We start from the raw sequence: 72,089 nt of genomic DNA, 5'->3' as shown, positions 1-72,089 counted from the left end.
GAATTTGGGTACGAGAATCTCATTACTTTTTCGATTCAGTTTCTCCTTGTCAACTTTTCACCAGTATTGGTCGCTGATTACACGAGTACTTAAGGGCTGCTTGGAGAAACTTAGGGTACACACCTCCCTGTATCTAATATAATATGTCATTCTTGTTGTAGTTTTTTACCATTAATGCATCTGGTTTTGACCAGGGGAAGTAATTTCTATTCGGGTGAAAACAGGAGGAGATTCTTGGAAGAGCTGCCGGTTTTTTAGAAGGCAGCTCCTACACTAGCAGACCACACAGACAGTCATGCGAGCCTTTCAGGGATTATTATCCAGGCCCAGTCTCTGCAGACTAAGAGCTGAGGAATGGAAGACTGCTGCCCTCTATAGAAGAACAGGAAACCAATGGTGGAAGGGGTGAGAACTCTGCTTGATAGAGTCCATGTACCTTGGCTTGATACTAACCTTTGGGTGAAGCCCACAGCTATCCACTTGCTGTTATCCTGCTGTGCGTGGTCTCTTCACATGTTTTTTCAAGCAAAATAAACAGCCACTCGTGCGTCTCCATATCTCCAGACTTTGCCCTTCCCGTGGGAACGCTGTGCGAAGCCAAGCAAGGTTTCCAGAATTTCCGATAAGCAAGTCTGCACATGGAAAAGGGACGACACTCGTTTCCCATTTCCTTTTACACGTATCTCATTGGCGGATACATCTTTAACTCTATAGCGGGAATTAGGAAACGGACTTCAGGATCCCTGGTTGCAGGAGCACTTAGGCCTTTTCTGTGACTGGCTAGAAAAGATTGTGTGGGGTGCATTTCTGAGATCTGGAGGAAGGCTACCAAAAGTAGAGAGAGGCATTCGTGTTCATATTCGAATTCGTGTTGGTTTTTTGATTCGATCTTCTACTTGGGGATGCGACTCTGGACTCCGTACTGATTTCGGCCCTCTGCTAAGTCTTCTAAGTTCCACTCTGAAATTACGCGCACCCGCGACGAGTAATCACGAGATCCGTGCTTCGCAATGACATCACATCGGCTCAGGCCAGCAACAGTTAGCAGCGCACCCAGACTTGTCGGCAACAACCTCAATGGTACTCACCGTAAAACAGAATTTGCAAAGCTGAATCCCCACTTAGGAAACCGCGATATATGGAGGGAAGAGGAATCCTTTCCTGGTTTCTATTTTTCGGTCTTCCTAACCTGATCCACGCGCTTCAAGTTTTGGTATGCAACTTTTTCTGCAAACTGCATCCTGCTTCAAAGAGGATTCTTTTCGTAACCACTAATATTTTGTCTCGTAATCTAGTTAACTCGTTGGAGCTCACACGCCTAGTGACTTTCCTTTCTCATTCCTGCTTTATTCGTTGATCTATTGTGTGTTTCTATTCGAATTGATACCTTTCTTGCAAAATTACATAATTCTGCAATCACGATTGAAAACGTAGGCTAATTTGTGTCCTGTATGTGTCTGGGAACCATCTCAGTCGAAATTGTCCAGCATCATACTGGTGGCGATTCTAATAACCATGCAGCGGATTTTCTTATCATTGTTCTGTTTTAATTATGTAAATTCATCCACAAATTGTTTTATAACATCGATATATATGTGTCCTGCGTGAATTTTACACACTGTTCTAATAGATGTTATTTTGTTAGATCAAATTCTGTAATTTAGCAGCTATTAAAGTAAATTATTATACTAGAATCCCCAGGTCCTCCAACTACAAAATATAAGGGAGGCCTCTGACAAGTTAAGTAATTTATCAAATAACGTTCTCCGATGTGCCCGGCAGCTGATATTTTCAAGTAGACTATTATCTTCAGCGGGGTACTCTATCATTTCGTATGATATACGCAGATATATTCACTATAATATACATACCCACGGAGCACCTGATGTACCAGACGTCGTTTTCACAGCACACCTGGTTTCCGGCAATACCACACACTACCGATTTAGTGCCCCTGTTCCTTTGTCTCATTACTCGCGGCATCTCGCCGATTCCTGTAAGAGTTCGAGCTTGGAGCGCATCTGCACTGAAGGGATGTAGTTGCATAATGTTTTGTGTGACAAATGAATAGACACCCTCTCAAGATTAATTTTTTTACTTATAATTTAAATATATATTAGAATCTTCTAATTCTTTCTCCAGTTATAAATGTGAGAAGTGAAAAGAGGTACGTTCTGTCATGAAGATAGCCTGACGTTTGTGATGAGATTATTAAATATGTATTTTGTTTACTTGTGCAGTGCTAAACAGTTGTATCGTGTATTGAACCGAGTATCTAGAAACGTCGGAGAGGCTTCGTCCCGCCGTAGCCCTCAGTGGTTCACAACCCCACAACAGGCTACAGCAGTCCATCCACCTCACCGCCGCCCCACACCGAACTCAGTGTTATTGTGCGGTGCGGTTCCGCCCCCAGTGGAGCCCCGACGCCCCCTCCCACCGGGGAACGTCTTATACCAGACGAGTGTAGCCCCAAATGTTTGCGTGGTAGAGTAATTATGGTGTACACGTACGTGGAGACAGTGTTTGTGCGGCAATCGCTGTCATAGTGTAACTGAGGCGGAATAAGGCAAGCAGCCCGCATTCACCGAGTCAGATGGAAAACTGCCTTAAAAATCATCCACAGGCTGGCCGGCACAACGGACGGCTGGCGGATTCGTGCCGGGGTCTGGCACGCCTTCCCGCTTTTTTTTTTTTTTTTTTAACTCTATCCACTGCCAACTTTTTTTGTTAGTAACAATAATATTTTATTTATTCATTTAATTTTAATGTCCCAAAAGAAAAATCATATATAAAAAAGAAGGGAAAGAAATATAGGGCCGAAGTGACATCCTCGTCACTTCACTGGGAGTAAATCCTATCCCTCGAAACAACGTAAACCTGGGACTCCCCACCGCTTCGGGGGGTTATGAAACATGCTGCCTAGAAAGTTCGAAAAATGCGTTTTGTATTTAGAGTGCCGTCGGATGATTTCGTGTTGTTCTAGTAGATAATGCCAATAGTCCATGCCTGATATCAAGGCCGCGAGAGCACGTAGTGCGATGCGTGTCCTCCAATCCATCGCATTGCCGATTTTTTTTGTGAGGTAAAAAAGACAATGTCAGGGAAAAATAAAGCGTCCGTCGTGATCGTGGATTTGCCGGTGCGTCGGAGGAGGGCCATGACGCATTGCGTCAGCCGCCAAACAACCTTTGCCTCACCGCACTGCAAAGAATGTCCGTCGGTGTCCTACATGCCACATATAAGGCAGAGCGGGGAATCTACCATGCGAATGTCGTACAATCGTTGGCGGTTGACTGTCTTGCGGTTGATTAATGTATACCATGACGATCGCGCTGCTGTGGTGAGGAGAGGTGTATGGACAGCTCGCCAAATCTGTCGCCAGTTTCGCGTTGGGTATTTAACTTCGACAACATTGAAGCCATGATGACGCCGCAAGTATCGATATATCTCACGGGTAGTGGGGATTTTTGTAACTGGACATAACTAAAATCAACAAAAATCACGTGACGTGAGAGAAAGAGGGCGAGATTGTGCCTACCGCTACCGGTGGTTCAAAGGACGTGGGAAGAAGCACATCCAGGATGGCCGACGTGATGGCGTGTTGCCGTTGGTTCCGAGTTCGTAACGTCGCTCGCAGGTATAGAGCTACAGCCTTGTTCCGCACATCCGCGAGGTTTAGTCCTCCAGAATGGTGTGGTAGAGTTAAAGTCTTGTATCTGATCTTAAACAACATTCCTTGGCTGACATAGTATCCAAAGGCCGCCATTAATCTGTCAGCAATACCATGTGACATTGGCAGTACCTGTGCCAGGTGCGGCAGTCGCGAGGCCAGGTGAACATTAGTGTAGTCCACCCTTTGGAGCAGGTCGTGCGTTCGGAGTGAATTGTTGCGTATGTGCAGTCGGACGTGCTGGAGGAGACGTCGATAGCTCGCCGCCGCTGATTGCCATAGTGATCGGGTGAGCAATTCTCCTAAGCATCGCAAGACTCTGCAGAGCGTCCAGCCCTCGACCAATGTGCATGATCTTGGTTTTATTCATGTTGACCCTGCTTCCCGCAGCTACTCCATACGTATTAAGAAGGGTAACCACCTTACTTACTTCGTTCTCTGACCGGACGAGTATCATCAAGTCGTCGGCATATGCACGACACGTGAAGGAGCTCGCACGGAGTCGGACGCCAGCTAGAGTCCGTCTAAGAGTCTGCATCAGTGGTTCGAGAGCTAATGTAAACAGTATCATCGACAAGGGATATCCCTGCCTAACTGAGCTGCAAACAGGAATCGTTCCTACCTCCCTGCCATTGATTCTCACCGTCGAAGAAGCGCGCGAAGGAGGCGCATGAGCACGGTAATAAAATCCTGTGGTATCGCCATGTGTCGCATGGTCGAGTCAAAGAAATCATGGTTGATCCTGTCAAAGGCACGATCAAAATCCACCGATACGAACGCCGCTCGCATGCGACAAGCTTCCGTCAGGGAAATTACGTCACGGTATTCGGCGAGGATAGAATGTATGTTGCTCCGAACCCCTAGACAAGCCTGGTCTGGTGGTATTGTCTTGGATATTACAATCTTGAGCCTTGCCGCCAACATTCGCGCAAAGATCTTATAGTCAGTATTGAGCATCGTGAGCGGTCTAAATTGATGGGCACTGACACTCACAGTCGATTTCGCACCTCCGCGGTGCGCCCCGGATGTCATCTTCCGTTAGGGGTTTCAATAGCGCCTCTGCATCCGGACCATCCACCTCCGTTTGCATCTGTCGCAAAAGTTCTTCTCCTGTCCAATTGTCCGTCGGCGTCCCAGTGAAAAGGAGGCGGTAATGCTCCAGAAACTCAGCAGCAATGTCCTGTTGTGACGTCAAGGGCCGACCATCGTCATCATGGAGCACTGTGATTAGGGATAGGCGATTACGCGCATGTCCCTTGGACACATGATGCATGCTAATACGTTCTCCATCGACGTTGTCCAAGCACCGAGCACGGATCGAAAGTGCCTCCAGTCGACGTCTCGTGATCGATAAAATGCAGGCCTGAATGCGATGGACTTCCGCTTGACGCTCCGGCGATGGGGCCCTGGAGGACAGGTCGCGGAGCACCATGTAGTAATAATCAAGTGTATCTCGGAGCCATTTCGCTTTTTCCTTGCCATACGTTATGAGAGCTCTTCGTATCGCCGGTTTTTCACACTGCAGCCACCATGAAAGAACCGTACGGTGCAGCGGCAGACGGCGAGTGCAAGTCTGCCATGTTTCTTCGATCCGCTGGCGACATTCGAGATCCACCAGTAAGGATGAATTAAGTTTCCAGGAACTACGACTCCGCCAGACCCGCTGCCCTGGTAGGGTTAACGTGCAAAAATATGCAAGGTGATCCGTAAAACGTTCAGTAGCCAACACGTGATCTCTTATTCCATCAGAAACATAAATCAGATCCAGCCTGCTCGCCGAGTGGCTAGTAAAATACGTGTAGCCCTCACGCTGCCCATGGATCTTTTCCCATGTGTCCATTAGGGCCATGTCCCGGCAGATCGTGTTCAATGCGTGGCAGCGCAGTGGTTAGACACTGGACTCGCATTCGGGAGGACGACGGTTCAATCCCGCGTCCGGCCATCCTGATTTAGGTTTTCCGTGATTTCCCTAAATCGCTACTGGCAAATGCCGGGATGGTTCCTCTGAATGGGCACGGCCGACTTCCTTCCCCATCCTTCCCTAATCCGATGAGACCGATGACCACGCTGTCTGGTCTCCTTCCCCAAACAACCAACCAACAATCAATGCGTGGCAGGAGCTGAAATTAGGAGTTTGATCTTTCGGTGTGAGTACACAGTTAAAATCCCCCCCTAACAAGATGTGGTCATACCTCCCATGGAATAGGGGGGCAATCTCCTCCGAGTAGAAGCGTGCACGCGCTTGTCGATTGTCAGATCCGGAGGGTGCATAGATGTTGACGATACGAATGCCATTCACGGTCATAGCCAAACCCCGAGCCGAAGGAAGGTAATCGAGATCACACATCGGAATCCCTTCCCGGACTAGTATCGCTGTGCCACGTCCTCCATCTGGAGTCGGCGCTAGATAAGTGTTGTATCCATGCACGTCGGGAAAAGCAGCATTGCAGGTTTCCTGTATCAGCAAAATATCAACGTCTGTGGCGTAAATCATGTCCCAGAGAAGTTGCATCTTTGCAAGCGAACGTGCGGCGTTAATGTTCACTGTGTCAACCTTATATGCTTGGTTCGTTGTCGTTGTCATGCTCGTGTCATATCATTGAGAACTCCGAGGGCTTTAGTCCACTATTCGTGCCCAGAGGGGTGCCCGCCAACGGGTTGCCCTCCGTTGTTGTCGTTCCGTGGTGTGCATCCTGTAACTGAGTGGTCACATTTGGGGGTGGCAATTCCTGTATGTCTTCGACTGGTTCCGCCCAGTCGCAGTAGTCATCCATCCGAGAAACGTCCTCTGGTGTATTTCGACGTGGCTGCCGGGACATTGGTGTCCCTGACTCCTTCGCGTGCAGCGCTGGTTCAGGCAGTGTCAATGAAGAGGGACCATCTGAAAGGGAGGAGGACATCCGGTCACCATCTGACTGAATCCTGTCAGCGTCCTCTAAAGGCACGTGTTCCGTGTCAGACAGTTCTTCGGCTAGGATACCTTCCGTGTCCCCTAGGCTAGGGGGGAACCTGTCACCCGAACTATGGCGACGCTTTTTGCGACGCTTCGGCTATCGCTGTTTGCGTGCCGTGCCCTCTGCTGACTCACTGTGTTCGCCGATCGTTCGTTGGTCTGTTGCCGGCGCCACTGTCTCGACCTCTACTTCCACGCCGCGTGCTACATGTGAGTTTTCGGAAGGTTCCTCCCTCAACTGACGTCACGTGGGTGTAGGGACATTCTCTGAGTCACCTCCATACTCCCGTAACTCAGTCTGCTCTTGCATGAACACGTCCTTGTCACGCTCCGAACTTGGCAACACCTCCCGGCGGGCCACCGACACGTACGTCATCGGCCGTTGCGTGGAAACTTCTCGCTGTGAAGCTTCTCCATGTGGCAGTTGCAAGACACAGCGTTTTATGCATTCCGAGCGGATATGTCCTTCTCCACCACAGCCAGAACAGGTGCGTGGTAAATCACAATAGCTCGACATCCTCCAAACTATAAATAAGAAGGGGTATGTTTAGTAAGGACGATCCGCACCTGTCGGACGCCGTTTAGCACAGGTTAGGAGCTAAAACTTGCCCAGAGTTCAGGCGTATGACTAAGTACCGTTCCATATGGCCGCAGAGATTCAGTAATCATCGACTCTGGCACCTCAAACGGCAATTCAAAGATCCGAATGACCCACACACCCAATCCTGAAGGTGCTATTGTTACATCGCTGATGTGGCCATCAGAGTGTCGAAATTTAAATCCTCTTTGAGCAGTGGAGAGAGTTCTTTCACACGCAGCTTCATCGGTCATCTTTACGTACATTGTACTGCTTACAATGGACAGGTGTATTCCAATTATGTCTGCAGCAGGTAAACGAACTCCTTCCCTCAAAAAACGCTCTATTTCGAAAGCTTTGGGTCTGGCAAATTCGTTGTCGAACGTAAATTGGAGCGTAGTCTTTCGAAAATTGTGTGCCATGGCGATCGAGTCAGACAACAACACGCGCGAGTACCGGCGGTGTAAACACTTCCTCGTCCACGCGTGCCCGCGGCCGGGACAGCAGGTCCGTGCCGCGCCACCGCCTAAAAGCAGACTTAATTTTTTTTTCTTTCCAATAGTGTAACTGAGGCGTAATAAGGCAAGCAGCCCGCATTCACCGAGGCAGACGGAAAACCGCCTTAAAAATCATCCACAGGCTGGCCGGCACAACGGACCTCGACACTAATCCGCCTGGCGGATTCGTACCGGGATCTGGCACGCCTTCCCGCTCGGGAAGCAGCGCACTAGACCGCGTGGCTAGCCGGCCGGGCTTGCTAAACTATAATCTTTGGTCCACATAATATCTATCCTCCCTGATGTGTCCACAAACTGTTTTCTACGATTTATTGTCCAATGCTGTGACGTATGAAGGAAAACGAAGGCCAAAATAAATAATTAAACGTTATGTCACTCAATTGCAGACAAAATTATTTTAAAGCAGAGTTTCATGTAGTCATTTGATACACTGGTCCCAAAATAGTCAAATTCAATATTCGTTAAATTGGTGTATATTAACAGGTACATTAAAAAACATCAAGAGTAGCCAGTACCCCCAGCATAGTATTCTTGTTATTCAGCGCCAACCATACATATACGTATTCATATTTTTTTCCTTGGTTAACAACTTAAAATTCTCCACGTTAATGTCTAGATACATATTACACTAGAAGTGTATTCCAGTCGAAACACAGACCGTATTTATAAAAGTAGGCAAAATCTCAGGTCACAAGGCTGATTCATGTGTGTACAGCTAGTGAGCGTTTCTCTTTTTGTTGGGTAGTCACATAGATCCTTTTTGTTAGAAACCCAATAAAATGTTTCACTACATCGTCGTCTAGCTCTGCTTTATACAGTATAGCCATACTTGTCTTATAAACAATGTGATCAAAAGCATTGTGCTGCCACTTTCTGCCAGGTACTCTATATCAGCGACCTCAGTAATCATTAGACATCGTGAGAGAACAGAATGGGGCGCTTCGCGGAACTCACGGACTTCGAACGTGGTCAGGAGATTGGGTGTCACATGTGTCATACGTCTGTACGCGAGATTTCCACACTCCTAAACATCCCTATCTCCATTGTTTCAGATTCGATAGTGAAGTGGAAAGGTGAAGGGACACGTACGACACAAAAGCGTACAGCCCGACCTCGTCTGTTGATTGACAGAGACCGCCGACAGTTGAACGGGGTCGTAATGTGTAATGGGCAGCCACCTATCCCGACCATCACACAGGAATTCCAAACTGCGTCAAGATCCACTGCAAGTACTATGACAGTTAGGCGGGAGGTGAGAAAACTAGGATTTCATGGTTGAGCTGCTGCTCATAAGCCACATATCACGCCAGGAAATGCCAAACGACACCTCGCTTGGGGTAAGGAGCGTAAATATTGGACGATTGAGCAGAGCACGATTGAACGTGGTGTGGAGTGACGAATCATGGTACACAATGTGGCGACCAGATGGCAGACTGTGGGTATGGCGAATAGCCGGTGAACATCATCGGCCAGCGTGTGTAGCGCCAACAATAAAATTCGGAGGAGGAGGTGTTATGTTGTTGTTGTGTTTTTCATGGAGAGAGCTTGCACCCCTTGTTTTTTTGCGTGACACTATCACAGCATAGGCCCACATTGATGTTTTAAGCACTTTCTTGATTTCCACTGTTGAAGAGCAATTCGGGGATGGCGATTGCATCTTTCAACACGATCGAGCACCTGTTCATAATGCACGGCCTGTGCCGGAGTGGTTACACGACAGTAACATCCCTGTAATGGACTGGCCTGCACAGAGTCCTGACCTGAATCCTATGTAACACCTCTGGGGTGTTTTGGAACGCCGACTTCGTCCCAGGCCTCACCGACCGACATCGATTCCTCTCCTCAGAGCAGCATTCCGTGGAGAATGGGCTGCCGTTCCCCAACAAACCTTCCAGCACATGATTGAACGTATGGCTCCGAGAGTGGAAGCTGTCATCAAGGCTAAGGATGAGCCAACACCATACTGAATTCCAGTATTGTCGATGGAAGCTGCCAAGAACTTGTTAGTCATTTTCAGCTAGGTGTCCGGATTCTTTTGATCATGTAGTGTAATTCCTGTATATGGCTTCCAGCACTACACTGCTAATTTTTTTCCAGTAAGCCTGTTGCCGTTGAAGTAGAGACCACGTGTAGGGGAATATTACATTTTCGTCTTGACACAATATCTCTAAAATGTACAATTTTCCCACTATTAAAGCATATATATGTGATGCCATTCCTGTTATGTATCTAATGGTTGCACTAAAATCCTTCAGCTTTTACCACAATAGCCCTTATAGATCGTGAATAACAGAACTTCTTCCCTAGTAGCCTTCCTCCTGCACACAACTAAGTTCTCGTTTAATCTTACAAGGAAACCCTAGGGCGCGAGGTTGCAAAAGCCAATGATGTTTACGGCATTCGACATATTGTCTACCATGCTGCTAATAGCAACCAAAGGGTGGGGGGGGGGGGGGTCTGGAGCTTAGTCGACGGGTAACTCACAGCAGTGCTACAGTGCTAGTGGTGTTGATATAAAGCAGAGCAAAGGAAACGTTAAACAAAGCAAACGTTGCATTATAACTACAACAGTTGCCGAAGTTGACATTTTGTGAGAACGGAACACAAGGAATTTCGCAGAGAGAGAAAGAATTGGCAGATGAAATATTAGCGTTTCTGCAAGGTGAGTCACTAAAATGTGTGGTGTTGTATACGCTCGACTGTGCGGACAATGTACATGAGAAGTACAATGATGACGATATGTGCTTAACAGGTGGAAGTGATACTGAAGTAGGTATCGAGTTATGTATTTCACCATCCTTGTTGGACAGAGAGCCACAAATTCCGTCTCCAGTGAAATATAGTATCGCACAATTGTTTTGCAAGGAGCGGATGCTAAACATAATTACGTACATCGAAGATCATCTGTAGCGTAGTAAAAAAACAGTTATGAATAGATTTCGAATAAGTCCGGAGCAATGTGATCGTATAACTAATAAGCAAAACCATGGATATTCAAGGGAGAACAAGGCGCACTTGTTACCGAAACTGGCGTTTTCGTGTCTCAAGGATGCTCGATACAATTCACAGGACACATTTGCATGATAGTGAACTACTACGTTATGCACATCAAATTGCGCGCAGCATAGATTTCAGTGATTTCAAGAGAACCAGTGGATGGTTAAGTAACTTCAAACAGTGCTAAAGAATTTGAAGCCGTGAGATAGCGAAATTTCAAACAGAACGTCTACTTGACGATGCACAGCAAACTGCGATATCGGCCCTGAAATTTGTAGAAGAGGTAAAGAAACATATCCCATCGTTCAGCGAGGAATTTGTTTTCAGCTCCGACCAATCAGGATTTGAAAAACAAATGCATATTACAGGAACCCTGGAAATTAGAGGTACCAAGACAGTTATATCAAGATCAAGTAACATCTACGCTTTAACGCATTCATATACAATTATGCCGACTGTTAATATAGATGGTAAATGGGCTGAAAAGTTATTTACTGTGCTGCGAGAAGATGGAGGTGCTCTGCCCCTTCGATTTTTCTCGTGTGCGTGATATTGCAAGGGCAGTACGGAATATTTATTACACAACAAACAAGAATAGGAAAATGGGCGTAAGAGAACTGCAACTGTGGTATGAGCACTGCTTTAGGTCAATAGCTATTCAAATAACTTGCTTTTGTTTTATTCTTGATCTACATATAAAAATCATACTCCTTTAGAACAAACTATCCCTCTTGAATAGAATGTGATATTGCAATTCATACTACCTGGTACAACCGCAAAAATTCAGCCTCTGAATTTACTGTTTTTCTGTGCCTATGAAGCATACTATCGCACTATCTGCAGCTACGCCTTGAAGGAGAGCTAGTTTCAAGATAGGCTTCACAACAGACTGTTTCGCACTTGGCCAAGAGACTGTTTCGCACTTGGTTGCATGCCATCACAGTCCATCTGTTTAACCACACTACACCACTATGACTCTATATGCATTCTTTAAGAGTGGATATCTAGCTGAAGGTCCTGCACGGTTTGCAGCTCCCAAGGAGTTCGACTTCGATCTTGATGATGTGAAATTTTGGGATCACCGTGGTGCACCGTTGTTCAGGTTGCAAGTTAATCGTTTGTTTTGAAAATTTCTGAAAGTCGACGATGTTCATTTTATGAAGTATAGTACAGGGCTATTACAAATGATTGAAGCGATTTCATAAATTCACTGTAGCTCCATTCATTGACATATGGTCACGACACAGTACAGATACGTAGAAAAACTCATAAAGTTTTGTTCGGCTGAAGCCGCACTTCAGGTTTCTGCCGCCAGAGCGCTCGAGAGCGCAGTGAGACAAAATGGCGACAGGAGCCGAGAAAGCGTATGTCGTGCTTGAAATGCACTCACGTCAGTCAGTCATATCAGTACAACGACACTTCAGGACGAAGTTCAACAAAGATCCACCAACTGCTAACTCCATTCGGCGATGGTATGCGCAGTTTAAAGCTTCTGGATGCTTCTGTAAGGGCAAATCAACGGGTCGGCCTGCAATGAGCGAAGAAACGGTTGAACGCGTGCAGGCAAGTTTCACGCGTAGACCGCGGAAGTCGACGAATAAAGCAAGCAGGGAGCTAAACGTACCACAGCCGACGGTTTGGAAAATCTTACGGAAAAGGCTAAAGCAGAAGCCTTACCGTTTACAATTGCTACAAGCCCTGACACCCAATGAAAAAGTCAAACGCTTTGAATATTCGGCGCGGTTGCGACAGCTCATGGAAGAGGATGCGTTCAGTGCGAAACTTGTTTTCAGTGTTGAAGCAACATTTTTTCTTAATGGTGAAGTGAACGGACACAATGTGCGAATCTGGGCGGTAGAGAATCCTCAAGCATTCGCGCAGCAAATTCGCAATTCACCAAAAGTTAACGTGTTTTGTGCAATCTCACGGTTTAAAGTTTAATGCCCCTTTTTCTTCTGCGAAAAAAACGTTACAGGACACGTGTATCTGGACATGCTGGAAAATTGGCTTATGCCACAACTGGAGACCGACAGCGCCGACTTCATCTTTCAACAGCATGGTGCTCCACCGCAGTTCCATCATGATGTTCGGCATTTCTTAAACAGGAGATTGGAAAACCGATGGATCGGTCGTGGTGGAGATCATGATCAGCAATTCATGTCATGGCCTCCACGCTCTCCCGACTTAACCCCATGCGATTTCTTTCTGTGGGGTTATGTGAAAGATTGTGTTTAAACCTCCTCTACCAAGAAACGTGCCAGAACTGCGAGCTCGCATCAACGATGCTTTCGAACCCATTGATGGGGACATGCTGCGCCGAGTATGGGAGGAACTTGATTATCGGCTTGATGTCTGCCGAATCACTAAAGGGGCACATATCGAACATTTGCGAATGCCTAAAAAAACTTTTTAAGGTTTTGTATGTGTGTGCAAAGCATTGTGAAAATATCTCAAATAATAAAGTTATTGTAGAGCTGTGAAATCGCTTCAATCATTTGTAATAACCCTCTACATACATCCCATAGAAGATTGATCTCTGCACCTCCCAGACGCTCATTTTCAGTTGCTCTCCTGATGCACATGGTGAGTTTTTAGCAGCAAATATTTTTCCTGACGTAATTGTTAACACAACACTTTCAAATAAGCCTTACCAGAGATTGAACTTGCGACCTAGCGCTCAAGGGATTCCTTGTTAGGTAGTTACACACATCCATTTTGTTGATAAATCTCAGCCAAGTATTGCATTTTATATCGACAAAGCTGGTGCAGCAGACCAGCCACTTGAACCATAGAAAATGCAGGTTAACGTTGGCCTATGACATAGCCACACTCGTCTCCTCTGCGTCACCTACATATGTTTCATTAAGAACTTAAACGATATTCGAAGTGCAATGGCTTTCAGGTACGATCCCATGGTCTATGGGACTACATGGAGAAATAAGATTCGTAATACCCACATACCATGTTACGGTATGTGGTTGAGAGTATACCTGACGTTTAATTCACGTTAATGCTCCATGCACATGGAAAGACTGACTGTCGGTGAGCAATCCTCTGCTAGTTTTCGCGAGAAGCAAAAGGGAGAAAGTAATATATTACACGCAACATACTCCTCCTGATTTTTGCAGCAGTAAACCTCCCCCTGACACATAACTCTTCTAAAGCAGCGGCCCCCAGGAAGAATGTTAGAGGTATTAAATTCACGCTCATATCTTAACTTGACAGGTATATTGAACCTTGTATAATAAAGCGATACAAATGGCAAACGCAAACGCATCTCCATCATTTTCGCAGATTATGATCCCACATGCAGAAATTGTTGATTAACTGGTGAAGTTTTTCGAAGGCAGCCACGTAATCCACGCTTCGCCAAAAGCAATTTTCTGCTAGTTTTGGCGATAAACCAACATACACACATCAAAAAAAGTTTTGCATCACCCCAGTTCCCAGAACTCCTGAAGGCAGACGTTGAATGTGGATATTGTATCACAGACGCAGTCCCTTTGACTGTTCAGAGATGTCACTACATCCGCCCAAAGATGTAAACAACCAGGTATGAGCAGCGCCTATTAGACAGAGGGGGTCCGACAGCCGATCAGTTTCAGTCATTCCACCAGGAAGGAGGTACACGGCTCGTGTTGTCTGTAGTTCAACCATGTCTAGACGGTCAATACAAAGGTTCGATCGCGTCCGCATTGTTACTTTCTGCCAGGAAGGGTTCTCAACAACGGAAGTGTCAAGGAGTCTCGGTGTGAACCAAAGCGATGTTGTTCGGACATCGAGGAGATACAGAAAGTCAGGAACTGTCGATGACATGCCTCACTCAGGCCGCCCAAGGGCTGCTGCTGCAGTGGATGACTGCTACCTATGGATTATGGCTCGGAGGACCCTGAGAGCAACGCCACCATGTTGAATAATGCTGTTCGTGCAGCCACAGGACGTCATGTTGCGACTCAAATTGTGCACAATAGGCTGCATGATGCGCAACTTCACTCCCTGCGTCCATGGCGAAGTACATCTTTGCAAGCACGACACCATGCAGAGCGGTAAAGATGGGCCCAACAACATGCCGAATGGATCGCTCAGGATTGACATCACGTTCTCTTCACCAAAGGGTGTCGCACATGCCTTCAACCAGATAATCGTCGGAGACGTGTTTGGGGACAACCCGGTCAGGCTGAACGCCTTAGACACACTGTCCAGCGAGTGCAGCAAGATGGAGGTTCCCTGCAGTTTTGGGGTGGCGTTATGGAGGCCGACGTACGTCGCTGGTGGTCATGAAAGGCGCCGTAACAGGTATACGATACGTGAATGCCATCTCTCGACCAATAGCGCAACCATATCGGCAGCATATTGGCGAGGCATTCGTCTTCATGGACGATAGTTCGCGTCCCCATGGTGTAAATATTGTGAATGACTCCCTTCAGGATAACAACATCGCTCGACTATAGTGGCCAGCATGTTCTCCAGACATGAACCCTATCGAACATGCCTGGGATAGAATGAAAAGGGCTGTTTATGGACGTCGTGACAAATCAACCACTCTGAGGGATCTACGCCGAATCGCCGTTGAGGAGTGGGACAATCTGGACCAACAATGCCTTGATGAATTTGTGGATAGTATGCCACTACGGATACAGGCATGCATCAATGCAAGAGGATGTGCTACTGGTTATTAGACGTACCGGTGTGTACAGCAATCTGAACCACCACCTCTAAAGGTGTCGCTGTATGGTGATACAACATGCAATGTGTGGTTTTCATGAGCAATAGAAAGTTCAGAAATGATATTTATGTTGATCTCTATTCCAATTTTCTGTACAGGTTCCGGAACTCTCGGAACCGAGGTGATGCAAAACTTTTTTTTTGATGTGTGTATTACCCATAATTTCCCGGAAGTGTCAGTTTCTGGTAACAGGTCTTACTTTGGTGTCTAGCACAGCAACATTAGCAGGTAACAAACGTTTAATTCCTAAGCACCGTAATGATCCACTCTCTCACCGTCTATATTCTGTACTTATAAGTGTGAAACATCGTGATTCATGCCGCGCGCGGTAGCCGCGCGGTCTAGGGCGTTTAGTCACGGTCCTCACGACTCTGGCCGTCGGTGGTTCGAGTCCTCCCTCGGGCATGGGTGTGCGTGTCGTCCTTAGCGTAAGTTAGTTTAAATTAGATTAAATAATGTGCAAGCTTAAGAACCGGTGATGTCAGCAGTTTGGTCTCATAAGAGCTTACCACAAATTTCCAAATTTTGTGATTCATCGTTATCAGCCAGTGATTATACTTTAGAACGTGAATCTAGCCTCAATGGTTTTAACTACGTGCATCCTCCATGACAAAAGAATCTTGATGGTGAAGAAGAATGTCCTGAGTTGTGATAAATATTTTTCGCCAACTATTATTTCCGTGTAGTACTGCCTCGCGCCATAAACAAATAGTCCATTAACAAAAAAGCTGCACTCTTCAACGCCATATATACAAGGCACACTAATAGCTAATCATTCAGCAGAGCAACAGAATCAGATGTGTAAAACAGAAGTCCACCGAGAGGTAGTTCACAGTGTGACTGGTGGTACCGCTGTTTGATAGTTTGTGGGTTTGTTTATAAACAACTTTTGCTACCAGTCACTATTTTCTTTGATTTATGTTTTACACTACGCGTTTCGGGAAATGATCCCCATTTTCAAGTATGTATTTGTTTGTTCTGTGCCATTTTTTCGTAATGTTTTCGATGTGTGTGTTTCTGCTCTGTTTTGTTGACTTTACTGCACTACATAAAGCGTGCAATTTTTAGTTAGTTAGCGATTTTTATATGTAGTTAGTGGCGAAATTTGGAAGAACTTGTACATACAGTTTTCTTATGGTCCATTTGTGCAGTCTCACACATGTTAAACATCACTCACAACTTTCAGTGCGCAGTACACATCGGAAATAACTTACATGAATAAACAGTTACAAAGATGTTTTTAGATGTATTTGACAGAGATAATGTGACAGGTCCTCCACAGATATGCTTTTGTACAGAAGGTATGTAACTTCACAATATGGGTTACAATTTGCTTACATCTATTTTACAATGGTGTTTATTTCTATGTGTTACTACATTTATTTAAGTTTATTGTCGAAGTATCTGAAGAAATCCACCGGTTCAATTTCTAGTCTTCCGTTTAGCATTTTGTCTTCATATTTTTTGTAATGTGTATGCATCTCCAGTTCTTCTATCAAATCCATTTCATGTCCTTTATTAGGCGGTGCAGTACTTGGACATTTTGCTTTACTTTTCCAAATGGGTCTCCAGTATTTAATATGCTCTGTGAACCTGGTGTTGAAATTTCGGCCTGTTTGTCCTAGGTAGAACATGGAGCATTCCTGGCACGTTACTTTGTATATTCCAGAGTCCAGAGTATGGGTCATGTTTACACTTTATATTATATATCAATATTTATTGTAGCTTATTTGCTGTAGAAACTTTTATTTGGGGATTTTTGAGAATATTTGCAATCTTCTGCGATATATTGCCAATGTGTGGGATGCTAGATATACATTTGCTTTTGACTTTTTCTTCTGTTGTGCACTTTGTGTTTGGATCTTTCTTCACTTTATTTAGGACTATGTCAACCATGGAAGCAGTATAACCATTAGCAAGTGCAATCTGTTTCACTATATTTATGTCTTGCTGCATGTTTTCCTAGTTCATAGGTATTTTAGTTGCCCTATGTAGCACTGATCTGTATGCTGACTGTTTATGAATGTCTGGGTGACATGAGGTTGCAGGGATTGTGGTGTCGGACATTGTATTTTTCCTGTAAATCTCGAATGTGCAAGTGTTATTGTTTCTTGGAATATGTAGGTCCAGGTAATTGATGCTTTTGTTTTGTTCATGTTCCGCTGTAAATGTAATTTTCTCATGTAGATTACTGAAGCAGTTCAGAATGTCTGTGATGTCTGTGGCATCCCCTTTCACTAACAGTAGTGTGTCATCTACGTATATCCTATAAAATTCAATCATCTTTAGACAGGTTTCTCGGCTGCTAAATAATTTTTGTTCGAAGTGATTCATGTGTATGTCAGCTATGGTACCAGATATCGATGATCCCATTGCTAAGCAATCTGATTGCCTGTAAATGTTGCCATTAATGGTAAAGTAGTTGTAACTTAGAGTTAGCTGCAGGAGTTCCATAAATTCAATGATCTCTGAGTACGCAAGTTTCTTATGTTTCATAACGTTCTTTTGGGTTACTGTTACAGCCTCTTGTATGGGTACATTAAAGAGTAAAGCTTGGTAATGTAAAGAGATAGAAACTGAGCATCTTTGGGGAGATTTTTCTCTTCTAGTTCTTCAACTAACATCATACTATTTTTTGTGTATTACTACTTTTATTTAAGTATGTTGTCAAAGCATCTGAAAAAATTCAACGATTCACTTTCTGTGAGACTCTGCACAATTGGTCCATAAGAAAACTAAGTACAACTTTTTCCAAATTTCGCCACTAACTACATATAAAAATCGACGACTAACTAAAAATTGCGCGTGTTTTATGTATTGCAGTAAAGTCAGCAAAACAAAGCAGAACCTCACACATCGAAAACAACACGAAAAAATGGCATAGTACTAAGAAATAAACACTTGAAAATGGGAATAATGTCCCGAAACGCACCGTATAAAACATAAATAAAAGAAAGTCGTGATTGGTAGCAGAAAGTTATTTATAAACAAACCCGTTGTTTTCACAGTCGCAGGCTTTAAAAAAAACGTTTATAATGGAAAAAATCAGATTGATAGTTTATGTAATCGATTTTTACATTATATATCTGAAACTGTAGAGAGACATATAATAGTTTCTAACATATTCTTTGTCCTGATTGTCTGGAATGCTTAATTGTTCACAAGTCAAACGTCAACTCGTATGTATCTACATTATTTCTCCTTATTCTATAGAAAAGAACTTTCAACTAGCTCGCTTCACCCAGGTGCTCAGGAATGAATAGTAGGCTATTCTTCCTTTTACTGTCCTCTGTAAGAGCCTCCTTTGCTGCTCGAATGTAGATGTATTGTTTAGCCCCTCATGATACCTAAAACGCGAGAAGAAGCATTAGATCCTTTCCTCTAAACGCAATCTAGCCATATGCAGTAAATGCTTTACGAACAATCATACGGTGTAGACAGAGCCTCAAATATGTATCTCCAATTTTTTGATAGTGTGGCACTTATGGATTAAACACGTATCATCCACTTGAAATTGTTACAGTATTCTATTGGAAGACTTATTTTAACATATATCAGTCTGATTAAGCTGGAGCGGTTGCGAGTGATACGATATGGCAGGCCTGCCAAGGGAATGACTTTAGAATCTGCGAATGTGCCAGCTATTTTTTTCAATATGCTTAATGTTGATGCATTAATGTCCACATGTAGGGGGAATATGGCACTTTGGTCTCTACACTGTACCTCTTTATGCATATAAATCGAGTCATCTCTCTGTCCTATATGACTATGTAGACAACATTAAGGAGAAGTGGGCTACAGAGTGGTGCGACAACTATCATTGCAGGAAATTTGGACACGAGCAGAAATGAAGAGTGAACAAGTTAAAACAACAAGCAAAGGATTTACTTACCTCGTATTGCTTCAACCGAATGAGGTCTCATTACATATAGTGCAGCAAACAATTAACGTCCAGCTCATACAACAGCAACTAGGATGATGCTCACTGCACTAAGCACAAGGGATGGAGTCATAGTAATGACATTCGAAGTGCAAGTGGAATGAGCAGCTGCCATCCTATATTGTGGGGGCAGAAGGCACCTGTACTCTATAGTTGCTGGAGGTGTGGCTCAGTCGGCGTGCACTATTGGGTCCGCCAAATCCCGCGTGACTGCTACTGGTGTCAGATGGAAACTTGGTATTCCGTTACCATCTGTAATACGTCACTAGGTTGGTACCACACTCTTATGTATAGTATCATGTGGATACAGTAAAGTCTTACAGGTTCTACCACAAAACCTGAATACTCCTTCTGTATAACACTTTGTTCTAAGTTTGTATATCTAGTGCTCAAAAAACAGATTTCGATTACTCCGAATGTATAAATACAGATATTCCATATTGCCATTTTCGTATCCATATTAGCTCATTTCTTCCCTATACTTTAAATACACTACTGGCCATTAAAATTGCAACACCACGAAGATGATGTGCTACAGACGCGAAATTTAACCGACAGGGAGAAGATGCTGTGATATGCAAATGATAAGCTTTTCAGAGCATTCACACGAGGTTGCCGTCGGTGGCGACACCTACAACGTGCTGACATGAGGATAGTTTCCAACCGATTTCTCATACACAAACAGCAGTTGACCGGCGTCGCGTGGTGAAACGTTGTTGTGATGCTTCGTGTAAGGATGAGAAATGCGTACCATCACGTTTCGGACTTTGATAAAGGTCGGTTTGTAGCCTATCGCGATTTCGGTTTATCGTATCGCGACATTGGTGCTCGGGTTGGTCGAGATCCAATGACTGTTAGCAGAATATGGAATCGGTGGGTTCAGGAGGGTAATACGGAACGCCGTGCTGGATCCCAACGGCCTCGTATCACTAACAGTCGAGATGACAGGCATCTTATGCGCATGGCTGTAACGGATCGTGCAGCCACGTCTCGATCCCTGAGTCAGCAGATGGGGACGTTTGCAAGACAACAACCATCTGCACGAACAGTTAGATGACGTTTGCATGGACTATCAGCTCGGAGACCATGGCTGCGGTTACCCTTGACGCTGCATCACACACAGGAGCGCCTGCGATGGTGTACTCAACGACCAACCTGGGTGCACGAATGGCAAAACGTCATTTTTACGGATGAATCCAGGTTCTGTTTACAGAATCATGATGGTCGCATCCGTGTTTGCCGACATCGCGGTGAACGCACATTGGAAGCGTGTATTCGTCATCTCCATACTGGCGTATCACCCGGCGTGATGGTATGGGGTGCCATTGGTTACACGTCTCGGTCACCTCTTGTTCGCATTGACGGCACTTCGAACAGTGGACGTTACATTTCAGATGTGTTACGACCCGTGGCTCTACCCTTCATTCGATCCCTGCGAAACCCTACATTTCAGCAGGATAATGCACGACCGCATGTTGCAGGTCCTGTACGGGCCTTTCTGGACATAAAATGTTCGACTGCTGCCCTGGCCAGCACATTCTCCAGATCTCTCACCAATTGAAAACGTCTGGTCAATGGTGGCCGAGCAACTGGCTCGTCACAATACGCCACTCACTACTCATGATGAACTGTGGTATCTTGTTGAAGGTGCGTGGGCAGCTGTACCTATACACGCCATCCAAGCTCTGTTTGACTCAATGCCCAGGCGTGTCAAGGCCGTTATTATGGCCAGACGTGGTTGTTCTGGGCATTGATTTCTCAGGATCTATGCACCCAAATTGCGTGAAAATGTAACCACATCTTAGTTCTAGTATAATATATTTGTCCAATGAATACCCGTTCATCATCTGCATTTCTTCTTGGTGTCGCAATTTTAATCTCCAGTAGTGTATATTCCCATAATTTTCCCATATACCGCATTTTCCATATTTTCATCCATATTATGTGTGTAAATGTGTAAAGATATTTCTGCTGTCATTTTTTACCATTCCAAGCTTCTTTAGCATCCAATGGTGGTACAGATTCCTCTCTAAGCCACAGTACCAAACAAGTGTACTACTTCCAAATGTTTCCCGCAAAAGTTCCTGTAAACACACATTGGTAGTTTTTAAAGCCAACCCTTATATTCACTAAACCACTTTGTTTGATGTAGTTTTGAGTTGTGTTTGGAGATATCGTGGGCACTGGTGACGCAACATCCAGCCGATGGAGTATATAACGGCGTACCAGCAGCCAGCCAGCGGTCATTCCACTGACAATGGCCAAAGAGTACTTAGTCACAAAGTTGTGGTATTTGAACCATTTAATGTAGTTGAAATTCAATTCTGCAACATTAAGTGTTTCGATGTCCACATGATGTCAAACTCGTATTGTAGTATCTTTTATTTGTGTCTCTCGTTTGAATTAAAGGAAGATTCCTTTCAGCAAAAGCACGAGATCTTGCAGGACATATTAAACTAAACTAAACTAAACTCCTTCCATACAGGTCTCGAACGACCCAACGGTTCTGACCAACCGTCATGTCAGCACTGAATACGGATATGGAGGGGCGTGAGGTCAGCACACCGCTCTCCCGGCCGTTGGCTGTTTACGTGCCCAGAGCCGCTACTTCTCGGCCAATTTGCCTCACAAGGGTTGAGAGCACGCTGCTTGGCAACAGCGCTCGGTAGTCCGGACGGTGAACCATCCAAGTGCTAGTCAAGCTCGACAGAGCGCAACTTCGATGATCTGAAGGGAACGGGTGTTACCAATGTGGCAATGCCGGTGACTGTTGCAATACATGTTGATCTGAAATTTACAGCAGATGTTTATGAGGATAATGATAATGGTGCAGTTTATGTATACAAGTAGTAGCATGCAGTCGATCAGACTTGTTGGATCAGTGTTGAACTCAGCTATGGAATTAGCAGACGCGATATATGTGTACAGACAAATAGGGAATCTGACTGGCTTTATCGGGTCAAGTGCCCACGACGGGGCAATGAATGGCTTTATCGGGTCAAGTGCCCACGATGGGGTCATGAAATGCACACGAAGTTTCCTAGACTGTTCCTACAGTTCAGACGTACGCTGTAAGTCAGGGTCGGCAACAGTGTGCAAAACTGCATGTGCATGATGTGCTGCACACTTACGGTCCGAGGCTCAGCCTGTCTCGGCTTTGCTCGATCCTTCTCGAAAGTTCTCGGTACAGCCCAACATTCCTTAAACAGTGCGGCACGACATTTTTCGGCGCACACGACATTGTTTATTTCGGCAGATTCGTGGAGTCAATGATATTTATCCTTCACTATTTGCATAAAGGAAGTTTACTGGTCCAGTGTCTGATTGCATAATAAGAAGCAGTCCAGCGTTATACCATCAAAAGCCTTTAAAAATGACTCTCTCTCTCTCTCAGTCATGTGGCGGCTTCATCGCAGGGTGCCAGCCGGTCTGGTGACGCCATTTAGGCAATTAGCGTGTCGGTGAAGAAAGAAACGATGATAAGGACAACATAACAGCCAGTCTCTGAGCGGTAAAAAATTTACAACCCAACTGGGAAACGAACCTGGGCCCCTTCGGTTGACATCCAGCAACGCCGACCACACAGTTAGGGAGATGGACAAAACAATTCTTTATATCTGTTATGGAGTAGCATAATCTACATGTACCGCACATTTGCTGTGAAATGACATTACAGCGCTATTCAGAAGGAATTTAAAGGTTTAATTGACTATGAAACAGGAATAAATTACAATGATCGAGAGACAGATTGTACAAAATTTATTGTTCTGTAATAAAGAAACATTTTGTGCTAAATTTTCAGGCTGAAATTGGTGGTCCAAATAGTAAATTTTCTGAAGTTGCACACATTGTTACACAGTCATTTGCAACAGGAACGATTTTTCGGCTTTAACTGGCGTCCCAAAACCTGAGACGTAATGATATCCAGTGTCAGAAGACGATTATGAGCGGCGCAACAAAATAAAAAAAACAACTTTTTTGCAAAATTGGTCATCCATTCTTAGTTGGTCTAAATGGTAGCTAGTGACCTGTGATAAGCACATTCTTGGACGTCTTATAGCCTCTGTGCAGCACATTTATTGGAATCCAGATGCTGATGCTGTGATTTAAACATTCAGTCAGGTCCTTAATCTGTGTCGTAAAGTAAGCAATCCTAAGTACATGGCAAAAAGTTGAATACAGAGTGAGCATCGGATATCTCGCATTTACTGAATCAGTGACCAACTTCGCCTCTCTGATGTCACGTCCTGGCCAAGTTTTTATGCTGCTATTGCCAAATGGTCCGATTTTTCTGCCGTTTTATCTACAGTTGCCCAATTTTTGTTTTATTTTGTGCTGTAGAGTGCGCATGTTAGTTGATAGGATGGTATTGCAGCCATATGATTCGTTGAATAAACTGAAAACCACATCGAGTAAATTTTGATAGTTAAGTTTAATAAATCTTAATTTTGAGTTCATCATATCACAAGTGTTCTAATCGTGATTGTGTTTATTGGCCGATTCCATTACAAATAGGTGTAGTGAATTTTATGCAACTAAGTGTGGTCTACCATTTTAATCTACCTGTGGTCTGTGTACGCTGATGTTGTTCCATTTGTCATGTGGCAGTGTAAGGTAACATGTCCCATGTATGTGAAAAGCGTAATAGAATACTCTATAATGTAACGGTTGAGTGCCTGCCTGTGGTTGCGCTCTCTGGGCGCCGTCTACAGGTTCCTGCTGCGTGGTGCGTCAGCATCATCGACGGCTCAGATACGCGCCTCCTGTTGGCACAGCCTTTGCTAGAGCACCGCTTACCCTCTGCATAGCCCGCCCGAGTGGCCGAGAGGTCTAACGCACGGCTTTCCGGAGCGGGAAGGAGCGCCTGGTCCCCGGCACGAATCCGCCCGGCGGACTTGTGTCGAAGTCCGGTGAGCCGGCCTGTCTGTGGATGGTTTTTAGGCGGTTTTCCATCTGCCTCGGTGAATGCGGGCTGGTTCCCCTTACGCCGCCTCAGCTACACTATGCCGGCTATTGCTGCGCAAACAAGTTCTCCACATACGCGTACAATACCATTACTCTACCACGCAAACATAGTGGTTACACTCGTCTGGTGTGAGACGTTTCCTGGCGGGGGGGGGGGGGGGGGGGGGGGGGTTGTGGACCACTGCGCACAATAACCCTGGGTTCCGTGTGGTGCGGCGGAGGGGTGAATTGGACTGCGGTAGTCTTCGTGGCCGCACGGAATTAGCCGAGCGGTCTAAGGCACTGCCGTCATGGACTGTGCGGCTGATCCCGGCGGAGGTTCGAGCCCTGCCTCGGGCATGGGTGTGTGTGTGTTTGTCTTTAGGATAATTTAGGTTAAGTAGTGTGAAGCTTAGGGACTAATGACCTTAGCAGTTAAGTCCCATAATATTTCTTCGTGGGGTTGTGGACCACTGCGGCTGCGGCGGGGACGGAGCCTCTTCGTCGTTTCTAGGTTCAAATGTTCAAATGTGTGTGAAATCTTATGGGACAACTGCTAAGGTCATCAGTCCCTAAGCTCACACACTACGTATCCTAAATTACCCTAAGGACAAACATACACACCCATGCCCGAGGGAGGACTCTAACCTCCGCTGGGACCAGCCGCACAGTCCATGACTGCAGCGCCCCCGACCGCTCGGCTAATCCCGCGCCGTCGTTTTTAGGTCTCCGGTTAACATACAACAACACCTTGCACAGCGGTTGGAGAGTTCATACCTATGTCTTTAAAGAACCGCAGAGGACGAATTGTTAACTGCCTCCATATACTGCTATATTTCAGTGTCGCGCGGGGTGGCCACCCGGTCGAAAGGCGCCACGGTTCGCGCGGCTTTACCCGTCGGAGGTTCGAGTTCTCCCTTGGGCGTGTGTGTGTGTGTGTGTGTGTGTGTGTGTGTGTGTGTGTGTGTGTGTGTTGTCCTTAGCGTAAGTTAGTTTAAGTTAGATTAGGTGTAACTAACCTGTTTCTACGGGTTATTACGTTAAGATTAGGATCGCTACTGACTCTAACCATACAACTAATCAAAGGTTTGGCCGAGACGGAAAATAAATTAATTTGATCACAGTCCAGAAACTCATAAAAATGTATACGTCGTGATATCGCTCATGGGGTATGCGATGTATTTAATAGTATTGCCCGTGCACTGTTGACGAGAATCAAACATTTGAAATAAAGTAGAAAATGCATCAACGCTGGGCATAAGATCAGCTCCCAGCAACACACCTGAAAAATAAGGCTTAATGTAAAGCATTTGTTTTAAAATAGAAGGGGAAACTAATCACTGAACCTGTGCGTAAGGAAACGCGTTGGATGTGCTAACGGGAAAGCCAAGAGGTGAGTGGCTTAGGTGCAAAAACGTAACCTCGGAACACAAGAGAAAATTGTAGATAAAATCATTTATTCCTAAGACATGTATGTGAGGCATGTACACAATTCCTGATAATTCCTAAAACATTAAAGAAAAGCATCGATACATTCACCGTTATAATCTACACCTAAAATCAATGGTGTGAATCATTCATACAACTGCTGTTGCCTGATAACTGATCGCAATAACTCGTGAAACGGTATACGTTTCGCAGTACACCCCCGTGACCACGTGGTTTGTGGAGACGCAATTTCTAGGTATCGTGGGCAAGTTGCAACAATATCACATCACACAATCATGAACAGTTAACATTCTTTAAAACGAACATGAGATCGGACAGTTAGTGATGACGATAGGCCAACAAACTCTAATGTTCAACCACGTGGTTGGCTCCCCACAGACGAAAGATACATTAAGCTAGGAAATTTTACTAGAAGGCAAAGATATTTATATTTAGGAAAATAAAAGCTTATACAGGCACAGCTGAAGGCAAACAGACATTCATACAGGAGCGAGTGCTCACTTCTTATCGACACCTTTGTGTGGCGGTCTTCCGGCGGATCCAAGCCTGCTATTGAAATTTTCTAAAAGAAAAATCTGCCAAAGTTTTGCATTCCTTGCTGCGACAAGGCAAAGCAATCTTTCAGAGTTAAAAAGCGAGAACAAAAGCTAACAGCTCTCCTCTCGCCGAGTAACAGCGCGCCACGCGGTCAGTCTTAACTCAGCCTTCTTCGACTGGAGCACAGCTGTGGACGCTTCCCGTACCGGCGGCAGACTGGCCCCTTTTTCTTCTCCAGCCTCTTCCACGCTCCTCGTGGCTGGGAAAACCCAAAGATGCCATTTACGCCACCAACCTAACGCAGGTGGATTTCTCACAAGTAGCGCAAACCTCTTTGCCTACTTGACCACTACAAGAGTTGGCAATTCTGTACAACTGCTGCTGAATCTGTATGACTATCGCAGACTTTCTGCAGCAGACTACGCCACCGTCTAGCAACGTGACACACAACGAAATTCATTCAATCACACCACTATGAGAGTTATGAGAAAAGAGAAACAAGGAAAAGAAAGAGAAATGCTAGTGAAAATGGCTACCGGACCAATGAAAGGTGGCTACAGGACCCTTTCATAGGTAATGTGTAAGCCTAGGGACCGATGAGCTCAGCAGTTTGGTCCCATAGGAACTTAACACAAATTCCCAAATTTCAATTTCAGTCCTTATTTTCGAACTTGTTTTAATACTCTGCTTAAGTATATTCTTCGTGAAAACGACGTTCTCGGTTCCCAGATTTTTTGCTAATTCTCCCCTTCGTGCTTATATTGCTGCCATCAACTGGCCAAACATAGCTTGCATCTCGCTCGTCGCAACAGCTGTTTGCAAAGTTGGACTCACCTTTTGGTGATCTTCAACTCCAATACGCGGCGTCGGCAGCTGGGCGTTGGTTGGCCCCCACTGTCAGCGTGCTGCACCTCATCGACGTCTGTCGCGGTAGTGGTGGGGTTGTTGAGGATGACAGTACTCGTGTGTACCTCTCCGCTAGGCTACATGTTCGTGCCGGTTGGCAGCTCGGCCACAGGCGAGCACTTCCCTGGCGCGACACGTGCTGAAGTGGGCTCTCTCGGCGTGGCTCATTCACTGTTCGCACTGAAGATGGCGACGGAGGCAGTTCCTCCGTGAAGCCACGTTTTCCTAGTTGCTGAAATTTGTCGCAGCATGCTGCGGAACACGCTTGCGCACCGTGTGGATTACTACATCTACCGAGTGCGCCTTAGCAGTGCGTCCATTTACCACGCACGTGACGATTCGCAAATATTCCGCTCGAGTGAACCCAACCTTAAGCCGTCGGCACACGGACCGTGCTGTAGAACGCCAACGTTGAGCGTGCTGAATTCAACGTGCTGCTGAACGCTCAGAAATGATGCGACTTGTGCATACGGTACGAGGGCCCCAACGTGGTATACGCGATCGCAACGCACTGCAGCGGCAGTTGCCTGATGTTTCTAGTTCCTAAATCACACTGTTTACTTAAACAGGCGCGCTTAAAATTCCATTAGCTCTATTAAAACGCACATTTCCTTCATTGTCCATATGCTAGTCACGTTGTTCTATATGTAATATACACAAATAAAAACTTCAGTATCTACGTATATGTTTTAAGACGAAAAGTAAAGCACCATGTCCAATCAGTAAGGACAGAGGCTTATAAAAGTTCCTTTGCAAACAGTGCGATACAAATTTACAAGGTCCTTTTCACTTGATCACTATTCCTACCCAGTAGCAGAACCTTTGCAACACGTGAATTACGAACTTAAAAGACTCACTCCTAAAAAAAAGGTGAACTTATATTTCCATAACATTAAACATTATAGTATATACCTATATTAAACTAGTAGTCAAACATCAGAACGTATTAAAAACGCGAATGTTAGGGAAAAAATTTAGATATGGCGAGACGCGAACCAACGACATACCAGACTTTTTTTGTGCATATTGTTCGTGGCGTTTGGTCTGTGCGGACGTCACAAGACATCCGTTCAAGTTGATCGTTGATTCCTTTACTCAGTTTTTTTATTGCAGAGGGTGAGCAGCCCTCTGACCGAACACGCTGAGCTACCGTGCCGGCGTCGCCTTCACTAACGCTAATCACTACGCTACACCGTCGACAAAGCTCGGGAAACCAAAGACTCACTACAGTAAACCGACGACAAATTTTGGATAACCAAAGTTAGTATGTTATTAATCGTACCTATGTTATTGATTGAAATTTAATTATAACAAATTGTACCAACAACAATGCGTTTTTGGTGGATCCTAACAGTGTCGTTCCCTTCAAATGGCATACTTTCATAAACACAAGTTGCAACAATTCTGTTGCCACCCATATGATGTTTCTCATTATTTTATTGCAACGAATCATACAATTAACAACGGTTTTTCAAATGATTCTCAATTTCCTGGTGCTCAGAAACGGCATATATATACATATAGGCTTCAACTGAATGCCAATATGGCGCCTCATAGCTCTGTGCTGAAGGGAAATGGCGTGCATGTGACGTAGGTGGCGTTGTGCTATCTCATTGGTCAACGCTCAGACGCACGCTTAGAATATCTGACAGGCTAGAAATTGCTCTGCACGTTCGGAAAGACTCCCGAACGTGCTATTCCACGCTATGACCTCAGAAACTCGGAACGCTCAACACTCAACGTTCGGATGCGCGGTCCATGTGCCGATGACTTTAGGCTCGATGCACACGAGCAGCAGCGAGTGTTCGCAGCCAGTTCGTAGAGCCAGAAATCGTTTCGGTGCGCACGCGGCAACATCGCAGTGATAGTCGCGCAGCAGTAGTAGATTGGAAGCAAACGCGTATGAATGTAGGCAGAATAAAGCATGCAGTGTTTGCTTATTTCGTTTATGAGTACATCAAAAAACGCAACAGGATGTTTTGGACTCACTCAGTGGTTAGTTCATAGTTGCTGAAAGGTGCGTTTGTAATACTGTTTATAGATTTAAAAGAGGATGAAAGTAAATTCTTCATTTTCGAATGGATGTACAGTCGTTTGATGAATTAACAGTAAAACAACATCTGTAATGTCAACTGCTCACTTTTTCCAAATATCTGGGAAATGGCTGCACTCTGATTGATATGCATTATCAATTCACAATAGGCGACACAACACTGTGTGAAATAGTAAGGGAAGTTAGTAAAGCTATGTGGGAAGACTTCCACAAAGAGTGCACACCGTAATTCATACAAGAAAGGTGGCTGAAAAATGCAAGGGGATTTGACAAGCAAGCTATGTGATCTGGATAATGAAATCCTATCAACGCAAGGAGGAAGGTCAGTTAACAGTAAAGGAAATGTTTCCACTGATTATTTCATAGACAATGCTGGAAAAGTACCCTGGCAAGACAAATATGTCTAAATCGGGTCGATAACAACTGTAGTGAATACTGAGTTGATTGTATCCCAAACGTGAAAGACTGTTCACTTTATATCGCTGTCAAAATGTGTGCAATTATGTATTTTGTGGCTGCAACACAATAAAACATAGGTTACTTTGAATCGTATGAGGTAACAGAATTTATTTTAAACTTTAATTGTCAACTGAAGATTGGTTCATTCAGAGTCAGGTAGCAAAACATTTGCTGCTGAGCGCTATTTCAAGTTCTAAACGGCCATATTCGGGCAAAAATGCCACTTTCAGAACATAAACGGAAAATAGTTTCCGTGATGTTCAACTACATCATTTCTTTCGTCATTCGATTTCGCAGCAAAACTCTCACAAACATTTGCACACACTTGAAACCACGCGGTTCTCTTTTTAATCCTATCATGATACTCCATGCGGGAAGTGACTCATATTTGCAGGGAATTTCTTTACCCCGTCAATGAATAATTCCACATCCAAATCGACTCCAGCCACAGGATGCTAGCGGTAGCTGATGCTGGGATTACGAACGTGGGGGCACTGCCCATTCACCTACAACGGCTACTGGTTTGCCGTGATAGGCGAGACCGCTGCGATGCAACAGTGGCTGGCGAGCGAGTGTTCGGAGCGTCACTGCCGCAGTGTGCTCGGCACCACTGTTTCACACGCACTGATGAAACGTGCGAGAAAATGACGCTGCGAACTCGCGATAATAAATCACTCTTTTAAATCGAGCCTTGTACACATGCGTTCTCAACCCCAGCAACAGCTACCTTCAGCCTGCCTTGGATGCAGCAGGTTTGGACCTGGAACCCCTCATTAAGGGGGTGCAAAGATTCTCTGAAATATGAGATACATCTCGCAAGGAGTATCGTGATAGAATTAGGAAAAGAGCCGCATGGTTTAAAATAATTGTAAAGTTTTGGTAGGGTTTCTGCTGCGAAACAGGAACAGTAGAAAAATGGTGTAGGTAAACATCACTGTTAAAATACTCTGTGTTTGTGTTGTAGAGGTGAAGTTTTTGTTCGAATGTAGACATTTAGAACTTGAAACAGTTATAAGCAGCAAATTCTTTGTTCCCTGGCGAGAGCCCTACATCTGAGTGAACAACTGTTCAGTTGACCACAATAGTTTAAAATAAATACTGTTACCTCAGCCGGTCCTATGTAATCAATACTGTATTCTACTGCAGCCAAAAAATATATAACTGCACATCTCAGTGGTGATATAAATTGAACACTCTTTCAAATTAGAGAATAAACTGATTCAGCGTTCACAAAGATTATTACCAACAAGATTTAGATACATATGTCTTGCCATGGTACTTTACCAGCATTATCTACAAATCAGTCAGTGGAAATATTCTTTGTTAAGTGTACTTCCTCTTTGGGTTGATGAAATTTCATTGTCATCTCACATAGCATTATTTCCAAATCCCCTGGCATTTTTCAGCTATCTTTCGTTTGCTAATTGCGGTAGACACACGCTCTGCGAGACTTCCCAATAGGTTTACGAACTTCCTTACTGCAGTGCTCTGTGTCCAATTCCGTACTGATAATGCAGATCAATTACAGTGCAGGCACTACACAGATATCTGGAAAGATTAACAGTGGTGTTACAGCTGTTGTTTTACTTTTAATTCAACAAACGACTGTTCATTCAGTCGAAAATAAAGAAGTTACTTTCATCTTCTCTTAAATCTATAAGCTGTGACACGAACGTTCCTATCAACAGCCGTGAACCAATCATTGGGTGTGTTGAAAACCTCCTGCTGCGTTTCGTTAGTTCATAAAGGACATACGCAAACACTGCCTGCGTTCTTCTGCCTGCCTGCATACTGGTTGGCTTCCAGTCTAGTGCTGTCCGGGGTGGCAGAGCGGTTCTAGGCGCTACAGTCTGGAACCGCGCGACCTCTACGGTCGCAGGTTCGAATCCTGCCTCGGGCATGGATGTGTGTGATGTCCTTAGATTAGTTAGTTTTAAGTAGTTATAAGTTTTAGCGCACTGATGACCTTAGAAGTTAAGTCCCATAGTGCTCAGAGCTTTTTGAACCATTTGAACCAGTCTTAGTACTGGCGCGCGATTATCGCTGCGCTGCAGTGGAACGGTTTCTGGCGCTGCGATCTCACTGCTAGCATGCGCGGTTGTTACTCGCTCATGTGCATAGAAGTGGGTGGGGTGACGAGGAAGGGGGGGGGGGGGGGAGACGCACTTTGGGGGATGTGTGCCCTCTCTCCCTCGCTGTTCGTCAAGCCACTTACCTGACTTGGCAACCGTCCCTTCGTGGCTAAGTTATTGCAGGCATGGAAAGGAAACTGACTCTCTGTAGTGTTGTGGAATGGAACAGTAAAAATACCATCGCCACCCACAGCACTGGAAGTAATTAGTGGGAAACGACTGTTAACAGCTCAGCCAAGTGTAGATAAAGACGTGTTAGTGTGGTTTGTTTTGAAATCTACTTGAGTGAATCAGGATTTGGGCTGCGTCGCAGGTCGACAATTAATGAAATCACCATCCATTCTGTCATGATTGCCAAGCCTGCAGACATCCATGCCCGAGGCAGGATTCAAACCTGCGACCGTAGCGGTGGCGCGGTTCCAGACTGAAGAGCCTAGAACCTCTCGGACACAACGGCCGGCCACCGTTAATTGTTGACGAGCTACCGTAGAACTAACGCACTGTTAGCTCGGTCTTTATGAACCTGCTTCCACAACTACAGAAAGACCAGACGTGAGTGAACTATGTCAGTCACAGCAGTTGTTGGCGAGGCTGCGATAATTCACAAATTTTTTGTATAAGATAATCTCTGACCTTCTCCTGTTAACGGAAACTATATTAATGTATAGTTTTAGCGAGATTGCACGCTTCATTAATTGCTTGACTTCTACTCTTGACGCTTCATCGTCTTCATTATGGAACTTCACGTGTTGTGTGGTCCTCGGGAAAAAGTCTGGTATAGTTTATTTATTTAGCATATCCTGCTAACGTCCTATACAACCATATATTTAGTGTATTTAAAGCTCATAATGTTTCTTAACATTTAGTTGAAAATGTTGCTACCCAAAATTGACGAAAGGGGAAATAGCGCCATTCTGTAAGAATATTGATTTACCAATAATGTGAACAATTCCTGACAAAAAAATCCCCTTTGTTTGTAGTACACTTTAGACGAAGACGGCAAATATTTCTTGCTACATTTTTAGTGTAATTTTCAATATTTTGTTTGAATTTGTGACCATGACTTGGAACAAGAAAGCCCAGTATGTGCACGATATGTACAACTTGTATAAATGGGGAATGATGATAATAACTTAACTGTATTACCACTTCATTTCACATAGAAATGAAAGGTAATCTGTACTATGAATATTTAGTTAAGCCACAACGTCTGTACCATCCGCTATACCTCAGATGAGCATAGGTAATATGTAACCGTACAATATACATTAAATCACCCAAGTTATTGAAGATGTTTGTACGCGTGGGTATTAACAGCTAGAATGGTTTTGTCTGTTGAAGCATAATACACCCAGTCTTGCGACAGTCTAACATGTATTATTTGCATTCATTTATACGAAAACAGTAACTAATTGCAGAAGTAACCCAGCAGTCCAAACGATGAAATGTCTGTTTTGTTCATTAACTAGAATACAGAAATCATTGGATTTCCCATTGCGCACGAAATTTACGAACATCAGTTTCCAGTTTCCCAAAATGCATACAATGTTTAAAAATGATTTTAGCTTATTTTACGTGTTTAATGATGAACTGGAAATAAAAATTTCAACCAGTTTGTACGCACGGAGTAAGAGATGCCCTGCAAGTGAAATCAAAATCTTTACCAGTTTCTACGTATTGAAACGAAGGACTTTCCTTACGGAAAAATAATACTCTCACAAATTATTAAAAACATTTAGCTTCAGCAGCATCGTGCACCGAGGTTAACTGAACGACATTTATGAGCTGCTTAGACAGAAGCTGTACGAAGCTTGGAGTACACAATACTGTGCTAATACCTGCAACTCAACAAGGTCATATCCAAGAATGGAATTCTTTTCTGTCCGCCCTCTGACGCATCTTACGTCAGTGACAACCCTATAAAATTTTCATTATTCATCAGCAAGGATCTTACACAGTTACTGCATTGAAGATTCTGCATGACGTAAACCACCATTGTCTATACCAACTTCTGTTGGTTACGGAGTATAAGGAAATTGCGGTATTCAAACACCTACGATAACATGAAATTTCCGAGTGCGCTATAAGAGGATGGAATGTAATCCGACACGTAAGAGATTCTTCTGATAGCAAACCGTGGAAAGTAATTGTAGCAGATACCCACATGCGATAAATTAACATTTGTTTTAGAGCATCTGATTTTTATTTATTTATTTCTTTATTTATTTATTCGTTCATTCATCTGTGAACGATATCCGTTGTACAGATGTTGTAATACCCTCCCCCAAATCAACCAAAAAACAGATGTAGTAAGAAAGCTTTATATTTACAAACATGTTGCACAACGGGTTTTAAATATTAGTCTAGAGACCGAACATAGTTACCACAACTGCGATTAAGAAAGCTTAGAATGTAGAAAATGCGTTATTCTTGGTAAATGAGCTGTTGGTCACGTACTGCATGAAGGAAACGAAGTAATAAATCTTACTTATTGTCCGCCCCCCCTCCCCCTCCATGAACCTTGGACCTTGCCGTTGGTGGGAGGCTTGCGTGCCTCAGCGATATAGATAGCGTACCGTAGGTGCAACTACAGCAGAAGGGTATCTGTTGAAAAGCCAGACAAACTTGTGGTTCCCGAGGAGGGGCAGCAGCCTTTTCAATAGTTGCAGGGGCAACAGTCAGGATGATTGACTGATTTGGCATTGTAACACTAACCGAAACGGCCTTGCTGTGCTGGTACTGCGAACGGCTGAAAGCAAGGGGAAATCACAGCCGTAGTTTTTCCCGAGGACATGCAGCTTTACTGTATGGTTAAATGATAATGGCGACCTCTTGGATAAAATATTCCGGGGTAAAATAGTCCCCGAGTCGAATCTTCGAGCGGGGACTACTCAGGAGGACGTCGTTAACAGGAGAAAGAAAACTGGCGTTCTACCGGTCGGAGCGTGGAATGTCAGATCCCTTAATCGGGCTGGTAGGTTAGAAAATTTAAAAAGGGAAATGGATGGGCTAAAGTTAGATATAGTGCGAATTAGTGAAGTTTGGTGGCAGGAGGGACAAGACTTCTGGTCAGGTGAATGCAGGGTTATAAATACAAAATCAAATTGCAGGAGTAGGTTTAATAATGGATAAAAATATAGGAGTGCGGGTAAGCTACTACAAACAGCATAGTGAACGCATTATTGTGGCCAAGATAGACACGAAGTCCACGCTTACTACAGTAGTACAAGTTTATATGCCAACTAGCTCCGCAGATGACTGAGAGATTGAAAACATGTATGATGAGATAAAAGAAATTATTCAGATAGTGAAGGGAGACGAAAATTTAATAGTCATGGGTGACTGGAATTCGATAGTAGGAAAAGGAAAAGAAGTAAACGTAGTAGGTGAATATGGAACGGAGGTAAGGAATGAAAGATTTAGCCGCCTGGTAGAATTTTGCACAGACCATAACTTAATCGTACTTAACACTTGGTTCGAGAATCATGGAAGAGGATTGTATACATGAAAGAAGCCGGGAGATACTGAAAAGTTACAGATAGATTATATAATGGTAAGACAGCGATCTAGGAACCAGGTTTTAAATTGTAAGACTTTTCCAGGGGCAGATGTGGACTCTGACCACAATCTATTGTTTATGAACTATAGATTAAAACCGAAGACACTGCAAAGAGTTGGGAATTTAAGGAGATGGGACCTGGATAAACTGACAAAACCAGAGGTTGTAGAGAGTTTCAGGGAGAGCATTATGGAACGATTGACAAGAATGGGGGAAAAATACAGTAGAAGAAGAATGGGTAGCTTTGAGGAATGATATAGTGAAGGCAGCACAGGAACAAATAGGTAAAAAGACGAGGGCTAAAAGAAACCCTTGGGTAACAGAAGAGATACTGAATTTAATTGATGAAAGGAGAAAATACAAAAATGCATTAAATGAATCCGGCAAAAAGGAATATAAACGTCTCAAAAATGAGATCGACAGGAAGTGCAAAATGGCTAAGCAGGCATGGCTAGAGGACTAATGTAAGGATGTAGAGGCACATATCACTAGGGGTAAGTTAGATACAGCCTACAGGAAAATTAAAGAGAGCTTTGGAGAAAAGAGAGCCACTTGTATGAATATCAAGAGCTCAGATGCAAACCCAGTTCTAAGCAAAGAGGGGAAACCAGAAAGGTGGAAGGAGTATATAGAGGGTCTATACAAGGGCGATGTACTTGTGGACAATATTATGGAAAGGGAAGAGGATGTAGATGAAGATGAAATAGGAGATATGATACTGCATGAAGAGTTTGACAGAGCACTGAAAGACCTGAGTCGAAACAAGGCCCCGGGAATAGACTACATTCCACTAGACGTACTGACGGCCTTGGGAGAGCCAGTCCTGACAAAACTCTACCATCTGGTGAGGAAGATGTATGAGACAGGCGAAGTACCCTCAGACTTCAAGAAGAATATAATAATTCCAATCCCAAAGAAAGCATGTGTTGACAGATGTGAAAATTACCGAACTATCAGTTTAATAAGCCATGGCTGCAAAATACTAACACGAATTCTTTACAGACGAATGGAAAAACTGGTAGAAGCCGACCTCGTGGAAGATCAGTTTGGATTCTATAGAAATGTTGGAACACGCGAGGCAATACTGACCCTACGACTTATCTTAGGGCCGGCCGCAGTGGCCGTGCAGTTCTAGGGGCAACAGTCTGTAGCCGAGCAACCGCTACGGTCGTAGGTTCGAATCCTGCTTCGGGCATGGATGTGTGTGATGTCCTTAGGTTAGTTAGGTATAATTAGTTCTAAGTTCTAGGTGACTGATGACCTCGGAAGTTAAGTCGCATTGTGCTCAAAGCCATTTGAACCATCTGAACTTATCTTAGAAAATAGTTTAAGGAAAGTCATACCTACGGTTCTAGCATTTGTAGACTTAGAGAAAGTTTTTGACAATGTTGACTGAAATACACTCTTTCAAATTCTGAAGGTGGCAGGGGTAAAATACAGGGAGCGAAAGGCTATTTACAATTTGTACATAAACCACATGGCAGTTACAGCAGTCATTGTTGTTGTTGTGGTCCTCAGTCCCGAGACTGAGTTTGATGCAGCTCTCCATGCTAATCTATCCTGTGCAAGCTCCTTCATCTTCCAGTACCTACTGGAACCTACATCCTTCTGAATCTGCTTAGTGTATACATCTCTTGGTCTCCCACTACGATTTTTACCCTCCACACTGCCCTCCAATGCTAAACTTGTGATCCCTTGATGCCTCAGTACGTGTCCTACCAATCGATCCCTTCTTCTTGTCAAGTTGTGCAACAAATTTCTCTTCTCCCCAGTTCCATTCAGTTCCTCCTCATTAGTTATGTGATCTAACCATCTAATCTTCAGCATTCTTCTGTAGAACCACATTTCGAAAGCTTTTATTCTCTTCTTGTCTAAACTATTTATCGTCCACATTTCACTTCCATACATGGCTACACTCCATACAAATACTTTCAGAAACGACATCCTGACACTTAAATCTATACTCGATGTTAACAAATTCCTCTTCTTCAAAAACACTTTCCTTGCCATTGCCAGTCTACATTTTATATCCTCTCTACTTCGACCATCATCAATTATTTTGTCCCCAATTAACAAAACTCCTTTACTACTTTAAGCGTCTCCTTTCCTAATATAATTCCCTCAGCATCACCCGATTTAATTCGAATACATTCCATTATCGTCGTTTTGCTTTTGTTGATGTTCATCTTATATCCTACTTTCAAGACACTGTCCATTCCGTTCAACTGCTCTTCCAAGTCCTTTCCTGTCTCTGACAGAATTATAATGTCGTCGGCGAACCTCAAAGTTTTTATTTCTTCTCTCTGGATTTTAATACCTACGCCAAATTTTTCTTTTGTTTCCTTTACTGCTTGCTCAATATACAGATTGAATAACATCGGGGAGAGGCTACAACCCTGTGTCACTCCCTTCCCAACTACTGCTTCCTTTCATGCCCCTCGACTGTTACAACTGCCATCTGGTTTCTGTACAAATTGTTAATAGCCTTTCGCTCCCTGTATTTTACCCCTGCCACCTTCAGAATTTGAAAGAGAGTATTCCAATCAACATTGTCAAACGCTTTTTTAAGTCTACAAATGCTAGAAACGTAGGTTTGCCTTTCCTTAATCTATTCGCTAAGTTAAGTCGTAGGGTCAGTATTGCCTCACGTGTTCCAGTATTTCTACGGAATCCAAACTGATCTTCCCCGAGGTCGGCTTCTATCAGTTTTTCCATTCGTCTGTAAATAATTTGCGTTAGTATTTTGCAGCTGTGACTTATTGAACTGATGGTTCGGTAATTTTCACATCAGTAACAGCTGCTTTCTTTGGGATTGGAAATATTATATTCGTCTTGAAGTCTGGGGGTATTTCACCTGTCTCAGAGTTTTGTCAGGGCTGGCTCTCCCAAGGCTGTCAGTAGTTCTAATGGAATGTTGTTTAATCACGGGGCCTTGTTTTGACTTAGGTCTTTCAGTGCTCTGTCAAACTCTTCGCGCAGTATCATATCTCCCATTTCATCTTCATCTACATCCTCTTCCATTTCCATAATATTGTCCTCATGAACATCGCCCTTGTATAGAACCTCTATATACTCCTTCCACCTTTCTGCTTTCCCTTCTTTGCTTAGAACTGGGTTTCCATCAAAGCTCTTGATATTTATTCAAGTGGTTCTCCTTTCACCAAAGGTCTCTTTAATTTTCCTGTAGGCTGTATCTATCTTACCCCTAGTGAGATAAGCCTCTACATCCTTACATTAGTCCTCTAGCCATGCCTGCTTAGGCATTTTGCACTTCCTGTCGATCTCATTTTTGAGACGTTTGTATTCCTTTTTGCCTGCTTCATTTACTTCATTTTTGTATTTTCTCCTTTGATCAATTAAATTCATTGTCTCTTCTGTTACCCAAGGATTTCTACTAACCCTCCTCTTTTTACCTACTTGATCCTCTGCTGCCGTCACTGTTTCATTCCTCAAAGCTACCCATTCTTCTTCTACTGTATTTCTTTCCCCCATTCCTGTCTATTGTTCCCCTATGCTCTCCCTGAAACTCTGTACAACCTCTGGTTCTTTCAGTTTATCCAGGTCCCATCTCCTTAAATTCCCACCTTTTCGCAGTTTCTTCAGTTTTAATCAACAGTTCATAACCAATAGATTGTGGTCAGAGTCCACATCTGCCCTTGTAAATGTCTTACGATATAATACCTGGTTCCTAAATCTCTGTCGTACCATTATATAATCTATCTGATACCTTTTAGTATCTCCAGGGTTCTTCCATGTATACAGCCTTCTTTTATGATTCTTGAACCAAGTGTTAGCTATGATTAAGTTATGCTCTGTGCAAAATTCTACCAGATGGCTTCCTCTTTCATTTCCTAGCCCCAATCCATATTCACCTACTATGTTTCCACCTCTCCCTTTTCCTACTGTCGAATTCCAGTCACCCATGACTATTAAATTATCGTTCCCTTCACTACCTGAATAATTTCTTTTATCTCATCATACATTTAATCAATTTCTTCGTCATCTGCAGAGCTAGTTGGCATATAAACTTGTACTACTGTAGTAGGCGTGGGTTTCGTGTCTATCTTGGCCACAATAATGCGTTCACTATGCTCTTTGTAGTAGCTTACCGGCACTCCTATATTTTTATTCATTATTAAACCTACTCCTGCATTACCCCTATTTGATTTTGTATTTATAACCCTGTATTCACCTGACCAGAAGTCTTGTTCCTCCTGCCATCGAACTTCACTAATTCCCACTATATCTAACTTTAGCCTATCCATTTCCCTTTTTAAATTTTCTAACCTACCTGCCAGATTAAGGGAACTGACATTCCACGTTCCGATCCGTAGAATGCCAGTTTTCTTTCTTCTGATAACGACATCCTCCCGAGTAGTCCCCGCCCATAGATCCGAATGGGGGACTATTTTACCTCCGGAATATTTTACCCAAGAGGACGCAATCATCATTTAACCATACAGTAAAACTGCATGCTCTCGGGAAAAATTACGGCTGTAGTTTCCCCTTGCTTTCAGCCGTTCTTAGTACCAGCACAGCAAGGTTGTTTTGGTTAGTGTTACAACGCCAGATCAGTCAATCATCCAGACTGTTGCCCCTGCAACTACTGAAAAGGCAGCTGCCCCTCTTCAGGAACCACACGTTTGTCTGGCCTCTCAACAGATACCCCTCCGTTCTGATTGCACTTACGGTACGGCTATCTGTATCGTTGAAGCACGCAAGCCTCCCCACCAACAGCATGGTCCACGGTTGATGTTGGGGGTGGGGGGGGGAGGGGGGGGGGGGTTACAAGAGTCCAGGGGCGCGAAAGGGAAAACAGTGGTTGGGAAGGGAGTGAGACAGGGTTGTAACCTATCCCAGATGTTATTCAATCTGTATATTGAGCAAGCAGTAAAGGAAACAAAAGAAAAATTTGGAGTAGGAATTAACATCCATGGAGAAGAAATAAAAACTTTGAGGTTCGCCGATGACATTGTTATTCTGTCAGAGACAGCAAAGGACCTGTAAGAGGAGCTGAACGGAATGGACAGTGTCTTGAAAGTAGGATATAAGATGAACATCAACAAAAGCAAAACGACGATTATGGAATGTATTCGAATTAAATCGGGTGATGCTGAGGGAATTATATTAGGAAAGGAGACGCTTAAAGTAGTAAAGGAGTATTGTTATTTGGGGACAAAATAATTGATGATGTTCGAAGTAGAGAGGATATAAAATGTAGGCTGGCAATGCGAAGGAAAGTGTTTTTGAAGAAGAGGAATTTGTTAACATCGAGTATAGATTTAAGTGTCAGGATGTCGTTTCTGAAAGTATTTGTATGGAGTGTAGCCATGTATGGAAGTGAAATGTGGACGATAAATAGTTTAGACAAGAAGAGAATAAAAGCTTTCGAAATGTGGTTCTACAGAAGAATGCTGAAGATTAGATGGATAGATCACATAACTAATGAGGAGGAACTGAATGGAACTAGGGAGAAGAGAAATTTGTTGCACAACTTGACAAGAAGAAGGGATCGGTTGGTAGGACATATTCTGCGGCATCAAGGGATCACAAATTTAGCATTGGAGTGCAGGGTGGAGGATAAAAATCGTAGAGGGAGACCAAGAGATGAATAAACTAAACAGATACAGAAGGATGTAGGTTGCAGTAGGTACTGGGAGATGAAGAAGCTTGCACAGGATAGAGTAGCATGGAGAGCTGCATCAAACCAGTCTCTGGACTGAAAACAACAACAACATATTGCCGTATGGAATTACATAGTCGCAGGAAGCCATGTACCTAGACAGGTATGAAATATCCTTCCGTTGCATAAGTTCCACTAGCAAACAAAGGAGCTGGTCCTGAGTTGCCGGTGTTTTCAGAACACTAGAAAGTCGAAAATTTCGTATGGAAGCATTGTGTAACGGACAACAGCGGAAGTATTGTTTCGTTATGTGACTTTGTGTTATATGTGGCGTCACAATATTTCGTTAATTTTCTTTGCAGTAGGTGGCACTGCAACGCAATGGTCCTGTGGCGTCACAGAGGGAGCGCGTATAAGCGGCAGAGGTCGCTGTCCAGTGTCGGCTTGCAGTCTGCGTCTGTCGTCGTCATGGGGTCCGTGTCCAAGTTTGATATTGTGGGCAACCTTCCACCCGAGATAGGAATATTAATTTTCAGGTGAGCATTATGTTTTACAAATGAAATATGGTTACGTGACTATAACTGCCGGTGTGTTGTACATATTTCCTACCTATTGAGGAACAGAATCTACACAGTAGTTTAGGATCCTTGGCCCCAGAAGCTTTTAATTTATTTTATGTATGTCATAGCTAATACGAGTTGGACAATACGTCTCGAACTTCCACTTGCCATTTATTAATGGTTAGAAAGCGGATGTAGCAAAGTCTGGTCTTTATCACTTACATTGGGTGTATTTCATGTTAGATGTAGTTCAGGTTGCGTTAATTCTAGCATTTTGCGGTCAAATCTTGACATGGAAATGTCCTCCCCATGGGAAGCGTATGACTCAATGAAGCGTAATGTATGTAAGGTTGCAGAGTGTGCATTTGAATTACCCTTACTGGTATGAACTTTTGTTTATTTGTGTCGTGCTCAAACGCCCTCAGTCATTACATTAGTTTCTTCTTCGTAATTAGTACAGCCTGTTCTGCGACTATAAACAGATCTTCGAATGCCGGGAGATAGAACATGCGCTTGAGACGTCGTAAAGGCGATGGATGTGCTATCAGATATGGCAGTGTAAAACTGCTAATGTTAATACACTGTTACCGCGATGAAATTAAAATATTAAAAAATGCAGTAACGTAGCAACCGGAGTACCTGCGAGGGTATGGTGATTTTTGTACGTTAAAATATTAAAGTTAAAAGTTTAAAAATATAACTGAATTAATAATTTGGTAGTACATACGATCCGTGAAATTGTAAAATAGCTGTGCTCACCAGTGTGGCGAAGAATCAGGCAGCACATAAGAGTATTTATTATGGTTAATGGGCTAGTGGCCAGTGTTCCATGCGGCACATTAGCGCTCGATGTGTGGTACGATTGGGATCGAAAGAGGGTGTTAGCTACTGGTTTCTCACAGCCAGTGAGAGCAGTAGGACGACGTACACTGAAGCAAGGGTCGAAGGCATACTAAGACATTCTTTTGTCAATAAACCACATCAGGAAACGTAACTTTCTGTGAAGTGGGCAAATATTTTTACAGCCAACATTAATCTGTGGTGTTAGACCTCAACCGAACAACCGCGTTTATTTGAGACATATTCGGCAAAATGACATTTGCGGGTGTAACTGTCACATTGTGACCTAACCACAACTTCTAAATTAGTGATGAAATCGAGAAAGTCATATTTGTGAAGGCTAATATTTAGTTTTTAATTGATCTTATGCGTAGGTACAAGCACTTCAGATGAAACAAAAAAATGGAAGAAATATTGTCAACCAGGGCCTCTTGAAGAACAAAAATCACTTCAGTTCTTTGTCCGCGGTTGTTTTAAGATATTTTGTACTGTCTTGTCCCATGCAGCAGTTATTCAATGGCATCCCATCTAACCTATATCAAACTGGTATGAGCACTTACTGCATGACTGATGACCATAGAGGTTAAGTCCCATAGTGCTCAGAGCCATTTTGAACTTACTGCATGCACTATTAAGTCAGTTTATTGTTCAGTGACATGTTGAAAACCCTCGTCTCTCAGGCACGTATAGGTACGAAAACTAATTATGCTTGGCAAAATGTTCTCTTTACTAAGATCCAGCAGAGCAGCATTCGGTCGTTGAGGTACAACACGAAGAAATAAATTTTAAGAGCCTGTTTGCGCGTCTCTAAACACCCATCTGTTTCTTCTTGTCCACTTTGCTTCTGACTCGTCACACACTACAGTGACTTCCCCAGAATTTGATTGTCTGAGGCACATTCAAAGCAGACGTCGCTACGAAATTCCTGCAACCCACAAATACCTGAACTGCATAATGTTGCGAATTTTTAATTTCTTCCAGGACACAAAGACTCGTTATGAAAGGAACACGTAGAAAAGTGATGGGGTTTTGCTGCGCTTCCACCCTACACCGATGGCAATCTTGCTGTCATTTAGCCGTCACAGCTACTACATTTACGGTGTATAGCCATTAATCCATGTGATATGCACCAGCGTACTACAATGCAGTGGAGTGTTCCACATAATGGAATTGTCATCAGAAGAAATATACGAACAAAACTGCACAGCTAACAACAGTGTAGTTCAAATTTCGGCGCTGGAAATAAACTTTTCTCAACTGTCATTAGTTATGTGAACGTATCATCCATTTGGCAATGCGAAACTAAGGCTTTGGTAGCCTGTGAGCGGTAGAGAAACATACTGCGAGTGCCGCTGGCGCTGACCTTGACTTTAGTCTTTTTGATACCTGTTTTCATCAACGTTTGTAAGTTAAAAGGATTTAGTTTATTAAATGTTACACAGCATGTTGTAAATCAAATCAAAACTACCGTCTCTCTGGTGTCCCGTTAGTTACTTAATTATATTAACTGATATCAATTCGCAGTTATTGAATGTGTGGGTGGTGACGCGGATGGGTTCGTAGCCTCCCTACTGGGATTAAATTTGTTGTATTGGGATACACACAAACACCAGATACTGGTCGGTTTTTATGGATCATTTTTATCGCTGGTGATAACTGCAAGAGTTCGGTTTGATAAATATTACAACTATGACGCTATGTGGTTCGGTTTTCAATTAGGCACAAAAAATTGATTATAGCTCTGGCATCAGATGGTATATCGTTTAAATCGAGGAATGATCTTTGTATCTACCTGTTTCATTTTTCTGAATGCCACGATTTACGGTAACGGTGTTCGGTGATGGTTAAATCGATTTCTATCGGAAAATCTGTGAATATGCCCTTCTGTGCGCGCCTCTTCCGTTGCGTGCTGCTTCTAGGTCCGTGTGACAAAATTGGGGGAAGTGTCGGATGTTACATTGCTCTTTCTTAAATTGCTATACTTTCCAAATTATTGAATTTTGTTACTAGATCCCAATCTAATCACAACCTCGGAAATCGCGACATATTTGCAAAAAATTTGAATATTAAGATTGGCATAAAATTCTATTATAATTGAAGTAATAACCAGAAAGAAAAAACGAAACCAAAAGAAAACGTGAGGACTATTAACTTTGCAAATAGCTTCCGTAAATTTCTTAGACAATTTTTTCTCATCACTACACCACCACCTTCACCACATCCTCTTCCGTATACTCAAAGCGAAAATCATCTTGCACTGATTAGCTCCGTACCGAGAACGCTTGGTAGTGGGATACGTCCCCATGTCCCTTCCGTAATTAACATGTGGGCGCCTGTAGTATGATGTTCGAAATTTAATTCGTGACTGATAGTCAAGTGAATAAAGTATTCATTGCGCAGGCATTTCTACTATCAGAAGCAGGATAAAACTGCTGTTCACAGTAGCAAGGATTTTTTTATGTATAGAACATATTTCAATCATCTATAAACTTCATAGAAACGCTTGTTACTTCCTCTCTGAATGACGCCGAACACCCACTTCCCAGCAAGTTTAACTTTCCCAAACTTATTTTTCAAACACGGAGTCGACTATTTAAACCATAGTATCAACGCCTCAAAGTATTTCACCATTCCTTATGCAAGCCGGGACGCAAAATTCACGGCAATATTTTCGCCAGTGAGCCGTATGTTCAGAAAAGTGCAGCTCTTCACCAATAATTAACGTCTTTCATACACAGTGTGTGATTTTGAAAATATTGTCAGCCCGCTTTTTGCAAGCCAATTTATCTAATACTGCATCTTAAAGTATGTGACTCCACCTTGTAGCACCACCGAATACTCTCTCCTTTTCCTCGATATTAACTGGCAGAAAATTTAAGAGGCTTGTTTCGCAATTAAACCGTCACCAGCATACAAAATTACGAAAAAATTAAAACAGCTGCGTTGGAATACCTACCAACATCCAAAGAAATCCTGTAATTTTCCGACAAACGTAAAATGAAACAAATAGGAAAATCAGTAACAAACTCAAAATCCATAATATACACTTAAATAAAAAGTACTGAATTCGTATTTTCCATCGAAAGTATTAATTTAGCGATTGTCACTGGCTGCCATATACTACAACCTGGTTGGCTACGATCTACGATAACGGAGCGCGAGGAGCAGCATGCAATGGAACAGCCGCAGACACCATTGACTGCCCTTTAGTCGTAATATCTCCTACCTTGAATTACCATTTAGCCTAATAGTAAAATGGAGGAACTAAAACCTAATGCTGAAATATAATTATGCTCCAAATATAATGAAAGGTCATTTCGTTACAGACACACAGCTAAATCAGTATTGTTGGTCCCGTCGTGCGATAAGATGTATTGCTAGTTTGTCCAATGTTGACGTATCTGCATAGCTGTAATTCAAGGTTAGAAATGGCATGTACAAAAGTGCGAAATTGCAGCACGGATGGCGTGCTCAGGGATTCGTGTGTGCTCAGATTGCTCCTGGTGGACTACATGAAGTGTATAGCCTCGTCATTGCTAGGTAACCAGAAACTAATATTGTTTTGCAGCTCATAAAGAAATAATAGCCCAAGAGAATTTCCCCTACTACGCTTAAAGAACTGCGTTTTTGCAGTTCTAAGATGTGAAGGGATACCACCTGTATGAGAACTTCATTTGATAAGCTGGGCAAGTAGGTAGTGAATCAAGGCATAGGATTTTAGGCTTTGTTGCATTTCCCCTGTTCGCCTTCCGTGGCACATTGTGAAGCCGGCTACCTGCAAAATTTTTTGTAGTCTGAAGGTTGTCTATAGAAAGTATGCTGAAGTGAACAAGCGATTTGTTGGAAATGCAAAGTAGGTTCAGACTACCATACGGTGTTCACAAAGCTGTCTGTTTAGTTATGGTTTGGTGACTAATAACCATGTATGTCAGTAAAAGTTTTATATTTATGCAATATTTTACTTGTCACGGCATGTTAATAGGCAACACGTACAATGTTTTTCTGTATTAACTATTATTTAACTGAGATGATGTACACTGTGTGTTCTGGATCTATTTTCGAAAAGTTTTCTCGACGGTATCGTGAATGATAAGACAAACCACCAAATCAGGGAAAATTCAAATTACGTGTTTTTTCCCTAGTCTTAGTCGGATTACATGGGCGCCGGCTGTAAATTTGTTAAAACAAGAAAACGTTAAGACGCTTGTTATCCACGTGATTTCTGTGTAGTGTAGTGAAAACATTTGTTGTATGTTGCTAGAGGAGAGGTATTCAGTTTTTCGCCGTTCCAGTGGCGATGATTACTCGTGAAGATGGATTACCTTGTTCAAAGATTCATCTGATACCAGAGACTGTTGCTCGAAGGAACTATGGCTGAGAAGTGCAGTTAGTCAGACCATCCCAAGTGATAAGAGAATATGAAGCTTGAGGTCGAATGTACAAGTTTAAAGTAACACTGTATTGAGTGTAGTCACTTATTTGTAAAAATGAGTTACTATGCAAACATTCCTCTCGCCTCGCTGTAGCACAGAGCGTAATACTTAATCTAGTAGTAGTAGTAGTAGTAGTAGTAGTAGTAGTAGTAGTATTATATGAGCCAAAAGCATTGTGGAATAGTCTGTAAATCGATAGTGGTGCTCAGTTACAGGACCACCTCCTACGATATAATTCGATTATGTGTAGCAAGACTATGTTGGTTGGTAACTCAATGTCACCACAGCGAACATTCAGTAGCAGATTCTCCACAAAACGTTCAATTTCTTTCATAGTGGGATCATACGAGGGTTTAACTTCAGTAGTGGCAACTATTTATTTACAGCTCGTACAAAATGTTTGTTTTACTGACCTTCAAAGTAGTCACCAGCATTGTGTATAACCCGTTGCTAGCTATGTGGAAGTCGTAGGATACTCTCGGCAATGCCAGTTGCGTTAAGTTCGAGCGGCGCGGTCTATTTTGCGCCGAATTTGTAGCAGGTCTGAAGCGAATGCCGTAAAGTGTTTTCTTGAGTTTAGAAATCGAGTTGAAGTCACGAGGGCTTAAGTCAGGGGAGTGTAGCAATTGGTATTGCACTTCGCAGCCCCAGCAGTCAAACAAATCAGTAACAGCTTGCACTGTACGTGCCTGAGCATTGTCCTGCAAAATGTTCACGTCCTGGAGAGTGTCACCACTTACATCTCTATGCTGTTCATTTTTGGAACACAACCTACTACCAGCTTAGAGACAGAAGTGACGACACTTTCTGCAGCACCTGACCATTTTGCAGGAAAATTCTCAAGCACATACAGTGTAAGCTGTTACTGATTTGACTGATCTGCCTGCCAAGTGCTATACCACCTACTGCACTCCCCTGACTTAAGCCCTCGTGAGTTCAACTCTATTTCTAAACTCAAGGAAACACTTCACGGCATTCGCTTCAGAACTGCTACAAATTCGTCGCAGAATAGACCGCGCTGCTCGAACTGTCACCATAACTGGCACTGCGAAGAGTATGCTACGACCTCTACATCGCTGGCAACGTGTTATACACAATGCTAGTGACTACTTCAAAGGTCAGTAAAACTTTGAAACACGTATCTTTTTTTTACAAGCTGTAAATGAGTAGTTGCCACTATTAAATTCCCAACCCTCGTAGTATTGGGTGGCTAAACTTAGCGAATTTGGATTTAAAGTTAAAAATGTTAGTCAGTTGTAAGCATCCTTCATACATCGCAACAGCCCGTCGAGAGGTAGCAAGAATATCTCCGGGGATGTGGCAGTGTAGGGAGTGGAGCGTAGGTAGAAAAGAGCAGGAAGTTAAATTGAATGGGGAAGTTAGTGACAGTGCAATGCGAATGATTTAGGTTTTTTGATTTTATGTGAACACGGCAGCCAATCTAATTCAGTAAAAAACGATGAAAAATATTAAAATATCCTTAAATATAGAGTTCTGTCTTTGTGTAGACTCGGTCCGCAAATGGGCATTACTGATAACCCAAAGCGGCAGAAATTAGACACAGTAAATGACACTGAACCTAAAATTCGTGAGTAACGTGGAGCAAAAACCTACAGATACGTGCGTTTGGCCAGCAGTCGGGTAGTTCAGTGTGTTAAGAACCTTACTTTAAGCTGGGCCAAATGTACCGGGTGATCAAAAAGTCAGTATAAATTTGAAAACTTAATAAACCACAGAATAATGTAGATAGAGGTAAAAATTGACACACATGCTTGGAATGACATGGGGTTTTATTAGAACCACCCAATATTGCTAGACGCGTGAAAGATCTTGCGCGCATCGTTGATGATGATCGTGTGCTCAGCCGCCACTTTCGTCATGCTTGGCCTCCCAGGTCCCCAGACCTCAGTCCGTGCGATTATTGGCTTTGGGGTTACATGAAGTCACAAGTGTGTCCTGATCGACCGACATTTCTAGAGATGCTGAAAGACAAGATCGACACCAATGCCTCACCATAACTCCGGACATGCTTTACAGTGCTGTTCACAACATTATTCCTCGACTACAGCCATCACCCTGCGGGTTCGGGAGTTAGAGTAGGCCCGCGGTATTCCTGCCTGTCGTAAGAGGCGACTAAAAGGAGTTCATCCCCCTCAAGGGGGTAGTTAGCGCCTGCGTCCGGAGACGGACGGTTCCATGACCTATAATTGTGGTCTTTTTGGTTTTTCAATTCTCGTTTCTTCCTTCCTTTGGTTGGTTCCTTTCTTTGTTCTTCTCCATCTCACTGTCTGCCTTCTTCTCCTTGCCTTCTTCTCCTTGCCTTCTTCTCCTTGCCTTCTTCTCCTTGCCTTCTTCTCCTTGCCTTCTTCTCCTTGCCTTCTTCTCCTTGCCTCCTTCTCCTTGCCTTCTTCTCCTTGCCTTCTTCTCCTTGCCTTCTTCTCCTTGCCTTCTTCTCCTTGCCTTCTTCTCCTTGCCTTCTTCTCCTTGCCTTCTTCTCCTTGCCTTCTTCTCCTTGCCTTCTTCTCCTTGCCTTCTTCTCCTTGCCTTCTTCTCCTTGCCTTCTTCTCCTTGCCTTCTTCTCCTTGCCTTCTTCTCCTTGCCTTCTTCTCCTTGCCTTCTTCTCCTTGCCTTCTTCTCCTTGCCTTCTTCTCCTTGCCTTCTTCTCCTTGCCTTCTTCTCCTTGCCTTCTCCTCCTTGCCTTCTCCTCCTTGCCTCCTTCGAGACGGTCTGTCCTCTCTCTCCCTTTTCCTCTTCTTCCTTCCTCCCTGTGCGCGCCTGAAGGCCGACCCACGCGTTCGCACGCGTAGCCGGTGACAGGGTAACGCGTAACTCCCCGCCCTGGGTACACAAGTAGGGCATGCACGTACCACCTGGTAAAGGCCAGGCCCAGGGAGGGGCGATTGCTTGAGCTGATACCTTCTGACCCTGCTGATTGGTCCCTCCGTCTGTTTCTCGGGAGGTGTGACCTGAGGTGTAAACATTCACCTAAGGCGGGAGTGCCCTCTGAGAGGGTCCCCATAAGGAAGGAGCGCACCATCGGAGACGCTGGCAATCATGGGGGATTCCTCCGCAATGGATTTCTCTTCTTCTCTCTCGACTTCTGCCCACAAACGGAAACATGACCAGCCACCAGTGACAAAGGTGCTACCGCCTGCCCCACAGTTCCTCGTCGTTTCTCGATCTGAGGATGGAAAGGATTTTTCCTCTGTCAACCCTTTCGTTATCCAGAAGGGCGTCGATGCCATAGCCGGTACTGTTAAGTCTTGTACAAGGTTGCGTAATGGTACCTTGCTACTAGAAACTGAGAGCGCCTTTCAGGCACAGAAACTGCTTCGAGCCACACTCCTGTACACGTTTCCTGTCCAGGTGGAGGCTCACCGAACTTTCAATTCGTCTCGTGGTGTGGTCTATACTAGATCTCTCGACGGATTGACTGACGAGGAGATTGTCTTTCCTCGCTGAGCAGGGCGTGACGGCTGTCCATAGGGTCATGAAAAAGGTCTACACTGACCTTGTACCGACCCGGACACTTTTCTTGACCTTTGATAGTGTTCAGTGCCATAGCGCGTCAATGCAGGCTACGAGGTTATTTCTGTTCGCCCCTATGTCCCGACACCTACGCGCTGCTACCAGTGTCAGCGTTTTAATCACACTCGCCAGTCTTGTTCCAATGCGGCTAAATGTCACTTGTGGCAGGGACGCCCATTAGGGTGACTGTCCACCTCCGTCTCCTCGTTGTGTGAACTGAACTGTCAGGGTGACCATGCAGTGTCCTCCCGCGACTGTCCCATCTATAAGGAAGAACGATGTATCCAAGAAATTCGGGTCAAAGAGAAAGTGTCCACCTCGGCTGCTCGCAAGCTATTTGCTAGTAGGAAGCCCACGCTGCTCCCAGCGGGTAAATTCAGTACTGTCCTCGCCTCTCCTCAGACTACCAGGGAGGTGGCAACCCAGACATGCGATCTGACCTTCAGCACCACGGTCGTCCGTTCGGCCAGTGCTACGATCGAGCGGTCAACGTCTCCTCTTCCCTCCATCACCCCACAGACACAAGCCCCTTCATCAGCTTCTGCTAAGACGAAGACCCAGAAGTCAGATGCATGGGCCTTCATGAAGGAACAGTCCCTTGCAGGCTTCCTACGTACCTCGACCTCCCAGCCATCGACCAGTACTTCCACCAAACGACCTTCCAAGAAGGCTCATAGGAAGCACAGTTCTCCTTCTCCGCCACGGCGCATTTCTACTCCTGCGCCACCCAGCTGTTGCCGCCCCAGGCCGTCATCAGTTTCGCCTGGCTGCACCGTTGGGAGCCGAACATCTGGCCGTTCACCAGCGGAGGAAGCTCCCCTTCCCGGCGATCTTACCAAGATGGCCGATGAACCTATAGAACCAATGGACGATGACTGTCCGCCTACTGATAGCGGCGGCAGTGCTCGCTCGAAGCCAGGCCCCCAGTGGCCTTCGAGGTGACCCATTCTTTCATCTTCCTTTTCTTCTTACGATGGCACTTATTCACTGGAATATTCGCAGCATTCGCTCGTCGTAGCCCTCCAGGAAACGAAGCTATGCCCATGTGATCAAATTGCCTTGGCACACTACACCTCTGTGCGTTTTGACCTACCCCCTGTGGTAAGTATTCCGGCTCATGGAGGGGTTATGTTCCTGGTCCGGGATGATATTTACTACGATCCCATCACATTGCACACTGGCCTGCAGGCAGTTGCCATCCGAATTACTCTCCCCACTTTCACATTTTCCATTTGTACCGTTTACACTCCATCGTCGTCTGCCGTTACCATGGCAGAAAGGATGCGAATTATAGCTCAGCTACCTGCACTATTTTTAACTGGAGACTTCAATGCCCACCATCCCCTTTGGGGCTCTCTAGCATCCTGCCCGAGGGGCTCCCTGTTAGCAGACCTTTTCAACCAGCTCAATCTTGTCTGCCTCAATACTGTCGCCCCTACTTTTCTTTCGGACACATCTCACACCTATTCACATTTAGACCTCTCTGTATGTACTACCCAACTTGCACGCCGGTTTGAGTGGTATGCACTTTCTGAAACATATTCGAGCGACCACTTCCCGTGTGTTATCCATCTCCTGCAGCATACCCCCTCTCCGTGCTCATCTAGATGGAACGTCTCCAAAGCAGACTGGGGGCTCTTCTCTTCCAGAGCGACCTTTCAGGATCAAACCTTCACAAGCTGCGATCGTCAGGTCGCACACCTCACGGAAGTCATTCTCACTGCTGCTGAATATTCCATCCCTCACCCTACTTCTTCTCCACGTCGCGTACCGGTCCCGTGGTGGACCACAGCTTGTAGAGACGCTTTACGTGCTCGTCGACGTGCTTTACGCATCTTTAAACGCCACTCTACAGTGGCGAATTGTATCAATTATAAACGATTACGTCCCCCTGCGGGTACGGGGTAAGAATAGGCCCGAGGTATTCCTGCGTGTCGTAGGAGGCGCCTAAAAGGAGTTTCAACCGTTTCGGCCTTCCATGTGATGGTCCCCCTTGGGGTTTGACCTCCATTTTTCAAAATTCTACAGAAGTACGAGCCTTTTCGGGAAGGACGCCTTACATGGTGTACCACTGGTCCTCAGTGCACTCAGACCTTGGCACTCAGCATTGTACTGGCGTTGTAACCATACCCACTATTCCTCAAATCGGGCCTAAACGCCTGATGGGTTATACAAGTTACGCCCATAGTGCATCTCCATCTGCACCAGCGATCATGATGGACTTTCCATGGCACCAGAAATCCAGCACGGTAGCCAGCCCGTTGTGGTGGGGTCGTCATGTACCCTCTAGGTTGTAGCCCCCTGACAACACTGGGATCGTACTGCCGATACCTGAGCTGCACCCTCCCCACGTCGGCCAAGGAGTACATGCCCGTCTCCTTGGGGCATCGGGACTCCCGGCAACGGTCATCCTGCCAGGTGGCCCTTGCTGAGGCTGGGTGGCGCCCGTGGGGAGAGCCCCAGGTCGGAGTGGGTGGTATCGGGGTGGACGTTTCACAGATGAAACGTCAACACGTATCAGGTCGCTCTGCGGCCGAGTCTTTCAAAAGGAAAGGTACTGTCTCTATTTCTGGTTCTCCCGCCCTTTCCTCCTTGGCCACTTCCTGGGAGGAGGGACAGGCCCGCCGGCTTGGGGCGAAGTACTTCCCCCGCTATTTGGTCTGTTCTCGAACCGATGGGGGGGACGTTCGCCACCTCCAAGCCCATGTTCTTTGTTCAGCACATTGAAGACATCTTCGGGGAAATCGAGGCTCTCAGTAAGATGCGTTCGGGGTCCGTTCTTATAAAGACCACCTCCGCCACACAGTCGGCGGCGCTCCAGGCGTGCGACCGCCTCGGGGACATCCCAGTGTCTATTGTCCCGCATCTGGCACTAAATAGGACGCAGGGGGTTATTTTTCATCGGGACCTCCTGCTGCAATCTGATGAGGAGCTCAGGGCCAACCTGGAGCGCCGAGGCGTGCATTTCGTCCGGCGAGTCCAGCGCGGCCCCAAAGACCGTCGCATCGACACCGGGGCCTTTACCCTCGCCTTTGAGGGGGACGTTCTCCCGGAGAAGGTAAAGGTGATGTGCTACCAGTGCGACGTGCGACCTTACGTCCCGCCTCCTATGCGCTGCTTTCGCTCTTTGCGCTTTGGGCGCATGTCGTCACGGTGTGAGGCTGAGCCCCTTTGTGGCGATTGTGGACGTCCTCTTCGTGAGGAACATACATGCACCCCACCACCTCGGTGTGTTAATTGTCCTGGCATCCACTTGCCTAGATCCTCAGACTGCCCCGCATATCAGAAGGAGAAGAAAATACAAGAACTCAAAACTTTGGATCGTCTCTCTTATTCTGAGGCCAGGAAGAAGTATGACCGCCTCCATCCTGTGCCGTTGACCACTTCGTTTGCCTCAGTTGCGTCCACTCCTTCTGCGGTATCCTCACCCCTATCCTGTCCCCTCTCCGCCTTCTCCCCCCATCCGCAGTCTCTGCCTCCGCCTCCCAAATCCCTCCCTTCCAAATCCTCCTCCCCCGTGGCCCCTGCCCCCTCTGCCCCAGGGGCCATCCCTCCTCCTCCTCCTCCTCCTCCTCCTCCTCCTCCTCCTCGTCCCCCCCCCACGCCGCCTGAGAAGCGATCCTCTTCAGGCGTCCATGGGGGAAACATTCGTGACCCCAGCTTCCGAGGTCCGGCGTTTCAAAACGGACCCCGTGCGTGAGAACCTTCTTGGGGTCCAGCCCACCATCCCTGTGCCTCATCGGACTTCCAAGAAGGCCTCCAAGAAGGCCTCCAAGAAGGCCTCCAAGAAGGCCTCCAAGAAGGCCTCCAAGAAGGCCTCCAAGAAGGCCTCCAAGAAGGCCTCCAAGAAGGCCTCCAAGAAGGCCTCCAAGAAGGCCTCCAAGAAGGCCTCCAAGAAGGCCTCCAAGAAGGCCTCCAAGAAGGCCTCCAAGAAGGCCTCCAAGAAGGCCTCCAAGAAGGCCTCCAAGAAGGCCTCCAAGAAGGCCTCCAAGAAGGCCTCCAAGAAGGCCTCCAAGAAGGCCTCTCTCCCCCCCGGCGCGTTTCGTCTGATGCTCCATCTGTGAGTCGCTGCTCCCGGCCGTACTCCGTTTCGCCAGGACGCTCTGCTGCCAGGCGCTCAGCTGGCCTCTCGTCGGCAAATGATGCTGCCCCTCCTACACCACCAGGGACAGCGGCCGCAGCTGGCGACGACTCGATGGAACAGGATCCGCCTCCCGCCGGTTGTATCTTTGTTCCCTCAAAACCTGGCCCTCCGCGGCCGTCGTGGTGACCAGCTCTTCCCCCGCCTCGTTCCCCCTCTTCTTTGACTAGCGATGGCCTTGTTATATTGGAACATAAGCGGTATTCGCTCTAATCAGGAGGAATTACAACTGCTCCTCCGCCGGCACTGTCTGCTCGTCCTTGGTCTCCAGGAAACCAAGTTGCGCCCGACTGACTGTATTGCCTTTACCCACTATACCTCGGAGCGGTATGACCTCACCCCTGTGGACGGTATCCCAGCTCATGGTGGGGTCATGTTGCTCGTTCGGGACGATGTCTATTACCTTCCCATCCCATCCCATTGACCACCCCACTCCAAGCAATAGCTGTCTGTATTACTCTTTCTGCCTTTACTTTTTCTGTTTGTACCGTCTACACCCCATCGTCATCCGCAGTTAGTCGGGCTGACATGATGCACCTGATTGTTCAGCTTCCTCCGCCGTTTTTATTGTTTGGCGACTTCAATACCCATCATCCCCTTTGGGGCTCTCCAGCATCCTGTCAAAGAGGCTCACTCTTGGCGGATGTCTTCAACCATCTCAATCTTGTCTGTCTCAATACTGGCGCCCCGACTTTCCTCTCGGACTCTACTCATACCTACTCCCACTTGGACCTCTCGATCTGTTCTACCACTCTAGCCCGTCGGTTCAAGTGGTATGTCCTTTCTGACACCTATTCGAGCGACCACTTCCCCTGTGTCGTTCGTCTCCTGCACCACACCCCATCCCCACGTCCTTCGAGCTGGAGCATACCAAAAGCTGACTGGGGTCTTTACTCCTCCCTGGCGACCTTTCCGGACCACGATTTTCTCAGTTGTGACAGTCAGGTCGAATACCTCACGGCTGTTATCATCAATGCTGCTGAACGTTCCATTCCTCGTACTATCTCTTCTTCACGTCGCGTTTCTGTCCCCTGGTGGAATGAGGCTTGTAGAGACGCTATCTGTGCTCGACAACGTGCTTTACGCACCTTTCGCCACCATCCTACGTTGGCGAATTGTATTGGATACCAACGACTCAGAGCGCAATGCCGTCGAGTCATCAATGACAGCAAAAAAGCTTGTTGGGCCTCTTTCACCAGCTCCTTTAACAGTTTTACTCCCTCTTCTGTCGTCTGGGGTAGCCTCCGCCGGCTGTCGCGCATTAAGGCCCACTCCTCGGTACCTGGCCTGACCTCAGGTAATGAGGTCCTTGTTGATCCTGTGGCTGTCTCCAACGCCTTCGGCCGGTTTTTCGCGGAGGTTTCAAGCTCCGCCCATTACCATCCTGCCTTCCTTCCCAGGAACGAGGCAGAAGAGGCTCGGCGACCTTCCTTCCACTCGCTGAATCTGGAAACTTATAATGCCCCCTTTACTATGCGGGAACTCGAACGTGCGCTTGCACTGTCCCGGCCCTCTGCTCCGGGGCCAGATGGCATTCACGTTCAGATGCTGGCACACCTTTCTCCAGCTGGCAAAAGCTTCCTTCTTCGTACCTACAATCGCGTCTGGACCGAAGGTCAGGTCCCCATGCTTTGGCGTGACGCCGTCGTTGTTCCTATACCCAAACCCGGGAAGGATAGACACCTTCCTTCTAGTTACCGCCCCATTTCTCTTACAAGCTGTGTCTGTAAGGTGATGGAGTGCATGGTTAATGCTCAGTTAATCTGGATTCTTGAATCTCGACGGCTACTTACCAATGTCCAATGCGGCTTTCGTCGCCGCCGCTCCGCTGTTGACCACCTTGTGACCTTGTCGACATTCATCATGAACAACTTTTTGCGAAGGCGCCAAACGGTAGCCATGTTCTTCGATTTGGAGAAGGCTTATGATACCTGTTGGAGAGGAGGTATCCTCCGCACTATGCACAGGTGGGGCCTACGCGGTCGCCTGCCCCTATTTGATTCCTTTTTAACGGATCGAAAGTTTAGGGTACGTGTGGGTTCCATATTGTCCATCGTCTTCCTCCAGGAGAACGGAGTGCCTCAGGGCTCCGTCTTGAGTGTTGCTCTTTTTGCCATCGCGATCAATCCAATTATGGATTGCATTCCACCTAATGTCTCAGGCTCTCTCTTTGTCGATGACTTCGCGATCTACTGCAGTGCCCAGAGAACATGCCTCCTGGAGCGCTGCCTTCAGCGTTGTCTAGACAGCCTATACTCATGGAGCGTGGCCAATGGCTTCCGGTTCTCTGAAGAGAAGACGGTTTGTATCAACTTTTGGCGATATAAAGCGTTCCTTCCGCCATTCTTACATCTCGGTCCCGTTGTTCTCCCATTCGTGGACACAACTAAGTTTCTAGGGCTCACGTTGGACAGGAAACTGTTGGTCTCCGCATGTCTCTTACTTGGCGGCCCGTTGTACACGTTCCCTTAATGTTCTCAGAGTTCTTAGTGGTTCATCTTGGGGAGCGGATCGCACTGTCCTGCTTCGCTTGTATCGGTCCATAGTCCAATCGAAGCTGGATTATGGGAGCTTCGTCTACTCGTCTGCTCGGCCATCCCTCTTACGCCATCTCAACTCCATCCACCATCGGGGGTTACGTCTTGCAACCGGAGCCTTCTACACTAGTCCTGTCGAGAGTCTTTATGCTGAAGCTGCCAAATTACCATTGACCTACTGGCGCGACGTACTGCTGTGTCGGTATGCCTGCCGGCTGTTGTCTATGCCTGACCACCCCTCTTACCAGTCCTCCTTCGCCAATTCTCTCGACCGTCAGTACATGTTGTATGTGTCTGCCCTGCTGCCCCCGGAGTCCGCTTCCGTCGCCTGCTTTGACAATTGGATTTTGCCCTCCCTCCCACCTTCAGAGAGGGTGAGAGCCCGACACCACCTTGGCTCCAGGCACCGGTTCATATTTATCTCGACCTCAGCTCACTCCCAAAGGAGGGTACTTCCGGCTGCAGTGTATTGCTCACGGTTTGTCGAACTTCTTGCTCGACTTGCCGGTCACACCTTTATTTACACCGATGGCTCCAAAACTGACGATGGTGTCGGCTGTGCCTTTGTCGTCGGGGCCGCCACGTTTAAATACCGGCTCCTCAACCAATGTTCCAGCTTTACGGCCGAGCTTTTTGCTCTCCATCAGGCTGTTCAGTATGCCCGCCGCCACCGCCATTCATCGTATGTATTCTGCTCTGACTCACTCAGTGCTCTTCAGAGCCTTGGAGCTCCCTATCCGGTCCATCCCTTGGTTCAACGGATACAGCAGTCCCTCCATTCTTTCGCTGATAATGGTTCTCCTGTCCACTTTCTGTGGGTTCCCGGACATGTAGGAGTGCCTGGGAATGAGGCTGCGGATGCTGCGGCCAAGGCTGCAGTCCTCCTGCCTCGGCCAGCCTCCCATTGTCCCGTCATCTGACATTCGTGGGGGTGTTTGTAAGAGGCTTGTGTCGTTGTGGTGGGATGCTTGGTCATCCTTCCAAGGAAACAAGCTCCGGGCAGTAAAACCACTCCCAACTGCTTGGACAACCTCCTCCCGACCATCTCGGCGAGAGGAGGTCCTTCTGACCAGGTTGCGGATTGGACATTGCCAGTTTAGCCACCGATACCTGCTATCCGGTGATCCAGCCCTGCAGTGCCCTTGTGGTCAGGCATTAACAGTGCGCCATGTTTTATTGTCGTGTCCCCGCTTTAGTCAATCTCGTGTTGTCCTGTCCCTGCCATCTACTTTACCGGATATTTTAGCTGATGACGCTCGAGCAGCTGCTCGTGTTCTGCGTTTTATAACTCTGACTGGTTTGTCCAAAGACATCTTTTTTACTTATTTTATCTGCATCTTTGTCAAGCCTTTCTGGTGTCCCCCCTCCCCTTGAGTTTTACTAGATTCCCTGTGCTCTAATAACTGTGACTGGGCGCTAATGACCTCAGTAGTTGAGCGCCCTTAAACCCCAAAAAAAAAAAAAAATAAACGGTTACGTGCACAGTGTCGTCGTATTATTAAAGAAAGCAAGAAAGCCAGCTGGGCTGCTTTCACAAGCACCTTCAACAGTTTTACTCCTTCTGTTGTCTGGGGTAGCCTGCGCCGGCTATCTGGCACTAAGGTCCACTCCCCAGTTTCTGGCTTGACGGTCGCGAATGACGTCCTTGTGGCCCCTGAGGATGTCTCCAATGCCTTCGGCCGCTTTTTCGCAGAGGTTTCGAGCTCCGCTCGTTACCACCCTGCCTTCCTCCCCCGAAAACAGAGGAGGCTAGGCCACCTAACTTCCGCTCCTCGAATCGTGAAAGTTATAATGCCCCATTCACCATGCGGGAACTCGAAAACGCACTTGCCCGGTCACGGTCCTCCGCTCCAGGGCCTGATTCTATTCATATTCAGATGCTGAAGAACCTTTCTCCTGCGGGTAAAGGTTTCCTTCTTCGTACTTACAATCTTATCTGGATTGAGGGACATGTTCCCGCATGCTGGCGCGAGTCTATTGTCCCGATTCCTAAGCCGGGGAAGGACAAGCACTTGCCTTCCAGTTATCGACCCATCTCGCTTACCAGCTGTCTGTAAAGTGATGGAGCGAATGGTTAACTCTCGTTTGGTTTGGCTGCTCGAGTCTCGACGCCTACTTACCAATGTACAATGTGGATTTCGTAGGCGCCGCTCTGCTGTTGACCATATGGTTACCTTGTCGACCTTCATTATGAATAACTTCTTGCGGAAGCGCCCGACCGCAGCTGTGTTCTTTGATTTGGAGAAGGCTTACGACACCTGTTGAAGGGCGGGCATTCTCCGCACCATGCATACATGGGGCCTTCGCGGTCGCCTCCCTCTTTTTATTCGTTCCTTTTTAGTGGATCGCCAGTTCAGGGTACATGTGGGTTCTGTCCTGTCAGACACCCTTCGCCAGGAGAATGGGGTGCCACAGGGCTCAGTTTTGAGCGTCGCTCTCTTCGCCATAGCGATCAATCCAATAATGGATTGCCTCCCAGCTGATGTATCGGGCTCCCTTTTCGTGGACGATTTTACCATCTATTGCAGCGCTCAGCGTACATGTTTCCTGGAGCGCTGTCTTCAGCGTTCTCTTGACCGTCTTTACTCCTGGAGTGTCGCCAATGGCTTCCGTTTTTCTGCCGAGAAGACGGTCTGTATTAACTTCTGGCGCTACAAATAGTTTCTCCCATCGTCCTTACGACTCGGTCCCGTTGCTCTCCCATTTGTGGAGACAACAAAATTTTTAGGCCTTACATTTGACAGGAAACTTAGCTGATCTCCACATGTCATATTTGGCTGCCCGTTGTACCCGTTCTCTAAATGTCTTCCGTGTTCTCAGTGGTATGTCGTGGGGAGCGGATCGAACCGTCCTACTTCGTCTATATCGGTCGATCGTCCGCTCCAAGCTGGATTATGGGAGCTTCGTATACTCCCCTGCACAGCCATCCATCTTACGCCGCCTCAACTCCATACAACATCGGGGTTTACGTCTTGCGATCGGAGCGTTTTATACTAGTCCCGTCGAGTCTTCATGCTGAAGCTGGTGAATTGCCACTCACCTACCGGCGCGATATACTGCTTTGTCGGTATGCCTGTCGGCTACTGTCAATGCCCGACCATCCGTCTTATCGTTCTTTTTTGACGACTCTCTAGACCCTCAATACGGGTTGTATGTCTCTGCCCTGCTACCCCCTGGAGTTCGCTTTCGTCGCCTCCTTCAACACCTTAATTTTTCACTCCCTGCGACCTTTCGAGTGGGCGAGAGCCACACGCCACCTTGGCTCCAGCCTCAGGTTCGCGTTCACCTTGACCTCAGCTCGCTCCCAAAGGAGGTTACCCCCGGTTCGGTCTACCACCCCCGTTTTGTCGAACTTCGAACGAAGTTCATTAATATGACCTTCATTTATAAATATGGCTCCAAGACCAATGATGGGGTCGGGTGTTCTTTTATTGTCGGGGCACAAAGTTTCAAATACCGGCTCCATGGCCATTGTTCGGTCTTCACAGCTGAGCTCTTTGCCCTCTACCAGGCTGTCCTTTACATCTGCCGCCACCGACATTCTGCTTATGTCATCTGCTCAGATTCCCTGAGCGCCATCCAGAGCCTCAGTGATCCGTATCCGGTTCACCCTTTCGTGCACCGGATCCAACGCTCTCTTCAGCAGCTGGTGGACGTCGGTTCTCCGGTTAGCTTTATGTGGCTTCCTGGCCATGTCGGTATCCCTGGGAACGAAGCTGCAGATGCCGTGGCCAAGGCTGCGGTCCTCCAGCCTCGGACAGCTTCTTGTTGTGTCCCTTCGTCAGATTGTAGCAGGGTCATTTGTCGGCGCATTTTATTGCTGTGGCATGGCGATTGGGCTGCACTTACGGACAACAAGCTTCGGGCCTTGAAACCTCTTCCCGTGGCTTGGACGTCCTCCTCCCGCCCTTCTCGGCGGGAGGAGGTCGTTTTGGCCCGGTTACGAATTGGACACTGCCGGTTCAGTCATCGCCATCTGCTGACGGCTGCGCCGGCGCCGTTCTGCCCATGTGGACAATTGCTGACGGTCCGCCACATTTTAACGTCCTGTCCGGATTTTAACACACTGCGTCTTCATCTTGGCCTGCCATGTAGTCTAGATGCCATTTTAGCGGATGACCCACGAGCAGCTGCTCACGTTCTTCGTTTTATCAACTTGACCAACATCTCTAAGGACCTTTGATTATGCTGTTTTTTTAATCGTATGCCTGGCAGTCTCTTTTATCGTGTTTTCCCTTTTAGTTGCTGTTTTAAACTTGTGCCTCGCGGTGCATTCCTAACGAAGTCTGGGCGCTAATGACCATTGAAGTTGTGCGCCCTAAAACCACAAAAAAAGACTACAGCTATTGTTCAGGAATGGTGGTGAACATACTGAGCATTTCCTGTAAAGATCATCTTTGCTTTGTCATGCTAATTGTGGCTATTCTGATCAGATGAAGCGCCATCTGTCGGACATTTTTGAATTTTTTTTTTTGGTTCTAATAAAACCCCATGTCATTCCAAGCGTGTGTCAATTTGTACCTCTCTATCTACATTATCCTGTGATTTATTCAGTTTTCTAATTTATACTGACTTTTTGATCACCCTGTGCGTGCAATAAAGTGGATGAATCTAGGTTTGTAGTCGCAATTAAAGAGCAGACAGTGGAAAAACCCGTAAGCTGCCGAACATCCGCTTACACTTCAGCAATTACAATAATGTTAAAGGTGTTGCATCACTAATAGGTCTGGAGGTGTCATTGCATTTTGTCTGTACAGCAGATGTCTGTGCGCACAAGCGAAAGCGCGCACGCAATCGAATTTTAAGCAATCGGGCATGGGTTAGATCTTTGATATCTTTAATACTTCGATGTTGTTTAGCTTAAAGTGCTACAGTAGCTAATGTCGTATCGTTTGTGCTGCAGGCAGCTGGAAAAAGAATCGCTGTGGGCCGCGAGTCGGGTGAGCAGACGTTGGGCCGAGCTGTGCAGTTCGGACAAGATGTTGCAGCAGAAGCTTGCCGAGTGGGAGACCCTGCGCCCTCGCAACAAAAAAATACGTAGCCTCAAAGAGTTGCTGAGCATCCAGAAGAAGTTGCTGTGCCTCCAGCGGCTGATGGCGCGTCTCGAGAGATCGTCGGAGTCGTCGGGCCAATTTTGATGTCTCCTTTCTTCGAAATTTTAATAATAGAACCGTACAGTGATTTTGCCACATTTCATTCTCAAAAGTTTCGACATGTTCAGTGAGTCTTGTATGTTGTCTTACTGAGTGAAATTACCATTTCCAACATTTCGTTGTTGCAGAGCAATAAACGTATTAAAATCTAAAAAATTTTTCTTTGCTGTTCCTATCGTAATTTGTAACCATATTTGAGAATTTGGAATAAATAGTTTCTTCCCGGAGGCATTAGAACTGCGTAACAATATAGTTCACATATAAGAAACTTTCAACGGTGTATGTAGTATTAGGAAAAGTTCGGAGTAGGTATTAAAATCCATGGAGAAGAAATAAAAACTTTGAGGTTCGCCGATGACATTGTAATTCTGTCAGAGGCAGCAAAGGACTTGGAAGGGCAGTTCAACGGAATGGACAGTATCTTGAAAGGAGGGTATAAGATGAACATAAACAAAACGAGGATAATGGAATGCAGTTGAATTAAATAGGGCGATGCTGAGGGAATTAGATTAGGAAATGAGACGCCTAAAGTAGTAAAGGAGTTTTGCTATTTGGGGAGCAAAATTACTGATCGTCGAAGTAGAGGATATAAAATGTAGACTGGCAATGGCAAGGAAAGCGTTTCTGAAGAAGAGAAATTTAACATAGAGTATAGATTTGTTAGGAAGTCGTTTCTGAAAGTATTTGTATGGAATGTAGCCATGTATGGAAGTGAAACATGGACGATAAATAATTTAGACAAGAAGAGAATAGAAGCTTTCGAAATGTGGTGCTACAGAAGAATGCTGAAGATTTGATGGGTAGATCACATAACTAATGAGGAGGTATTGAAGAGAATTGGCGAGAAGAGGATTTTGTGGCACAACTTGACTAGAAGAAGGGATCGGTTTTTAGGACATGTTCTGAGACATCGAGGGATCACCAATTTAGTATTGGAGGGCAGCGTGAAGGGTAAAAATCGTAGGGGGAGAGCAAGAGATGAACACACTAAGGAGATTCAGAAGGATGTAGACTGCAGTAGGTACTGGGAGATGAAGCTTGCACAGGATAGAGCAGCATGGAGAGCTGCATCAAACCAGTCTCAGGACTGAAAACAACATGTAGGTGAAGTACAGCTGTCTTGCTAAGATCACCTGGTGTTCAGCGAGAAATTTTGATTGCGCACTACTTTATTCAATTTACACACAAAATACTTCATAATAACTAGTATAAAACATTCTGCAGGAATAACAAAGCATGTTCAGTAAAACCGGAAACTAGCTCGAGTTAACACTAGATATCACTCAGCAGCCTGCAAAAATATTCCTTAGTTTGAGGGTAATTTAAAATTTATGTAGGTATTAGGAAAGTGGCCAAAACATAGAACTTACTTTCAGCCTTCGGTTAGTTAAAGTAAACGTGGAAACGTAATGTAGTTAAGGTAAGTTCGCTGTCGTTTTCAAACATAGCCACTTGTATTAGAATCGTCTTCAGTGTCAATTTTCCGTCGGCCAAGGAAGGTGATCATTATGCACAAAATACCAGCTCTGCATTAGTGGCACACGTTCTTGTTAAACACGTTACAACCGAAGTAACGGTATTTCAGGTTTAATACGGACCTTTAATTCAATTTGGTGAAGTAAATCTTAAATGAGTATTGTTGTATGGAGATCGGAACGTGATACACGCTAACAGGTCAGTGGAATTCATATTCATGAAAACTTAGTTATTGCTTCAGTGATACATCTGATCCGGGTACTGAACCGAATTTCGCAGAAAGTAAATCTATGGTACAACTAGACTGAAAGATGGCATCTATTGAGAGGGCACTGCGTGAGACATAAAGGAATTGTCAATTTGGTGATGGAAGGAAGGGGGAGGGAAGGAAGTGGTGTAAAAGTAGTAGAGGGACACGTAGGCTTGAATACAATAAATACGTTCAAACTAAGGTATCGTACAGTAGTTACCCAGATATTACGATTTCTCAGGGTAGACAAGCGTGGAGAGCTGCGGCCTCAAACTTTTCAAACCAGAGCGATAACATTTTTTAAGCTGGCAATGGAAAGCTAGACATTTGCCACGTAGACGACATGCAAAAGCGAAATCTTCTGATAGTTCATTTTTACGTGCAAACTACGTCAGCTCTTGAAAGTACCCTGTGCTTATTGGTTAGCAGGAGAATTACTTTCGTACTGCACATTGTGCGGACACATTTCCGTGCAAGAGAACACTTGTAATGTATGACAGAAATTGCTCTATTGTCTGGGGAACAATCCGCATGTGCACGTCAGGAAACGCCCACAGAAAAGTTACGGCGCAGAGCAACCTCACCAAGACAGCGCTTCGCGGTCACAATAACATCAAAGAAGTTGAACGATCACATGAAAAATTTTATGAATTAAGTTAGTCTATATCAGCTGAAACGTAAACAAGTACGCGTCAAGGTAAGAAACCCAAAACACACAATTTTCTGCTCGGTGGGCAGTTGCGATGGGTGCGAATATCTAAGTAAGAATATAAACCTAGACTCCTGCGAACCCTTATTTAGCAAATACAATATACCGGCGTGCAAAATGTAAGTATGAAAGTAACTTTACGATGTGTTCCTGCCAAGTACAATAGTTCGATGAAACTTGGACCACGCGCAAAGTACTGTTAGAACACAATACAGAACGTAACTGAAGGAAATATGCAACGACAAGAATATAAAGGATAGATTTATTCAGATACAGTAGTTAAATTGCTACGCAGCGACAAATTACGAGACCCAAGATATCAATCTCTCGAGAGACAAGTTTTCCTAAAACATGTAACTACCGGCACAGTACACAAGGCAATTATGAGAATCTCTTCCGAGGCAGTAGGAAATGATGGAGTGAGCATTGGCATGATTAAGAACGTCGTAGACACTATTACTCCAGTTATCACAGACATCTTCAACCTGTCTCTTGTCAGTAGTACATATCCTACTGAGTGGAAGCAAAGTTTAATTCAACCTATACCCAAGACTGACAACCCTAAGTCGCCAGGTGACTACAGGCCGATCAGCATACTACCTGCAATATCTAAAGCCCTGGAATACATCGTCCATGAACAGCTGACGGATTACCTCAAAACTCATAACATCCACAACAAATATCAGTCAGGCTTTCGAAATCACCATAGTACAGCAACTGCATTAATCAAAGTAACTGATGACATTAAACATGCTGTGGACAGACGTGAAGCTACCATCCTAACACTGCTTGACTTCAGCAAGGCTTTTGATACAGTTGACTTTGATATATTACTAATTAAAATGAAACAGCTGAATTTCTCAAACAGCGCTATACACTGGTTCGACAGCTACCTCAAAAACAGAAGTCAACAAGTCATTTGTGGGTCGGAAAAGTCATCATGGAAAAACGTGCGCTCTGGAGTTCCTCAAGGCTCCGTCCTTGGTCCATTACTCTTCTCACAGTACATTAATTATATTTCTTCAGTGATTCACTCCTGAAACTACCATCTATATGCCGACGACATCCAACTGTACATAAGTGCAAGCCCCAAGAACATTGCTGACGCAGTAGCGAGTATGAACGCAGATCTTTGCTCTGTTTCTCGATGGGCACAGAACCTAGGTCTGAAACTAAACCCCAAGAAATCCCAGGTCATACTTATATCTCATCCAAAGTTAATCAGTCGGTACTTTGGCGAAACTGTCCGTCAAATACTCCTCAATGGCACCCAACTACCACACCAAAAAACAGTAAAAGACCTTGGAATAATCTTGGATGAACACCTAAACTGGGAAGAACAAAGTCACAGCTTGCCGGAAATCGCTCTCCTCCCTACATGCAATTCAAAAATTTAGAAAAATATTTCCAACCCATGTTAAACAAAAATTAGTCCAAACACTAGTCATGCCTAATCTTTACTACTGTGATGTAATTCAACACGGCACAAATAGTGAAAATTAGAGATGCCTAGAGCTAGTGATGAATGCTTGCGTTAGATACGTATGTAGTATACGGTTGTATGATCATATCAGTCCTTCATACTCCCAGCTAGGTTGGATACGCCCACATAAGGCACGCGATCTCCACACGATGTACTTACTTCATCGATTTCTTAGCCACTGGTGTCCCCAATACTTATCTTCTCACATTAAACACCTATCACCATTCCACAACCGCAATACCAGATCGGATACGTCCAACATCTTGGCTGTACCTTTACATAACACAAAATCTTTCTCTGTGTCATTCTTCATCTCAGCCATACGACTATGGAACGCGCTCCCCTGTGATCTGCGTCTTATCCAGAACCACTCAACATTAAAGAGGGAACTCAAGACTTACATATTAGGGACGGTATAGCCACCATTGTTGTGCCCCTCTCATCTTTTTCTTTCTCCTCTCCATCATAGCTTCGAATTTTACCATTCTATTTCTCTTCCTCTAACCTATCTACCTCTTCTATATCTCTTTCACCCCATTCTATCGTCTTATGTCTCTGCTTGATGAGAATAACTCACAAGCTGCAAGAATATAACGAGAAAATTCCCAACTAGCAATAGGACTGACAATCATAAAAGAAAAAATGATTACTTTCCTATACATAGTCATTACTATTATTATTATTCTTGATTATTATAATTTTTTGATTGTTATAATTATCATTGTACTACTTTTATAATCTCTAATTTTTTTCTGTAACATTAATACTGTATAACATGTTATATGTCCTTAATGTTCTGTAGAAACTGAAATTTGTTGAATCTGAGTATGTCTGGTTAGGTGTAAGAGAGGGCCTGAAGGCCCTAATCTTGCCAGGTAAAATAAATAAATAAATAAATAAATAAATAAATAAATTGAAGTCACCGCGCTTTGAGTATGATTGTCCTCTGGACATTAAAAAACACGGGGCATGCTTCTTAATAGGGCATGTGATAATCACTGACGGCAGAGGATGCTCTGCGACGTGCTCTCATGCTGGCCACAAGGCTGGTGTGTTCTTACTGGAAGACGTTCCATCCCGCTATCACAGCGGTCTACAGTTGCTGTAAGGTCTTTGATGCTCGTGGGCGTGCTGCAATACGTATCCCCAACGCATCCCACATGTGCCCGATGCGAATTAAGTTGGTGGCACGTAAAGACCAGTCTATTCGCTGAATATCCTATCGGCCCATGCAAGATTATTCCTGCACACATAGTAAAACCGGGACTACCAAAACGATTATGTTCGACAAAGCTCCTGGGCGCATTACGTGTTTCCACCACTCTATATACGAGGGTACGTCAAGAATCACTGTGCAGATCGAATCTGCTCTCATCCTAGAAGAGCACGTGACTTCCCTCTCCCCATCATGATGCTGTAAACAGAACCTGGATTCATCCGAAAAATGACGTTTTGCCATTCGTGCACCCAGGTTCGTCGTTGAGTACACCATCGCAGGCGCTCCTGTTTGTGATGCATCGTCAAGGGTAACCGCAGCCATGGTCACCGAGCTGATAGTCCATGCTGCTGCAAACTTCGTCGAACTGTTCGTGCAGATGGTTCTTGTCTTGAAAACGTCCCCATCTGTTGAATCAGGGTCGAGACGTGGCTGCACGGTCCGTTACAGCCGTGCGGATAAGATGCCTGTCATCTCGACTGGTAGTGATACGAGGCCGTTGGGATCCAGCACGGCGTTCCGTATTACCCTCCTGAACCCACCGATCCAATATTCTGCTAACAGTCGTTGGATCTCGACCCCCGCGAGCAGCAATGTCGCGATACGATAAACCGCAATCGCGATAGGCTACAATCCGACCATTATCAAAGTCGGAAACGTGACGGTACGCATTTCTCCCCCCTTCACGAGGCATCACAACAACGTTTCATCAGGCAACGCCAGTCAACTGCTGTTTGTGTATGAGAAATCGGTTGGAAACTTTCCTCATGTCAGCACGTTGTAGGTGTCGCCACGGGCGCCAACCTTGTGTGAATGCTCTGCAAAGCTAATCATTTGCATATCACAGCATCATCTTCCTGTCAGTTAAATTTCGCGTCTGTAGCACGTCATCTCTGTGGTGTAGCAATTTTAATGGCCAGTAGTGTACTTACTTTTCAACTTACGTACAAGGAAAACATTTTCCTCATTGAAACAGTATGTTTCCGTATGAACATTTAGGTGGGAATAAGAAGGAATGCTGCTGTAATTACATGTGCTGCACAAGGCTATTCAGAAAAAAAGATTAAATGAGACAAGGCTGCATACAAATGAACAAATCTATCTTTTACTGGTCCTCTCCGTTTGTTTTCAGCTGCAGTCATACCTAAGTTCGGCCCATCTCCTTCCTGCCCACAGGAACTCAAGTCCGAGGTGTGTACAAAAAATTCCAGAACATTCTTAAATTCGCGAAAACGGTGTGTTGGAGCGAAGTGCGGTTGGCATCCCTGCACACGTCAGTGTTTAATGCGTAATTGCAGGAAGTTTCATTGTTGTATATCAGGTAGTTATTGTTGAGTGCTATATTGAGTAGAATGTTGTCGCACAGTTGGCAAATTTCGAGATGGTAGAGTTATAGAAGCAACGTGTCTGCATTAAATTTTGCGTGAAACTCAAGAGAACGTTTACAGACACAAACCAATTAATGTAGGCAGCCAATGGTGATGAGTGCTTAAGCCGTACTTGGAGTTACCAATGGCTCACACAGTTTGAAACCGGCGGGACGGAAGTTAAAGATGACCGTTTTTCAGGAGACGCTATGACGTCTGCCGACGACGCACATGTCAGGGATGTCAACGAAATTGTGCGTGCCAGTCGAAGACTGACCGTCCGAGATATTGCAGAAGAATGCAACCATCAATTGGATCGTGCCATGAAATCCTGACACAGCATCTTGGAATGCATCGTGCTGCCGCCAAGTTCGTCCCACGGCTCATGAGTCAAGACCAGAATGACCTTCGCCTCCCAATCTATGAAGACCTTTGGATCACTCAAATGAGGACGAGATATTCCTTAAGAGAATCATAACTGGTGATGAGACGTGGGTCTATGTTATGGTGTTGAGACCAAAGCTCAGTCTTCACAATGAAGCGGGAAATACAGTGTAGTGTGAGGAGGGCTATGCGAGAGGCGTTCAATGAATTCGAAAGTAAAATTCTATGTACTGACTTGGCAGAAAATCCTAAGAAATTTTGGTCTTATGTCAAAGCGGTAGGTGGATCAAAACAAAATGTCCAGACACTCTGTGACCAAAATGGTACTGAAACAGAGGATGACAGACTAAAGGCCGAAATACTAAATGTCTTTTTCCAAAGTTGTTTCACAGAGGAAGATTGCACTGTAGTTCCTTCTCTAGATTGTCGAACAGATGACAAAATGGTACATACCGAAATAGACGACAGAGGGATAGAGAAACAATTAAAATCGCTCAAAAGAGGAAGGCCTCTGGACCTGATGGGATACCAGTTCGATTTTACACAGAGTACGCGAAGGAACTTGCCCCATTTCTTGCAGCGATGTACCGTAGGTCTCTAGAAGAGCGTAGCGTTCCAAAGGATTGGAAAAGGGCACAGGTCATCCCCGTTTTCAAGAAGGGACGTCGAACAGATGTGCAGAACTATAGACCTATATCTCTAACGTCGATCAGTTGTAGAATTTTGGAACACGTATTGTGTTCGAGTATAATGACTTTTCTGGAGACTAGAAATCTACTCTGTATGAATCAGCATGGGTTTCGAAAAAGACGGTCATGTGAAACCCAGCTCGCGCTATTCGTCCACGAGACTCAGAGGGCCATAGACACGGGTTCACAGGTAGATGCCGTGTTTCTTGACTTCCGCAAGGCGTTCGATACAGTTCCCCACAGTCGTTTAATGAACAAAGTAAGAGCATATGGACTATCAGACCAATTGTGTGATTGGATTGAGGAGTTCCTAGATAACAGGACGCAGCATGTTATTCTCAATGGAGAGAAGTCTTCCGAAGTAAGAGTGATTTCAGGTGTGCCGCAGGGGAGTGTCATAGGACCGTTGCTATTCACAATATACATAAATGACCTGGTGGATGACATCGGAAGTTCACTGAGGCTTTTTGCAGATGATGCTGTGGTGTATCGAGAGGTTGTAACAATGGAAAATTGTACTGAAATGCAGGAGGATCTGCAGCGAATTGACGCATGGTGCAGGGAATGGCAATTGAATCTCAATGTAGACAAGTTTAATGTGCTGCGAATACACAGAAAGATACATCCTTTATCATTTAGCTACAATATAGTAGGTCAGCAACTGGAAGCAGTTAATACCATAAATTATCTGGGAGTACGCGTTAGGAGTGATTTGAAATGGAATGATCATATAAAGTTGATCGTCGGTAAAGCAGATGCCAGACTGAGATTCATTGGAAGAATCCTAAGGAAATGCAATCCGAAAACAAAGGAAGTAGGGTACAGTACGCTTGTTCGCCCACTGCTTGAATACTTCTCAGCAGTGTGGGATCCGTACCAGATAGGGTTGATAGAAGACATAGAGAAGATCCAACGGAGAGCAGCGCGCTTCTTTACAGGATCATTTAGTAATCGCGAAAGCGTTACGGTGATGATAGATATACTCCAGTGGAAGACTCTCAGGAGAGACGCTTAGTAGTTCGGTACGGGCTTTTGTCAAAGTTTCGAGATCATACCTTCACCAAAGAGTCAAGCAGTATATTGCTCCCTCCTATGTATATCTCGCGAAGAGACCATGGGGATAAAATCAGAGAGATTAGAGCCCACACAGAGGCATACCGACAATTCTTCTTTCCACGAACAATACGAGACTGGAATAGAAGGGAGAACCGATAGAGGTACTGAAGGTACTCTCCGCCACATACCGTCAGGTGGCTTGCGGAGTATGGATGTAGATGTAGAAAAGGTTGTTCGAGACCAAAAAAAAGCTCGTCAGGTCAGGTCAAATATCAAAGTCATGCTGATAGTTTTCTTTGACTTTAAAGGATTAGTTCATCATGAATTCGTGCCACAGAGATAAACAATGGATGGTACTATCGGGGCGTGTTGCGACGGCTGCGAGAAAACGTGAGAAGTAAAAGGCCTACATTGTGACGGGACAGTTCATGGCTCTTGCATCAAGATAACGTACCCGCACATTCATCCCTGTTTGTGCGTGACTGTTGCACAAAAAACGAAATCACTGTGCTGCCTCATCCTCCGTACTCTGCAGGCCTAACCCCTGCGGACTTTGTTTTATTTACTAAGTTGAAAACCCCGTTGAAAGATGATTTGCAACGGTAGGCGAGATAAAACAAAATATGCAGCGTGCGCTTCGCGCGATCCAACAATAGGCGTACCAAGACTGTTTCTGGAAGTGGAAACGGCTTTGGGAGCGGTGTATCAATTGTGGAGGAGAGTATTTCGAAGCAGACCATGCACAATAAGTAAAAGGTAGGCAAAGAAAAATTTTGTGGTCAAAGTTCCGCAACTTTTTGAACAGACCTCGTATTGAAGTTTTGGCTCTCACTTGTCGCGCAAGGAAAAAACCCTTTGAGATCTTGGGCTATTGTCTTCATCTTCGTTACATAGTTCTAAAGCTAACAAAGTAAACTCATGTGGATTCTTGGCTTCTTTTGGAAGTGGAATCGAGTGCCAAAGTCCGAGGGTGTGCTGAAAAGTAATGCCTCCGAATTACATGTAGACTCGAAAAGCTTTTTAAAAAAGACAAACGTTATAACATTCTACATCTTCGTTCTCAATGTCTAAATATTTGTTTCTCAACATAGCTATCCTGGCGACGAACACATTTCTCCCGACGAGAGACCAATTTGTTGATAGAATCACTGTAGAATGTTTCATTTTGTTGACTGACCCACAACCTCACCTCTACTCGATACGGTTCATGACTATCAAAATGAA

At 45.1% G+C, this 72,089-nt stretch overlaps 1 protein-coding gene across 1 annotated transcript; it reads left to right on the top strand.

Moving 5' to 3' along the window:
• Positions 1-41,464: 41,464 nt before the first annotated feature.
• LOC126184556 (uncharacterized) lies at positions 41,465-62,340 on the top strand. The gene is made up of 2 exons (XM_049926983.1): positions 41,465-41,579; positions 61,986-62,340. Exons 1-2 carry the CDS (start codon positions 41,512-41,514, stop codon positions 62,218-62,220), a joined length of 303 nt encoding a protein of 100 aa, XP_049782940.1. The 5' UTR covers positions 41,465-41,511; the 3' UTR covers positions 62,221-62,340.
• Positions 62,341-72,089: the final 9,749 nt, after the last annotated feature.

Source organism: Schistocerca cancellata, chromosome 4 (genome assembly GCF_023864275.1).
Source record: "Schistocerca cancellata isolate TAMUIC-IGC-003103 chromosome 4, iqSchCanc2.1, whole genome shotgun sequence".
NCBI classification, from domain to species: domain Eukaryota; kingdom Metazoa; phylum Arthropoda; class Insecta; order Orthoptera; family Acrididae; genus Schistocerca; species Schistocerca cancellata.
Note: the sequence above shows the minus strand (reverse complement) of the source record. Positions and strands in the feature narration are given on the sequence as shown.

Coding starts and splice junctions, on each gene's coding strand:
- LOC126184556 (XM_049926983.1), top strand. CDS start 41,512: ATGGGGTCCGTGTCCAAGTTTGATATTGTGGGCAACCTTCCACCCGAG. Junction 41,580..61,985: donor ATAGGAATATTAATTTTCAG/GTGAGCATTATG, acceptor TTTGTGCTGCAG/GCAGCTGGAAAAAGAATCGC.